The sequence below is a fragment of the Uloborus diversus genome, chromosome 3 (assembly GCF_026930045.1).
Source record: "Uloborus diversus isolate 005 chromosome 3, Udiv.v.3.1, whole genome shotgun sequence".
Taxonomy (NCBI): Eukaryota; Metazoa; Arthropoda; class Arachnida; order Araneae; family Uloboridae; genus Uloborus; species Uloborus diversus.
Genome location: NC_072733.1, coordinates 125,451,334 through 125,523,422, shown reverse-complemented (window position 1 = coordinate 125,523,422; position 72,089 = coordinate 125,451,334). Strand labels below are relative to the sequence as shown.

Below are 72,089 nucleotides of genomic sequence, written 5' to 3'. Positions count from 1 at the left end.
TTTTTGATATTTAAGGGGGTCCGGGAAACAAAGTGTGTCAAATTTTGCATTTTTTTTCTTGTCATTTAAAAAACTCTTTTTAAGATATAATTTTTGTTGCATTCTTTTAACTAATATTATATTTAACTTTAAAACTTCAAACTCGTTTCTCTCCATGATGCAATTTTTCCCAATTTTTCACATTTAAACTCTTATAAATCAAGAATTGATAAAGATAAAGTAACGAAATTTGGAGCATATCTTTTTTAAACAGTTTACTTTGATTTTTATACCGTGAATTTAAAAAAACGAATTACTTCAAAAAATATGATTTTTTTAAAAAAAGTATCTTTGAATTTTTCGAAATTTTTCTTCAAATATTTTCTATTTTTATACATATTTATATTTTTTAAATCGTCGAATAAAAATTTAAACTTAGATATTTGTGCATAGTTTTTTGAAAAAAAAAATTGAAAATTGACCAAGAATATTTTGAGTTTTAGCAATTTAAAGCAACCCCATTTTTTTAGAAAACAATAACTAAATTTAAATAATTTTTTTAATCTTTATGTTACGATTTGGCGAATCAAACTGATAGTGAATCAGTGCAAAAAATTTCAAAACTCTAAATTGTTTAATACCATTTTTTTTCAAAATGTGTCCCGGACCACCTTAAATCTGTAATACACAACTTTCTTCTTGGGACTAGATGCAAAAACCAAGAACCAGGTAAGTTCAGACTCACTCATTTTTGGTAAGACCAATAAATAACATTAGTGTCCGATCGAAAGGCTAATATCTTTCCCACATTATTTGCTACAAAGCAGAGGTCTAATCTTACATTTGTGACCCGTTGTTTCACCAATCGGAACAACCAATTCTCCACACGCAAAAATTAATTTTTAAAAAAGGAAAAGTTTGGACTTAACTCGTTCCCGCATCTAAGTCCTCAATTGTAGACTTAATACTATCGTGACTTTAGGACTACAAAGGGACCTCATACCTGAAATACCATAGGGACCCAGGGTTGCCAACTGCTCCGCATTTTGCGGAGTTACTGCGCAAAAATGGTGAAAATCCGCGGCTCCGTAAACAAGTTCTTTTGCTCCGCCTTTCCCTGCCGAAGTTTTCCAGCTTAAATTTTGCTATTTCATCATAACAAACATGTAAATATGGGAAATTTTAAAGATGCTTATACTCAAAGATTGAAATTATGTATAAAACTTTTATTAATTTAAAAATAATTATTTTCATACTACACTTAAAACTACAGGGTGGTCATTCCAAACTACTTACGTTTCGACTTCGAGATTTCCCGTCACGTGATCGATGTTGTCGAAAAAATCTCGCAACGTTGAATTCTGAACAGCTCGCAGCTGTCTCTCGAAGAGGCGCCGATTTTTTCGATTAGTTTGGTCGGCCAGGAGGTACACGTGACTTCTTCCAACCAATGTCCTTTCAGTGCAGCTAGTTTTGTTTTGTTTAATCCTTGCACGGAAAAGCGCGAACTTTGACGACTGGCACGCTAATGGCTATTCTTCAAAGAATACGTTTTACGTTACAAAGAATCACACCGAAATAATTTTAGATTTTCTTGAAGCAAATCCAGATGTTCTTAAAAATTAATTCTCCGAGAATTTTAAAAAATAGTACACAAAGGAAAAATGGCAGAGGGCTCCGGTGCAAAAAGCTTAGTCGAATGGCAAAAAGTAAGTCGTATTTTTTGCATATTTCAATATTACAGTGTCTAAAACAAAAATCGAAGAGGTTAAAACAGCCAATACATAAATTTGATAAAAATTATCCGTAAATTTTGTTGATTTACTATATAACACCATCTATATTAGTAAGAATGTCTTATATGAAATATATTTTTCCCAAGAAACTATAATCGAAATAATAATAATAACTTAAAAAAAATAATGGTACTAAAAAAAAATCTTAACCGTCATAAATGCAGATGAAAAAATATAAATAGTTCGTAATCGTGGATTGAATATTATGTTGTTGCCGTGTCTAATGAAGTGCAGAGTGCGAAAGGTTTAGAGGCATCCAAAAGTCTTGATGAAAAAATCTGCTAATTCAAATTGAATAAAAAAAAACACTAAAATGTAGGGGGGGGGGGTTAGGGAATGGCGCTGACTGCGCCATTGAAATTTTTAAAGGGGCTTGAGGGGTATTTTTTTATTTGGGGGGCTCTTGCTTTTGGAGGGGGAGTCTTCCGGATATTCGGGGGGAGGGGCACCCCTACAAAATGTAAAAGGTTTGTTGTGCTAATTGAGCTTTTGGGGATGGGAGCAGACATAACAGAATATATAATCTTCCATATTAGGATTAGTAATGTGAAAACCAACTCTCCCCCCGCTCCAGTTGCAATTATAACAACAATCTCAGTTTCAAAGACATGTTCCAGATTTTTTTTTCTCTTCTCCTTTAAAATTATAATTAAATAAGCATATGCTAAATAAAAAGTATTACTTCTTCAATATTCCGGTTTTCAAATTCCATTTTTTCTAGGTATTGTTTTCCAAGACCCAATCTTAAGATATCCTCAAAACAGTACTTTTCTAGATTTTTTTTTTTTCAAAACAAGCAACTTGTACCTATGATTACACAATTCCATCTTTATTTTTAAGATTAAAAAGTCAAAACAGCAATCTTGGTTACAAGAGCAGTTTAAAATAAATAAATACCCTGCTTCTGTAAATGTATATTGAAAAATATGCGTAAAAGGAATAAATTTTTCAATCATTATTTCTCTTCAGCTGATAAAGAACTTTAAAGTTCAACCCAAAGGAAAGATCCTAAATTGAAGAAGAAAAGAAAAAAGGAGCATTTTGAAGCATTCTCTTTTCCTTGAAATGCATCATATTATATAGCAGCCAATTTACAAATGCTTACAGTATAATCGAATACAGTATTTATATAATATTGCTAATTTTGATGTTGGCGAAATGGAAAATCAAATTTTAGAAACAACTCCCCAGAAATTACCAGCCTTTCTACTGTTTTGTAATTAGTTAATCAATATCAAATTTCAATAAAGGAAAATAAATTTTCTTACAAATTGAATTCAATTGAAACTGAATATTGACAGTAGGTAATAAATAAAGAATTTAGGAAAAAAGGGGGGAGGAGGATTTTATAGCAAAAGAAGACAAAAAGAAAAAAAAAAGGAAAAAAAAATTACCTACGTCAGTGCCGTACCTAGCATGGGTGACACCCGGGGCGGTAATTTGTAATGTCACCCCCCCCCCGCTAAAACGCAAAAAAAAGGGATTGTATATTCTGTGTAAATTTGAAATTCATACAATTTTCAGAAACAACTAGTACTTTTGTGAAAAAACTAAATTTTAAGTGGGATAATGTACAAAAGAAAAATAAAATTTATAAACGCTTTTTACATAAAATTTGCCCTAGACGCATTTGTGCAGGCCGTCGAACGGTCCCAAAAATAAGAGGGAGTAGGAAATTTCTAGCCCCTTAATTATTTCAAATGTATTATATCTTGAAAATTTGGAGTGCCCCCGATTCCCCCCCCCCCACCCTTACCTTAATTCCTAAATGATGGGTTTGGTTACAAGAAAGTGGAATCAATGGAAGTTATCAACCGTAGCCGAATGCATTTTCATTCACAAACTAACATTTTACATTGAAAAAGAAGCTCTTAACACGTGTCTGCAATTTAATTCGGATGTTTGTGCATTATAATGTTGTTATTAGTTAAATTAAGCATTTTTAGCTTTGAAAACTTATTGTAAAGCGAAAAATGTTGCATATATACCTATTTTATGTTTTCAGTTATAAACCCCCCCCCCGCCCCCTGCACCATTTTTGGGGTTGGCCACATCCTAATTCGTTTTCTTCGTGCCAATACCTATCAGAAAAACCAACTACTGCCGTAATTTTATCACAAAAATTCCACGGACAACCACTTTTCCCCTCCCCCCCCCCTTTCACTATGTTCAAGGTTCCTAACATTCTAATTTGTTTTCTGCTTGCCAATACTTTTCAGAAAAACTAACTCCCGTTTTTGTGTCACAAAATTTAACGGAAAACCACTTCCCCCAGAGCAGTTTTAACCCTCCTCCCTCCCCTTCACAATGTTCAAGGTTTGTAACATTCTAATTTGTTTTCTGCTTGCCAATACCTTTCTGAAAAACTAACTCCCGTTTTTGTGTCACAAAAATTTAACGGAAAACCACTTGCCCCCCAGCGCAGTTTTAACCCTCCTCCCTCCTCTTCACTATGTTCAAGGTTCGTAACATCCTAATTTGTTTTCTGCTTGCCAATACCTTTCAAAAAAACTAACTCCCATTTTTGTGTCACAAAAATTTAACGGAAAACCACTTGCCCCCCCCTCCCCCAGCGCAGTTTTAACCCCCCTCCCTCTCCTTCACTATGTTCAAGGTTCGTAACATTGTAATTTGTTTTCTGCTTGCCAATACCTTTCAGAAAAACTAACTCCCATTTTTGTATCACAAAAATTTAACGGAAAACCACTTGCCCCCCCCCCCCCCAGTGCAGTTTTAATCCCCCCCTTGCCCCCTGCACCATCTCCAAGTTTGGCAACATCCAAATTCGTTTTCCTCGAGCCAATACCTTTCAGAAAGACAAACTCCCAAATTGTATCACAAAAATCGCACAATCTCACCTACTTTAGGGCAGTTGAGATTTCGCTCCGCAAATAAGCGCCCGAAAAGGCACTTTTCCCCTTCTTTTGGCGATTAGAATCGCTACTTGCGAGAATTTCCTTTGGAGACCGCTTTTTTCCCTATAGCGCCATCTAGTGAGGCGATCAGAACTAATCTCGCAAGGTGAATTTCGAGCTTGGAATAAGCACCCAGGTTGCGTTTGGCACCTGCCAGGGGTGAAACGCTTGTTCACCAGCGACACCCGATAGAGAGCCGAAATTGCACCCTTAGCAAGGATGAAAAACTGGCTCCCTTCACCCAACGTGCACCGTAGGTAAAAGATGGTACCCTAGGTGAGAAAAATGGCACCTTTATTGCTTCCTATAGGGATCCCCCCCCCGTGTTGTGTGCGTTTTTGAATACAATTGTGTTTTATTTATTTTGATTTATATATACGAAGACATTTGATCACATTTCAACTTTCGAACGTAGTTTAGAAGTGTTCATGACTTTAATTTGTCTGTTCGTGCACTAACTTTCTTATATTCACACTTGAATTGCTCAGTAATTAATATGTTGTTGACAATTTTTACTATAATCCGTACCGAAAATGAACAGGGAAGGTATTTATCAATCATTTGCCGAAACAACCAGAAATATTAGGTAACATTAGATTAGAATCATAGGAAAATAAAAGCGTTTCATAAACGCTTAAAATTTTAATCGAGCGTAACTTATCAATACTTATTATAAGATTCGATATTTGAGTATCCTAATGCGTACAAGATAAATAATAATTTAAAAGCACTTCTTTCCAATGCCAAGTTTTCCGTCAGATTAAAAATAAAAACGAGTAGATAACTACATTCGCTTCATGCAATAACGCCTAAGAAAGATACGTTAAACAAAACACGGTGTGAAACTCATGAGTCAAACGTTGAAGTGAGAGAGATTTCTTTTCACGCAGTTTTTTTTTTCTCTGCCTTTGCGGCTCTTTTCGTTTCCACTACGTAGTTATTTCATTAAGAAGAAATAGACATTGGTATATAGGCTGCTTACGTCGATGCATTTTTATTCCGGAATTAGCAATTCAATTATCAACTGATTTAAACGTTTTTATTTTTAATGTTGTTGTTGTTCAAGATAGTACTGATAGATAGTTTTAGGTAACAGTTTTGCAGGATATAAATAGCAAGATATTAATTACTTACTAAGGTAAACGGAACAATAAGCAGTTGTCAACATACTTTAATCACTTTAAATATGTTTGAAAGCTCTAAGAGTTACAATATGATCAAATGCCTTTACTTACGCTAGATTTCGAAGATTAATCCACGAAATTTTCAGTTTTGTTCTTCATTCAATGTGAAAATAAATTTCGTTGCAACTTCCTTCGTTCGCCATTCAAACTGAAGTTGTCGTTGGACAATAAGTCAGAGCGCATGCGCAAGGAGTCGCTCTCCTATTGAATGGTCTTTTAACACTTTTGTTGACGTCGTTCACCCACTGAGGAACCAAAAGCACCTTAACGACACTTCCTAGCCTCTGTTTCACCCTGAGGCACCGTTTTTTCACCCTTGGGTGAAATTCTTTACCCCTGTGGCACTCCTGGTTTTAACAGTGTAGTGCTTAAAATAATTATTAAAGCTCTAAAAAAAAATCAGATGAGTGGTTTTAGTTAATTTTATTTATTTTTTTACAAAATTCCGACCTGCTCCGCAAAAATTTAAATTGCTCCTCAAAATCTGCACAGATGCTCCTCAAATTGTTTCTCCAAGGTTGGCAACCCTGGGACCCCGTAAAGTCTAAGTCTGTCCCTGATTACAACTAATGTTGCTCAAAAAAAAAAAAAAAAGGAAAAAAAACGCCTTGCCAACCCCCCTGCTTCCCCTGGAACTCAGGCCTAAATCCGCCTATTTTCAGGAACTCACCCTTCTAAGTTGAAATTTTGTCCTGTTTCAGATTCAGTTTATCGTAGTCCAGACTTGCTTTCCCGATGTGATTCTGAGACGAAAATTCTCTTATAGCGATAAATTACCTTAGACTAATGAAATCGATTGCCAACTGACAGCATTTAGTGGAATCTGCCGCAACCAGTGAATACCAGGCCAGGGGCATGTACAGACATTTTTGAGACCCGTCACAAATGACTTTTACGGGCCCCCCTCCACTTAGTTTACCACTACGTCCCTACTGCATGTTTCACCCCCCATTAAAAAAATCTCGTGCCCCCTTCAGGCTCGGAACCGGGCCAACAAATGCTCCTCCCCCCCCAACCTTGTGCATGCCGCTGCTCATGTATCAAAACCCCAAAGCATGACCCACACATTTATAGCAGGGCCGGGGCCACTTTGTCTAGTTGTGCAGGCCAATTGTTGTTAATAGACCCTAATTTCTCTGGCCCCCTCCCGTTTCCTCAATGTGGGAGCCATGGACCCCAGAGCTCTAAAAACTAGAGAGAAAGTTGACAAAGAGAGGAAAGCATTCGCACCTGTGGACTTCGGTTATTTACTTTGGCCCCTGGCTAAGAATGGGAGAAAAATAAACCTGATTCCAAACACTTTTTTCCATAGAGTAAACAAATTTCATTTTTCTTCTATTATTACGCTTTGAAAAATGCTAGATGTGAATTAAATGTATTAAGTTCAATAAAAAATTGCTTAAAGTGGCCCACTCGGCGGTTGGCCCAGTCGGGGTTCCCCGACTAGCCGACCTGGCCAGTCCGCCCCTGTATATATATATATATATATATATATATATATATATATATATATATATATATATATATATTTACATATAAATTTTTTGTGTCGTTACATTTGAAATCCCATAGACATATAAAATTAATTCCTCAATGAAAGGTAAAATTAATAATTAATTTGTATTGTAAAAATATTTAATATATATATATATATATATATATATATATATATATATATATATATATATATATATATATATATATATATATATATATATATATATATATATATATATTATATATATATATATATATATACTAGTTGACCCAGCCACGCGTTGCTGCGGCGAAGTAGTTGGATTAAATATTCTTTTACTCAATATTTTGATAGAATCTAATTAATATTTTCAGTGAAGCTTAAAATAGTCCAGCCAATTTTAAAACATATCATATGAGATTGATAATGTACCTGTTAGGCTGAATTAAGTAATTATTGAATTTAGAAAGTACTAACTAAATTTTCAATGGTTAAAGCACTATACTTACGCTCAGTAAATTTTGCAAGTATGACTTCGGCCATAAATCAAAGCAAAATAACTTGAAAGTGATAGTAAATATCGAAACTAATTGTAAAATATCGGAACGTGGAAATTAAGCATAAACCAACATACACTTTTAGAATGAACGCTACATTTTATTTATCTCAGATTTCTCTATAGTTTGTAATCAATAACTTCTTTACAAAATACATTAACTAAATTAAAAACATATAAAAATTAAATTTATAAATGAAGCAGATAACATTGACTTCGATCTATTGTTTCTATTATTTGAAAACTGAAAATTATCTAAGCACTAAGTTGTGCACAATATTCTTGTTTAACCTCTGTTATGCTAACACGAATAGGTATGATAGTTTCCCATGAGAGAAACATGTATGTTTCAAGTCCAAACCGAAAGTAGACATTGTTTGGTCTTGAGATCTATTTATGGTCTTTTCAAAAGCTAAACAAATCGGAAATTGAAGCCTTCCAAATGTGTTTGAAAATTATGACGCTGTAAATGTTTTACGTGGCAACACAAAAATTTCTCCTTTAAACTTTTCCGTCAAAATTGTTGAAATTTTGATGAAGAAACGTGTACCGTTGCATAATCTAGGTGGGTTTAAACTGTGAAAAAGAATAATTGGTGAACCAATTTTCAACCGGAAACCGTCTAGTGGCATTCCTGGTATATCCAGAGAATTTAAAAATTCAGTTGGAATGTTTACGGCTTTGTTTTTATCGACAACTGTATAGCCTTGTTCAGCATCAACGGTCAGCATATTCTGATTTTGATGTTTTTTCCAGCTGTCAGTAATGGCTCATTATTTACAATAATTGTAGCTAAGACAGCGTCATTGCACTCTTTTTTCTCGTTGTAAATTAGTGTTAACTAAGTCAGTGACCAATCGATCAGGTAATATCACACCATAATGACTAAACAACAGATTTGAAATTGAAATTCATAAATCTTCGATCAACACTAAAGCTTCATTATACATATTTGGTGTAAAATCTTGATTTGAACATCGGTGTGTTTGTTTAACTCTATGGAGTACATCTTCAAGCATAAAATTTATATAGTTTCCCCGCAGAAATGATGATTGTGTTGGATATTATATCGTCAAAATGATCTTAAACAGTTGACGAATACTGTTTCTCGTTATGCAAAACCTGCATTAGAAAATGCAACTCCCAATGATTGTGTGCTACCAATAATTACAATTCGCGAAGTGCATCGTGATATGTATTAAACACTCGACAAATAACGGTCTGCAAATATTCCCGTCTGTTCGGGAATGTTTAACGAAAACAAATGCAAAAACAACATTCACTTTGTTTTGGATGCACAGTTTTGTTTTGGATAAAGTTTTGGTCCCAATGTCTTATCTTTAATTTTTAATTATGCCCGAGATTGATGAATGTTGTGTTCCTTGTTTGCGTGGCTTCTATGATTTTTTTGATTTTATTCAACACTGTAAAAACAATTAAGAAATGTCCTGGAAGAAAAAGGGCAGCGAATACGGCGAATTTCTTCCAGTAACGTATCTTGCAAAAAAAAAAAAAAAAAAAGAAAGTATTCCACTTGCTTGTTACTCTTGGAAAGTTACGGAATCCAGAGACTCACTTCCTCCCATTGGGAGTTACGTACATCTGGACGGACCACGACAACGGTAGTGAAGTCAGTTCTTCACTAAAATTCATTAACCTTCCTGAAATTATCCTGGAATCTTTTTCAAAAATTCAGTACTATCCTAGGCTAAAAGCCAGTCGTGTCGCTAGACATTCAGAAAAAACTTAGGTAAGTTGAATACAAAGCTTGACACCTCTCTACTTTTCTAAGAAAGCGCCAACAATAATGCTAAAAGCATAGCGAAATGTAAGACAGACTTGCAAGCAAGTACCATAAGTCTAACTCGCCTACGAATCCAGAGGGTCATTTACTCTCTCTGGGAGCTTTCAGGCATTGCAGACGGAACATAGTTGAGCTGAGATCGATACACTTAATAAATGCGCTCAGTTAATCTTTAAACTGGGAGCTAAAATGTGTTTCGCAACAGTGAGAAGTCTGCATTCATGACGTTGTAGCAATTCAGGAAATTTTTTGACGCAGATACTTGATTTCCAAAAAAAATTGTTGAGGACCCGTGAAATCCCAAGATGTTCCACGGAAATAATCAGGGACATTTCGGGTTTTTTTTTACAGTGCATGTAAAATAGCGTGGAACATTGGTAAATAATTTCATTTCTGAGAATCGGACTAAACACATTAGGTTTTTGACGATGTAAAAAAAAAAAAAAAAATCAGGGTCGTTTTTGGTGTTCAAGTGCTTTTCGTAGAAAATATCTTCGGCAATATATACTCCTTGACCGTTTCCAAGGTGTACTGCAAGATGCTGTACAGAAGGGTGTCTTTTGTACATTGGGGAAACTAAATTATGTCAGATAGCTTCGTTGCTGCTTAGATATCCACTCATCGCCAGTCGTGTTATTTCGTCAGTTTTGTCCATATCTCGTACCGCAAATGCGACCTAATAAGGATCTTAAATAACGTATTTGTTGTGACAAAGTATTTAGTGGAATTCACGGAGCTGCAAAACTCGACATTTATATGAGCCTGATACGTTTTTAAAAGCAGTGGTGAGTATGGATCTACCCGCTGCTTATCAATTTTAACTTGATTTGTAGAATTTGACACTTACATTGAAAAGTGTGGCCTCAATACTCCTCCTTTCTACGGCGATATTGTTGATAACCATCAATATCCGTAACATAGTATCATTTGTAAATTTTATCTAACTTAAGAAGAAAACTTTTGAATATGAATTAATTTACAGCGCCATCTATTAAGAATTTACAGAAGCAAACAATCAATACACACTATTAATGTATAATAAACATTTTGTTTGCAATTAAAAATTTTAAAAACCATCCTATCTTTTAAGTTGGACCAAATTACAGATACGTATGAAATTTGATATAAATCGGTTGAGTAGTTTCGGAGTTTACCCCGAACAAACATCGTGACACGAGATTTATATATATATATATATATATATATATATATATATATATATATATATATATATATATAAAAGATTAATATTTATGAAAAGACAGTTATATTATACAGAAAATGTTTCTGAAAAACAAGAAAGTTATTTAAATATTTTTACAATACAAATTAATTTTACCTTTCTTTGAGGAATTAATTTTATAGGTCTACAGGATTTCAAATGTAACGACACAAAAATTTATTAATTTTATTTCTTTGGAGCATTTGAAATTTGTTTTTATTACTGTTTGCACCGTTGGTTGAGAACATTAACAATTTCCGCATGCGCGATGACTTTAAAAACTCGTACCACCAAGGACGTATCCAGCTGAACCATGAAAGGAGAGTGGGGGGCAGCCGTAGGGAAACCCTGATGAGAGGGCACTGTGACCTCCCAAAATTTTTCTTATTCGGCAAATTTTGTTTGACGATATGGCAAAAATATCATCATTCGGAAAGTTTTGTTTGATGATATGATAAAGATATCATTCGGCAAAATTTGAAGTTCCATTAGACGAATTATCATCATTCGGGGAAATTTGAAGTTCCATTCGGCCCATTGAGAGTTTCCACCCTGATAAAATTTGAAGTTCGAGGCACATATGAAAAGGCCCATCATTTGGGCAGTTAGGAGACTGGGTTTTAGCACCCCAGCCTCCCTTTTTATTCCAATTTTGGAAGCAATGAAATTCTAAAATGAGTACGGTATTCTCCCAAATAAACACCAATCACTTTCCCTTTTCAATGAGCTCCCAAAGAGGATGTATAACACTTTCAAACTCAGAAACAAGTTACTACAAATGAACTTTTTGATGAATTTAGAAATTGAAACAACCGTCAATTTAATTCTTTGTTTTTAATTCTAAATATTTTTTTATTTTTGAAGTAAGGGGGGGGGGAGCTGCCCAACCTTGTCCCCCTCTGGATACGCCCATGCGTAGAGCTGGCTATCACCATCCATGTCGAACGAATTTTGTAAAGCGCTAACTCTTTCATTCTAAGCAATCTTTAACAGCTGGCAGCCCCCACTTGCGGCCATTTTTGCATAGGCAACCTTAGTTTATCACATTCAGAAAAAAAAATAGCTTTAATTTGATATATAAATGATGACTATACTTTATGAGTACATCAATGTGCACCAATAGTATAGTGCCTAGAAAGAGTAGTGTGCCGATCGACGGGGAAAAAGTGAGGTCAGATCTGAAGAAAATCCAGATGGCACTGCGCTCGAGGAGTACGTTATGCTCCTCAATCAGACTCGTTTTACCGATTCCGAGTCACAACTGACTACAACTGTATTTATGTCGAGGGCTGCATACTAAGTGCCTTGCCTCCATTATTTTTTCATACCGATAGATGGCAGCACCATCACCGGCTCGAACAGTTAATGAGAATTTAGAACTAGTCCAGGAGCTAATAGCTACCTGGTACTAGCACCCCCAGAGGGGTATCGTTTCACTTGAAAGGACATTGAGACCACGAGCATATTTAACGTCGCCCAGTCTTCTTTAATGACGACGGTGGGTCTTCGACCATCGAGGTTCGAACTCGAGACCGTGCGGTCCCGAGTCCGACACTCTACCGATCGGGCTACCACGGCCAGACGCGTTTTAAATCAGCGATTGCATGCTGATTTCGCAGTTTAAAAGCCCCGTTTTTCGAATTGAACTTATTTCTGCGCAAAAGACAAATTCTGTAATAAGTGCTAATTGTTACATGTGTGTTCATTTATTTTTTGAAGCATATAAAAATACCTTATGCTAATTTATCTTCAATGAAAATAGTAGACTATAAGGGGCCATTTATTAAATACGTAAGGGTCTCGAGGAGGAGGGGGCTTGGAAAAGCCTCTACGTACCCTTACTTGGGGGGGGGGGGTCAAACTCATTCTTACGTAATATTTTCCAAGTCGGTATTTCACATTAGAAATTGCGCGGTCAAGTGATGTGGCAGAGATTATGTTCCAATTGCGTCTGGAAGGTAAGAAACGTGTTAGGATGAGATGTTTTTTTATTTGTTTCAGAAAGAATTTACAGTGTAAAATATAATAAAAGAGCCGCATTGTGTATGTTTTATTTGTAATTAATATTACATCAAAAATAAAAAAAAAATGTCGAAAAAACATTCAGTTTAGATTCTAACTTTTGAGTAACTATTTCCTTACGCAAAAGGTTTAATTTAATAATGTGAATTTAATAACGATTCCAGTGATGTAACGATTTCAAGATTTGTTATTTTATCATTTTGAAAAACGAAATGGAATCTTACGTAAGAATAGGGGGGGGGGGGGAAATCTTACGTACCCTTACATGGGGGAGGGGGGTCGGAAATTGCCAAAATCATCCTTACGTAATTAATGAATGGCCCCTAAGTATTCAATAATTGCACGTCTCTTATTTCTCTACTAATAATAAAGCTGAAAGTCTCTCTGTCTGGATTTCTGTCCGGATTTCTGTCTGGAACTCTGTGACGCGCACAGCGCCTAGACCGTTCGGCCGATTTTCATGAAATTTGGTACAAAGGCTTGGAGTCAATTACAAGGGAATGTAATCGATTACGATTATGATTACGGGCACAAAAAAAGGGGGATTACAATTACGATTACGATTATAATCCTCTGGCAAAACGTAATTACGATTACAGCGACTATCTGATTATCTGGAAAATGTAATCGATTACGATTATAATATGACGATTATGATTTTGATTACGATTACAGACTTATAATATATATATATATCACTCATTTGCATCAACAACGTGATTGTTTAAAATTATGATTTTTGATTTACTATTAAAGAGATAATTGCAACTACAGTGTACTATTTAACTTAAAGACTATTTTGTATTATTGCGCTGTTGCAGGAAAAGAGCAATATATGAAAGATTAAAAAAAACATCTAGAAAATTCAAACTTCGTACATTACACAATGCTACAATGATTGTACAGGTATAGGCACACTCTTATTCAAATGGATATACACAGTGCATATTGTTTTTGGCTCAGCTCAGCTGTTCATTATTATTTTGCCGTTGCAGTAGTTCTGCCTTAGCCCTGGCTTAAAGGCGATAACTTTCTGCTAAACTGCAAGTTTTTCTCACTTTAAAAATGTGGCATGAAAACATAATTAAATTTCAAAATTTGTGTTAATTCCTTGATACAATAAAACGCAAGCAAATTTTATAAAATCTATCCATGCAAGCTTTTTAATTTCATACATACTCAATAAATATGAATAATATCAGTTACATACATTTACGATGAAACTATGCGAGAAATTATTTTGAAATCATACAAAAAAAAAAAAAAAATCTTACTCACCAGGGTTTAGATTAGATGTCATGTAGCAAAAAATAAATGCAATACGTGTAAAGACAAGAGTTTTTAAAGAATCACTGAAACGCAAATGCGAATTCGGTTTTCTTTTGACAAAATCTTTTTCAGTCATTCACTATTTTCTCATGAAAGTATAAAAAACCCAAAAGCTTTCTGTTGCGCGAAGCTAAGTTGTATTTTTGATATCATTGTACTTTTTCTGCAAAAATACGTTTTGAGACGGCAATGTGCTTTGCTTGATTGGGAGTTTCAAATGTATGTTAAAAATAGTATTTAGTAAATTTGAGGATATACTGGCAATTTATAATTTTGGTAGAATGCCTAAGATGGATGTATTTCTCCTCCGTCATTTATTTTCACCTCAGAAATAATGACATTGATAAGGTCTGTCACGGAGGTGAGGGATATTCCATTAATATAGGCCTAATAGATATTTTTTAGGGAAAAAGTTTTTTCTTCGTTGCTACAATCTGCACATGTTAAGCATAGGAAAACGTGTTCATTTTTTTTTACATTAATTTGCATCCCTGAAATTCAAGTTCACGGTGGTGAGAAGTCAAAATAACCGTACTAAGTTTTTGAAGCAAAATCTATCTTTTTGTTTTTCGACAAAAATCTCACAACTTCTACTATGGCTGAAAATAAACAATGGGGCTCCCTTGTATCATGGAAAATAAAATTTGATGTCATTACTGCCACGTGTTAACGAGGAATGGCATTTTGTGTTCAGGTAACGGAGGTGAGAATTTATTGTGTGACATGACTTCTTGTCCTGCTAAAACAAACTAAAACACAATATTAAAAAATTAAACATACTTAAACAATTTGTATTTGAGACACTTGTGAAAAGAATAATCAATAAATAAGTATATACTTTTAATTAAACAAGTTATTAAGCAACATAAATAGCCACACAAGATGGGTGACATGCCACGGAGGTGAGAATTCACATGTTGTGAACCAAAAATATACTAAAATAAAAATTATTACTAAAAAAATTGTTGGCAGGTTTAAATAGATATATATTTTTGATGAAATTAAAAATCATTGTTAAATGAATTGTTCCTTAAAGTTTTTACTGTAAAAGGCGTGTGACAGAAAAGTTACACTTTTTGAAGAATGACCTATATCTACTTTTTTCACTGTGAAAAAGGATTTACACCACACACAGAGACAAATAGAAGCAAATTAAATGTGTAGAACCTAATGTAAGACTGAAACTGTCAGATATTTGAGTAAAACATTGAGCTTCTTTATTCCACATATATCCCATTTAGAGTTTTTTTTTTTTGGCTTAAGACGTCACCGGAAAGCTGCTGTCCGGAGAGGGCTCATCATTTCTTCAAAAAAAAAAAAAAAAAAATGAGTGATAATTTCACTGAATATTCTTCAAATATTACTTTTATTATGCAGTAGTTAAACAGATAAATGTATAGTACTTACTAAGTAGTCAAAACAAATTGTCCAAAATGTGCTTCTTTCTTGTGAGAAAAAAAAACCTCTCTCTCCTCCCTCTTCAAAAAAAAAAAAAAACCGTGAGAGGAACTTTCTGGCCTCGAATTCAATTTCAGCATTTCGATGCTGCTTCATCATGTGGGGCAAATGACTGCTGTGAAGTCTTTTCAGTTTGATAAGTTTGTGACTGTGAGTTTTGGGTCTTTGTTTGCATCGACAGATCACGGATCCAGCTCATAGGGTTCGGAGCAGGCCCGGAGTGGCCTGCCGGGCAACCGGCCACATGGCCGATGCGCCCCTACGCCAGAAAAGAAATTTTTTTTAAATAAATCCCTTGCAAAAAAAAAAAAAAATCCTTTTTTTTCTTTAACTGACGATTTCTTTACCCTCTAACCTTCTATTCCAAATTCCTTTGTGCAACAGTTTTGCGATAAGACTTTTAGCTATTTACTGAGTCTTACCGCACTCTTACCTGTTGGAATTATTTTGTCTTTTCAAAAGGATCAAAATCCCTGGTATTTACAATTTTAATAGTAATAAAATTTGCCTCCACTTTTTTCCTAAATGAAAATTGTATACCTTGTTTTGTTTCTGTAACAGTGTATTAGGACTGCACTTTTTCCATCGCAATTTTAAGTATCAATTTTCTTGCTATCGTACACCTCCGATTTCATGCACACAGTTTAGGAGCATCTAGAGAGATGGCTTATCTTTATTTGGCAGAAAGCAACATCCTGTTGCGCCCTTTTGCTTTCTAAAAGGCCCTGCGGATTTTTTTTTCCTAATACAAACACCCCGTACCTGTAATAGCTAATTTTTAAACGCCAGTTGTGCCCTTTTGTCATTTTAAAGCGTTCTGCTGCTATGCTGTACCCCCCTCCTTTTTTTCAGGTCTTTAAAAGAAGTTTTTGAAGGGCCACTTTTTGTAATCGTGAATTTTAAAATTACTTAAAAAGACATTTTAAGACTTAAAAAAAACAAAAACATTTTTTGAGAAGAGAGCCCTTTAAACCGGGCTGTAGTCGGAGTCGAACTGATTTTGGGGTAAAGGAGTCGGAGTCGTTAGAAAACATGCCGACTCCGGGCTTCTTATTTTCTCTAATTTTCACTGAATTTCCTTGTATTTTTTTAAAAAACTAACTATTTAATTGGTTCCATTCAATGTATAAAGGCCGATTAATAGGAAAATAACTACCATTAGCAACCAGCTGACTACCGAACTTTCTGTAATCGCTACCTACGCGGTCCTCTAGTTTGCTTGTTTTATAACCTTCTTTAACTAAAAGCAACTGTCAGCAAATCAATGTTGTTGCCTAACTTTTCTAAGTAATAACTTTCAAATAAAAGTAATAATATATTTTTTACTTCAATCCTTATATATTATTTCTGTAGCCTGTTTTTGGTTTCTACGCCAAATTTCCCTCAATTCTTGATCGATTTCTTTGATTTACGGCTAATTTTATAGCTTATGGTGCTGGCTACTGACGAAAAATAGACCCAAGGTCTAAAAATTGTTTCTTTTAGCCAAAAAACCTGTTTTAAAGAATCAGAATAAGGTTTTCGGTCAAACTTATAACTTTAATTTGCGCTAAGACCGACAGAGCTGAGTAGTTTGGTCGGCAGAGCGTTCTCTTCGTAAGCAGGAGATTACGTGTTCGGGCCCACGTCCGGACAATCTGCAACAAAAAAATTAGAGAAATATCGCGCATTACATGAACACTGAATTAAGTGAATAAGAACTATGAGGGAATAGAATAAATGAGAAGGAAATGCTCCTTGCTGATATAAAAACTTTCAGTGATTTTGTGCTAAATTACTTCGAAATTGCACTTGTTTTTTTTTTTTTTTTGAAGCTTTGGCTCTGGAAAGAAAATTAAAGCATAATGTAAGCGAAAATATAAGTAACAGGTTTAAGATTTCAGACTACAATAGAATTGTTTTTTGTTCAGAAAAAAAATAATAAATCGTATATTGAAATATATATTCTTCTAATGAGTTTTTGACTCTTTGTACAAATAAATAAAATACTACCTCAATTTGAAGGGTAAAATATATATTTTTTCTTCTTTTTGCTAAAAAACAAATAGCTTATCATTTTTACTACATTCGAAAGCATAGTTCAATTTATTTTGTATTTTAACCGTGCTGTTAAATGATGAACACGTGCTGCCATCTAAGTTATAACGGTTTAAGCAGCCTGCGATAACAAATTGTTAAAATTTTCAAAAATAAAAACATTTTTCTTCAATATCTTATCTTATATATTAATCCCCTCTCATTTTAAAACTTATCAGGCTGGCCAATGACGAAAAAAAGACTTACGGTCGAAAATTCAAGTTTTCGAAATCGCCTCTTGCTGTTTCAAAACCTTGATGCTGCCTGTAGTTCTTATGCATTTTTTAAAGCAAAGTTCTAATGCAGTTTTCCATTTTTTATGTCGCTTTCGGCAAAAAAAAAAAAAAAAAAAAAGCCTTTGTGTGTGTTCATATTTTAATAAAGCTTAACAGCACTGAACTTAGTTGTTCGGTTTCATTGATAAGTTTTTTTCGGTAGAGCGTTCGGCTATAAACTATCTGAACTTCGGGCAAGCTTGGGCTGTCCGACATAATATCAAATTTATATTAGTATTACGCATTACATGTGCTCATAACGTACACACGTAATACAATAAATGCAGTGGGAATGCTACTTGGTGTTTCGACTCCTTCATGCAGGCTACAGTTATCATTCGGATAAGTTAATTGTTAATCGAACTGTGTTCTTTGACTACATCCAGACCACTCAACATAATGTAAGCATAAAAAAGTATTAGGTTTACCTAAAGAAATCCTTTTCGTGCAGAAAAACATTTTTATTGTATGCTAAAATGTAGATGTTTCTAATAGCAGTGTTCGACCTTTTGTACAAATGAAAAAATACTACGCCCGATTAAAACTACGAGTTTCACTCAGTAAACCTTTAATTTTTTATTCGCGCGAATACGATATAAAGCATTAAAAGTATTATCAACTTCATTAGCAAGAAATTATTTTCTACTCATCTGCTTTCTGCTGAAAAAAAAAAAAACATTTTGTCTACGTTCGAAAAATTACACTTAAGAACGGACTCAGTTCAACTGGTTTTGGTTTTGAATTTTAAGTGTTCGATTAAAAGAGAAACATCTGAGGGCATTTAAGCCGTAACGGTTAAAGCAACCTTCTATGTGAAATAGTTCAATATTCAAAGATAAAAACACTTATTTTCAATCAAATTTATTACTTGTCTAGAATGTTTGTTTCAATCGCTACGTGAGATCTTCGTCATTCTTTAATCAAATTCCATGCTTTGCGAATAATTTTAAATCGTATCATGCTGGTTAATGACAAAACACAGATGCATGATCTTATTATTATTATTATTATTTTTTTTTTTTTGGCAAAAAGCTTTTTTGCTGTTTTTTACTACGCATTCCTTCAATGAATAGCTTTCGAAAAGGAAGGCGCAATTGCTAGGTTTGTTGGGGTGTCGGGCTGTTAGTCAGAATGGCGCCAATTCGAATACGTGCCAATAAATATCTCTTTAATGTTTCTTTTTTTCCCGTCAGATGCTGACATGTGCAGGACTGTATTTGCCACAACCTGTTTTTTTCACATGCACAATTATTGCTTTTTCACGAGTCACCACTCAGCCACACTTTTAATGACATTTATGTTTGCATAGAAAATATGTACGATTAAAAGGGGAGCTATGATCAAATTATCACAACGTTGTATTTAACGAGGTTTTGTTACTGATGTCTTTAAATTACATGCCTTCTCTTCTGCGCTTACTTTTTTTTTCGGTTCTTCTTCATAATGTTCTTCCTTCGAAATTCTTAAAGAGCGAAATGCCTTATGAAACGATTTGAAGCACAGTGCGGAGTTCCGCACGGGTCGACTAGTCTCAGTTATAAAATAGTAAAAGGAATTGAGCAAGTAGACTCGGGTGGAAACCAGGCTTACATGTACCCGGCCTCTCCCCGCAATGTAGTGCCCTATTTTTGTTGAAATTTCATAATTCAAATATCATTTAAAATTTATTCGCTAAAATTTTCAGAATTGAAGCATTTATATACTTTAAAAACTCTGGCAGTAACTTGTGGTGTCACCCGTAGCGGGCCGTCTTCACTCAAGAATGTTTTTTTTTGACTTAGCAAGAAAGCTTTTTTTTTTTTTTTTTCTCAAGTTACAGCTTTCAAAAATTTAAAGCACACTATTGGATCAATATCTATTTGTTAAACATTAAAAGGAGAGCAAATTAATCCTCTTCAGTGTTTAAAAAAAAAAAGGAACTCACTTTTAAAGTCGCAACTATTGGGAAATTTGATTTTGAAATTGAATTTCTAACATTGTAAGCAACCTAGGTTTACAATAAAATACAACGCGAAAACTTCATAAAAAGACATTAATATTTTAATCTTTGTTTAGGAGTATTTTCCCCTTTCCATGAGGGGAAAAATAAAAATAAATGAATAAATAAAGACATTTAAAAGTCGGAGGTGGAGTCGGACGTTTCAAAATCCAGGTGTCGGAGTCGGAGTTGGCTCCGCAGCCCTGCTTTAAACCCATAAAGACAACAACAAACATCCCGTATAGTTTCTAAGCGCCCCGTTGCGTTTTCAGATGCTCCCTTGAGTCTTTTCAATTTACATTATCGTGACACCACAAAAGATTCTTTTTTCCAGGACTGCGGAGTCGGAGTTGGATTGATTTTGGAGTAAAGGAGTCGGAATCGGGAGTCAAAGGTTTCAAGTTTCAAGAGTTGGAGTCGGAGTAGAAGTCGCTCATTTTCCAAGTAGTCATTTTCCAAATGATTTTCAAAGTAGGAGTCGGACTCCTTTTGGGGTAAAGGAGTCGGAGTCAAAGGCTGTAAAATTTCCGGAGTCGGAATCGGAGCCGGTTATTTTTTTTTTTTCTGACTCAGCAACCCTGCTTTTTTCCTTGAAAAACTCTCCCCCAACTCCCCCTGCCCCTCCGTTTTTAGGTCTTCAATGACATTTTTTTAAACACTGTTGTATGCTACAAGTTTGTTGAAGGGTCCGTTTTTGCGATTTTGAATTTGGAAAAGAATTAAATTGACGTTTTGAGACAATAAAAAAAAATATTTTCAGAGAAGAGAGGGTTTTTTACCTACACTTAACGACAAGCATCCGGTATCTCCATACCTGTAATCGCTAATTTTTAAGCACCCTCTTGCGTTTTTAGTTGCGCCTTTAAGTCTATTTAACCCTTATTTAATTCACGTTATCGCGACAAAAATGTCCTTCAACTTTAGAATCCGCCCCCTTACCCCCAAGATCGGAATCAATAAATTGTGGGTCCCCCTGTAAAAAATCTTCAGGACCCATAGCCGGCCACTAGATTGCACCCCCCCCCCCAAAAAAAAACAATATTTTTTAAACGAGTGATTGTTATCACTTTTTAACTGCTTCAATATTTCTACCTTTTTATGAGTTCATTTCTTTAAATGTTTTTATTTAATTGTTATTATTATTAATATTTTAAGGTTTTGGTCTCTCGGGCAGCGGGCCCCGCCCCCCGTACTGCGGGGTCTGCGGGTACGTATATCCGGACCTGCTCCCCCTTTTTACTTCCAATTACGAAGTAAAGGAAGTATTATATTCGCGAAAAAATTTTCACTCAAAAACCGGCCTTAATTTCCATAAAGGGAAAGCCTGCCTCACTTTCCCGATACATTCCTTCTCAGGTCGATCCCCTCAATTCCCTCATAGGTCAATAATAAAAAAAAAAAGAATATCAAGCAAAACATTATTTTAAATAAAAGGTAAAGGATGGCATTTTGCATTTTGTACCACAGGAAAAGAACAACACACAGCAAAGTAAAATGAAATTAAAAAAAAAAAAAAAAAGATAGCAAGCAAAACATTTTTTTAAAGGTAAAGTATATGGCACTTTGTACCACAGACAAAGAAAACAACACACAGTAAAATGAAATGAAATTTAAAAAAAAGAAAAGAAAAGAAAAAAAAAGGCCTTTTTTTTCGCTATCGACAGAAAAATCATGGGTCGAAGTGGTGATTTCAAAAATTTTAGGACACAATTTTGGTAGAATTTCAGGAAATTTTTAGGAAAACAAATATCAATTTTTTTAAAAACTTAAATGCAATTTGTAAGCTTGATTTTTGTAGCGAATGATAAAACGTTTCAAATTCAATCTTGGAAACTATAATAGAATGTGTTCAATTTTTTATTTTATAACACAGTGACCAGTATTAAGTAAAAATATATACTACATACCAGTAAGATACATGTATGTCCTATTGCTTATTTACTTGCCTTTTTGTTGTTGAAAAGATATCCTTAATAAAACGGGATTAAAAATTGGGTGCAAGTCCAAAATTTATGACGACTAAACTTTTATCAGATAATTTGATACTTTTTGATACCTCAGAAACATCAAAATATCCTTGTAAATTACAGATAAATCATTTAATGATGCAAATAAATAATTGTTTTTTACAGTAACTAAAACTAAGAAAATATTTTTATCTTAGAATGAATTTGGAACAGAGGCTTTGGATGTTTTATCATAACCAATTTGTTTTCAGTAGAAGACAAAGAACACGGAATTTAAAATACCGAAATAGGAAGATTGGGTGCCGTCAATTGGGCGCCGGGCACTTTGGGACGCCGGGAACATTGGGCGCCGGGTATATTGGGTGCCGGGAACATTGGGCGCTGAGCATTTTGGGCACCGGGAACATTGTGCGCATGTTTATATTAAGGCTCTCATTTTGTTTTATATATTTTTTGCAGAAGAGGAATGACTGCAAGAGTTACTAATTATAGACAAAACAAACAGCTTGATATTGAGCATATGTTTTGGCTAATTGCACATCCCTCCCTTCCAGGAAAAAAGCAGCAGCAGCATAGGTTTTTCTCCTTCTTTTTTAGAAAAAAAAGGTCTTAGGGTGAACAAAGGCATATATATATATCATCCTGATAAGTTTCAATTTTAAGTTGAATTTCATTTTTCTGCGCAAGTAGGGAATAAAATATGAAAATTTTAGGAATTTTAAGACATCTCAAAATTCTAGGAATTTTAGGGCAAAACTTGAAATTTTATGATTTTTAGGACTATTCCTAGCCCTGAAAAATTGTTAGGACTACAAAACCGAACCCAGACCTGAAATAGCTTAGAGATTCGTCAAGTCTGCTCTGCACTCGGTCCTGCATCTCCCTAATACATACTACTTAGCACTATTCCCAAGAACGTGGCACTCCCACTCCCCCTCCCCACCCGAAAATACGTGATAAAAATTTTAATGCCCCTCTCGTAGGAACACCTATGCAAAAAGCTTTATAATTAGTTATCAGCAATGACACGAAAATATTTTATCCCTCGCACCCCCTTACCCCCTCCTCGTTTTATGAATCTACTCTACAATGGGTTAATGATTCCAGATATATCGTGCGCCCCTCTGAAGTTCCAAGGTCTGCGCCCCTTTGAGGGATCCAGTCCGGCCCTGAACATAGCCATTTGGCGAGCAATTCATCATCCATTATTCGTAAATATACAAGTTAATCAAATGACCTTTTAATTTTCTCCGGGCAAAGTCGTGCGGATACCGCTAGTTTCAAAATAAAACTGCTTCTAAATTCTTGAAGCTAATTAAAATTATCAGGGCTTCTCAGTCTGAGTCGAAGAGTCGGAGTCGCTTGAAAACCTACCGACTCCGACCTGTTTTTTTTTAAATAATTTTCAAGGACTTTCCTTACATTAAAAAAAAAATAATAGGGCCACTTGCTCCGATCTCATACATAACTACATAGGGTAGACCGACCAGTGAATGAACAGCTAAGCACAATTTCATTTTTAAAAAATCCTAGTAATTTTAAATTCTATACTATACAGATCGTGATAGTTAAAACATTTTAATTGATCTATGTGAATATCTCAAAAAACTCCCGGGAACCTAAATGGTACCGCTTCCAACTTTTTTAGGTGTTTAAAGAAAAAATACCACAATGACCCAGTGAATGAACACCTCCAACCAGTAAATGAACACAAATTGGTCCAGTGAATGAACATGATAAATATTGATTCAAAAAGTAACTAAGTTTCTTTGAGATCTATCTATCTATATAACTATCTATATCTATTTATTTATCTATCTATTTATGTAACTATTTATATCTTTATCTATTTATTTATCTATCTATGTCTCCATCTGTCTATACACATATCTGTCGGTTAATCTAAGAACATATTTTTCTATCTACACATCTATCCGTCTATCTCTTTGTCTATTTACCTATTTATCTATGCACTTATCTATTTTTCTATCTATCTATCTATCTACTTATCTATATCTAGCTACTATATATTTATCTATCTATCTATCTATTTATCTATCCACCTATCCATCTACTTATCTATCTATATATCTACTTATCTCTATCTACTTATCTGTATACTTATCTACTTATCTATCTATCTACTTATCTGTATACTTTTCTGCATATCTATTTATTTTTCTAGCTATCTAACTGCTTATCTACCTGTCAATCTATCTCTATATCAGACTTTCTATCTACCTATCTATCTATTAATCACTACCTATCTATTTATCTATCAATAAATCTATCGATCTAGCTATCTACCTACCTATTCTCTCTCTATATTTATCTACATATTTATCTATTTACCTCTTACTTTTCATATATCTATCTCTATATCTTCCTCTATCTATTTATCTATCTATATACAAGCATACATACATATCTACCTATCTATTCTCTCTCTTTGTGTGTGTGTATATATATATTTCTATTTCTCTAACTCTCTATCTACCTGCCTATCTATCAAGGGAGATAAAGATATAGATTGATAGATAAGTAGAGAGGTACATGCAGATAGGTAGAAATCTAGACAGACAGACAGACAGGCAGATAGATAGATAGATATTTAGGCATATAGATAGTGAGAGCGGTAAAATAGATAAGTAGATACATAGATATGTAGGTAGGTAGGGTAATATACAGATTGAGATATAGATAGATAAAAGATAAAACTCAGTAAAAAGTGCATTGTTTGCGAAAACAAAAATAAAGAAATTGTCTTTACTAATAATAAAGCTGAAAGTCTCTCTGTGTATCAGGATCTCTGTGAAGCGCATAGCGCCTAGACCGTTCGGCTGATTTTTGGCACAAAGTTATTTGTAGCATGGGGGTGTGCACCTTGAAGAGATTTTTCGAAAATTCGATGTGGTTCTTTTTCTATTCCAATTTTAAGAACGAAATTATCATAAGATGGACGAGTAAATTACGAAATTATCATAACGTGGAACCGTAACATGGGCACAAGCCAATTGGCAAGATACGAAATTATCATAACGTGGAACCGTAACATGGGTACAAGCCAATTGGCGAGAAAATTCACCATACATTATTTGTAAATATACAGGCGAACCAAAAGACCTTTTAATTTTTCTATTACGGGCAAAGCCGTGCGTGTACCACTAGTAAAATATATGAAGAGTCAGGGGGGAAAAACGCTTTCAGTCCATTTTCCTAAATTTTTCAGGAGAGCAAAAAAAAGTTTTTCTCTCTATATATTCTAACATTCATTCGGACAAAGAGTCGTTTGGCGCGACGGGATAGGGGCACAGCAACGTGACACATCGACCTCCCCACTCCACAAACTGGACCCTGAGGGGTTTTCCCACTGCACGCTGTGACTGAAAGCGTTTTCCCCTCTCAGTGCCATTAGTTTTTATTAAATTACTGTGGACTGGTAGCGTTTTTCTCCCTTTTACTTTGCGGGGTCAATAGAGACGGAATTGAACTACAATATTCCGTAAAACCCGAATTTCCGAATTTTTGGACTGAAAGCGTTTTTCCCCCTGACTCTTCATATAATGAAATACGTACGTAAATAAATAAGCACATAAAACTATCTGCATTACAAAAAAGTACGAAAATAAAAACATCTCAAAGAAACTTCAAATTTATTTTTAAATCAAAAGAAATTTTGCCAGTGTTCATTTACTGGGCTTCCGCAATTTTTCGTACCCAGTGACTGAACACCCCTCCACGTGAAAATCTACGCATTCTGCATTGACTGAAACAATTTAAATCCATTAAATATGTATACTTAATTTTTCTTCCGTAGAGTTGAAAAATAAAATTTATTAATAAAATATATGAATAATGATTTATATAATTTATGAAAATAATTGATAGCACGAAACCAGCCTTATTATTTTGAAAGATAAAAAGAACGATTCACGGCAGTAAAATTTTCAAATTTTTTTTCAGGAAAAAAATGCATATCCAAATTAACCGATCAGGCGTCAGATAGCTTAGAATATCAATAAAGAACGCTTTTGTAGTGAATTTATTTAGAAAAAAAAAATTGGCAGCTTTTTTTTTTTTTTTTTTTTTTTTTTTTTTTTTAAGGGCGCGCTGTTCATTCACTGGGTGGTGTTCGCTCACTGGTCGGTCTACCCTACTAATTTGCAAATAACTGCAATTGGCAAACAGCTGGCTTGATTATTTATTGAATTTTCGGTAATACTTATCAACGTCAAACTGCTAGTTTGCTTATTTTTACAACGTTCTTTAGAACCTGTCAGCAAACTGTTTTGTTGTCGATCATTATCGAAATAGAAGTAGTTTTTGAATCTGACGTTATCACTGTCAAAAAAAAGTATTTATGTATTTTTATCTTTTATCTCATATGTAAAATAGAGAAAGAAATGTATCCTTAAAAACTAAAAACAAATGGGGAACCTCCTCGTCCCTCTCCTTTGTCTAACATTGCTTATGATAGCTTTAAAATGTTCTTTTAAAAGGAAGCGCAGCTTCTGAATCTCCCTAACCTTAATCAGGAAACAACATGACAGTGATACAATTAAAAAATCTAAATAGGTAGCGATCAAAAGAACATTGTGATACATGTTTTTGGACGCAAAAAATATTGTCCCGTTGTCGATATATGAGATTTTTAAGCCTATGGGAATTTTAAGAAAAGCGAGTCTCGTTCCAAATTTAGCGAGTTTCGATGGGGACAGACATCTTTCTCACGCTCTGTAGATATGGATGTCCTGCCACATGCAGACGAGGAAATCGTCTGTGAGAAATTGGTACCTTCAATCCCTCGCCAAGTGTTTAAATTTGCCACTTTTCTTAAAACTTCGGGAGACTTAAATACCTTTTATCTCGATAACGAGGGACGATAACAATAATAATTATCAATTTTGTACAGGATTTTAAAAGGCTGAAATTCAAGAAAAAAAAACTTTTTTTTTTAAAATATAACTTACGTGCTCGTTGATTCCGTTTGACCGAAAGTCTTATGGTCGGTCGCTAACAGTTACCAGGTAGCGTTGCTGGAGATTTCCAACCTATTCTCCTGACCTATAAACTGTAGAGGTGGTGCTACCATATACCGTGCCCAAGTCGGAATCTTTCTCATTTAAGGGCCTCATTGACTCAGGATTCGCTCCTTTCTGCTTTAAACTCATGCTGGCTACACGAATGGTGCTTGAGTCTCCCCAGTGGCATTAAAAACAACAACAAACTGCGCCCTAAGCCATCTTGATTGATAATACGTTTGCCTTAAAATGTAAGTATCAAATTTTCAGAGTCAATTGTGTAAAATTTTGTTTTGAAAACATCCTTGTCTTTGTGCCTACTTCAATAATGATCTTTTTATCGTCAATATTATTTTCCACATAATTTTCATTATATACAAAAACTACAATATTTGGAGATTTTTTAAATTTCATACAAACCCAATATTCGTTACGCAGATTAATATGAACAATTTCATTTATAGTAATAGATTTATGCGTGGTTATTTCAGTTTCATCTGCGGAAAGATCAAGTTTTATTTTTTTCAAACTGGGAACATTTTTTTTTAACCGCATAATTCCTGATGAACCTTTTTTTTTGTAATTTTTTAGTAAAGTATGTTGGTAGATTTGGGAAAATTGTCAGAATTGCCTTATCTTTCAAAAAAGGTTTTCCCCGAGGAATCAAAACTTCCTAACCATTTACAATATGCTTAAAATGCATTTCAATAAAATGTTTTTCGAAATGCAGAGCACAAATTGAGCAATATTTATCAAAAACTTTAACTAACCTGGGAATTAACGAATTCCACTTTAGTTTTTCTTCATCTGCTGGAGCTTTAAAAAGCGTAACTTTTTCCTTGAATGTTTTGTATCCACTTTTGCACCCTGGTACGAAACAAGATAAAGCTTTATTTCTTCTAATGTTCAACTTTGATGCCTCTATTAAAAGCCTTAAACGCTGTTTCATGAAATATTCACGAAATAAAGGTAAAAAAGAGAAACGCGGAACTAAATTGTAACAAAATCCCGCGTCTACTAATGTAAACACCGCGAAATTGAACGTGCACCTCGACCGCACTGCCCTCTAGCGGTTTTCATACACTTTGTCTTCAAGAATCGCAGGGAAAAAAACACCGGTCGGCACACTTCTCTTTCTAGGCACTATAACAGAACGAATTGCTGGTGTCATATATGAGGTAGTGAGAAGCAAAGGGATGTAAGTGGACATTTTCAAGTTTTGAGTAAAACGCGTTTAAAGATAACATCCTAGGTAGGCTTTCATTGATTTTGTATTAATAATGCTGTATAGTAGCAATTACTAGGTCTACTAGTACCCATCTCTTGCCCCAAGACAGAGGAGAGGTTCACCTACCATTTGTACTGGTTATTTCCAAATTTTTAATTTTGCCACATGCATCCCTTTGCTTCTCACTGCCTCATATGTGTATGGAAGATACCTGCTCGATCATATTTTTTGGCAATGATCTGCAAGCTTCAAGGAAATATGCCAGCAATGCAGTGTATAGGTCACTTGTAAGTATGGGAAAACTAGTGTCATTTTTGATGGGTACATAGAAAGCACCACAGAAATATAATCTGCGTCCTATTACAACAGCCAAGCCTTCTGCTCCAGAAGACTTTCTGCGCCTCAAATCTTATGCTTCCGCTGAGGGGTTCATTGGATACAGTGAATGTTTGAAAAGTCTGAAAGTGGACTGAAGTGCTCAATTATGTGCACAAACTGTGTTAGACATAGGTGCAACAATAACGATTTTGCTGAGGATCTAGATTCCAAAAATGATCTTGATAACGAAGATTTTTTGTTACAAGCTTAGGAGAAATCATTTAAAAGCAAAAAACAGTTCAGTGTAATTTTTTTTGACCATTTAATGAAATGTGCGCCATCAGAGGGGGGGGGGGAGAATCTTTTAGTATATAATTTCGTTTTGGGAGGTGAGCTACTGTTCTTATGGGGTGACAGTCCTGATTTAATGCATTTCAGATTTGCATGAAATAATACTTCTACTTGAAATGGAAGGGGGGGGGGGGGGGAGATTGAGGTATTATTTTATTTGGCGGAGGGGAGTGCTGTAGCTTTGGGAAGAAGTGCACCATCGCACTTGGAAGATGCACACACTTGATTTCTATAACTTTGCGTAGAATAATATTTCCATATGAAATGTATGGAGGGGGGTTCGGGGGTACTGCTTCGTTTTACGGGGATAGGGGGCTCTGTAGCATTGGTGGGTTATGTCATCCCTCTTGGGGGGCAAACACCTTTAATTTTATGCTTTTAAATTTAGTATGACATAATATTCTCACTTTAAATTTACTCTAAAAATTCTGGAAAAATACCCAAAACAGCAAATTTTAGATGCCCCCCATTCCGAAACCCGACGCACAATGGGGTGGGACTTTTTACCTGTTCTTATTGGGAGGGTAATAAACAATTAGCACCAGGTTTAGCTTTTTTTTTTCTTGGATATTTGGGTCCGACCGCTATTTTTACTGTACTATATACGTTACATGATAAATCGGGGCCGAGTTCCGTAAGCATTACGTTTTCGTAGTATGGCAAAAACATGCGCCATATCATTTTACACCGATTCAATATATATATTTTATTATTTATTTCTTTTGGTAGCAGCATTTCTTAGTAGAGGAAGCCGGGTCTAGTTTGATCCAGGATTAAGTTGATACAATGGCTTTGCTTTTTGAGTGCATAAATGTCAAGAAATTTTCTGCTTTAGAAACGAAATGAAAAGGATGTTTTTGATACTGTCAATTACAAAATAAAGTAGAACCTCTGAATAAGGGACACTAAAGGGGACCAAAAATTTTGTCCCTTAAATAGAGGTGTCCCTTCTTCGGAGGTATATGAAATGATGCATGCAGTAGATATTAATTCAGAATAATTTCGTAATAAACATGAACTATTAACATTTAAGATAAAATGCTAAAATGATTTATGTATACTGAATAAATTCAAAATTATTCAAATTTCAAAATTTATTCTTTAAATAATTAAAATTTAATAAAAAATTTGATTATCCTAAAGTTTAGCAAGATACATGAATTAGTTCGTAGTAATTTCTTACATGGATTTATTTGATTTCATGCAATTTAAAATTCAATACAGTATAAATTTCAATCAGTGTTCACATTTCAAGTTTTTTACACAAAGCTATTCATGGACCGTTGACTATCCATCGGCTGTTAGCCTACTTGAATGAAGTGCTGAGAGGGAAAAGGAACAGGCATGTAAATTTTTTTAGCAGGACTTTTAGAATACGTTCGTATACGTTCATGTCAACCTTTCTCCATTTGAGTTATAAACTCTCAAATTCCAGTAAATTCAAAACTTTGTATGCATTTATGCATTAAATTTTTTAAGTTTTCTCTGTAACTGTCCCTTAAATAGAGTGTCCCTTATTCAGAGGCAAATACATGGAGCTCCCAATTCAAAGGGACTGGGACCAGAAAAAATGTCCCTTAAATAGAGGTGTCCCTTATTTGGCGGTGTCCCTTAGAGGAGGTACTACTGTATTTCCCATGTAATGCTGTAGATTGAAGAGAACAAAATGGGTCTCGGTAGCGCAATTTGTGCGCGCGTCCTTGTAATATCCCGAGGTAGTGGGTTCGATTCCCGTTCGTTGCCTTGGTTGTAACTCCTCTTTTTGTGCTGTTAATTCTGTCCTACACTATGTGTCCGTAATGTGCTATCTCTCATATTGGACGTGAGTTCATAAACGAGTCCTGTGTGACCATGAACACAAACTCGAAATGTATGTTACCAATAAACCTAAACTAAATAAGCACAAAAAGTACATGATTTAACAAAAGAACTTTATTGGGGTAACAAATTATTGTCTAGGCATCGGCTTGTTAGCAATAGCTCTGCCTAAAGCATATACAAACCGCTGTTGAACAATATTGTATAGTTGTGATGTAACTTGAGACTGATAAACATCTTTAAGAACTTTTAAATATTTGTTGAGGGGTGCTGGGAAATTTACGAAAGATGGTCTGACTTGCCCAAGACGAGTAATCGTAAATGATTTTACAGAACCAACGTAGTTCTGAGGATATCCAGCAATTACCACATGCACTAAAGTCTTGTCTACGTTGCCGACGCTTCTAGAAACAAATGTGTTGGTGCCGTTACGGATCCACACTTTGTGGCCAGTGGTAACTGGAAATAAGCTAAGAGTACAGTTGATAGTGATTTCTCCCCGGAAGTTGGTGGGTCCACTACATTCAGAAGCTCGTTGAACTCTTGTTAAGCCAGTAACATTTCCTTGGGTGAAATTCGCCTGACCTTGAGATCCATATACAGTTTGTGGTCCGAACTGCACATTGAAGTTTACCAAAGGAGCCGGATCTAAGCCAAGAGCTCGAACTTCATTTGGGAGGGAAGTTTGTATCACATTTTCGATGTACTGGTTTGCAGAGCGGGAGGCTAGAGCAGAAACTGTAAAAGAAACTGATTTGTACTCATTTGTTTATTATTACGTAACGAAACGGATTTTGTGACAGAAAACAGTTATGTGTCGAGCTCAGCTGGAGCATTTCAATTTTAGAATACAGCTAATCAAAGCCTTTGAAAGTTTAACTGTAGTTCCTTATTTAATGGCGTAAAATTTACTGCTTTTTGAGAGTAAGTAAACTAAAAGATCATCTACTATAAAAGAAATAATTTTGCAGTTTCAAATTTTTTTTCTTGCATTTTTATAATGAAAGAAGGAACTTAATTCTGAACAGAATTCTGTGTCTGATCCAGGGTAAACTAATTAATATAAGTATCTGGAGAAAAAAGATTTGGAACCCTAGTGTATTTCGTTAATGTTGCTAAAAATTCATTAGTTTATGATAACATGTCGCACCCAGGCAAGGAAAGCGAGAGGGAAAAAAAACTGCAATGGAAAAAAATAATCAAGTTTTTTTTACGCAATAGTAGTTTTAAGCGATTTGGTCTCAACTATTACAATGCGCGCTAACAATCTATAATGTAACATGTTTACCGGGTAATTTTTGGAGTCTAGATTAATAATACATGCATAAAGCTTGAAAACTTTACATATAAGTTATGAAATTTTAAGGACGTGTCACTATTGATGATATCGCTTTTACTCCACCTTGCACCAGTTATGTAAGCTAACTTTGTTCAATTTTTTGTGGCAAGAAAGAGCATTAAATTAAGATTTTAAATCAACAGTTAGTACGTTTTTTCCAAATTTTGAACTGGGCCACTTCTTTGCCATGGTGCGATGTGTACTTTATTGTACTATTGTTTCGTATTTCATTTAGTAGGTAAACTTTTTTTCTATTCTGCTTTACAATGTGTTTAATAAAAAATATCAACGTTAAAGCTCAAATTTGTAATTAAGAATATAGCTTAAATATTTTTAATTTTTTCCATTTAATATTTGCTAATTTCATTGCCATTGGGAGAGTTTTGTAAATTACTGAGCTATGAAGAAATTCAACTGAAATATGCAATCACACCTGCGTGATCGTGCTATGAGGGAAATAGCACTGGGCAGCTTTTTACCTTGAAACAGAAACAGTGGTGTATCACTGGAAAAAAAGAGAAAGGACGCTAAAAGATGCGAATTTAAGAGTTATTGATATTGTAAAAGATATTGAAATAAATGGGGGGGGGGGGGGGGAAGGCTTGAGTTATAAAAACTAAGGGGACGCCTAACCTGGCGTTCTTTCAGAATGCAGTATTAGGCTCAGTATTATTATAGCTTACTATTAGTGTTATAGCGTTGTTGACATGAAGAGTAGGATCTACTATGAGAATGAAGGCTTTCACGGCCTGTGTCGATGATGTTGTGAGATTTCGGGCTGTTGTACCGTGGTCTGAGTGTTGATACCCCAAACGTTTCGACCGCATCTGTGGCAGTCATCTTCCGTGTTCGTGGTCGAAGCTTCCAGGAAGCAACTCCCTGGCAACTGATGCAGATTTCGAAGTGTTGTCAATATTTCTGTGGGAAAAGCTAGCTCTCCCTTCGTTTTGGGCGAGGATTGGCTGGTGAACGTTTGGCCTTGTTTCTGGCTGGCTAAAACTTGAGCTTTCTTCATTCTGGTTGGAGATAGGCTGCTGGACGTCCGTCACTGTTTCTGGTTGGCTAAAAGTATCTCACGGGATAATCCGTCTAAAAGTGTAGCATGCCACAGAGTTTGTTGACCTTAATTCCTTCTTAATTTTTGTCGAAAGTGTTGGAATGTTTGAAAATTTCGATCGCTTCTCTGTTTAATCTGGCGTAATAGTGGGAAGTCCTTGAAAGTATTTTGGTTTCTTTGAATTTACTCTCATGAATCCCATCACTAAACGTGTGTTCAGCGACTGCTGATTTCTCACTGTGGCCCAGACGACAATTTCTTTGGTGTTCTTTTATTCTTGTATTAACGCTTCTATTTTTATTGTTCCAATGTAGACCGATCCGCAGGAACAGGGGATCTTGTAAACTCCTGCAGCGGACAAAGGGTCTCTGGCATCTTTCACTGATCGTAGTACACTATATGACCAAAAGTATTGGGACACTTTCAAAAATTCACATTTTTACGGATTTCTCGAGAAATAAAAAATCAATTGCTCTGCAATTTTTTTTTCACATACAAAGTTTACTCCAGCTGTCATTGTCCAATAAAAATTAAATCTACTATACATTTAGGGGACCAGCAACAAGTTGAGGAACCAAAAACCAGTTTTTGATCATTTTTCATTGTAAATAGCTGGGAATAAGCTATAAATTTCAGAAATAAGTTAAGAAACTATCAAGAATTTATTTTTATATTTTCGTAAAAGTATCTTTTATACCCACGGAGATATAAGCATGTTTTTCGAAAATGCTTATTTTTTTAAAGGTTTTCGGCCCATATCACACAGTTTTCCGTCAAACGTTACGAAACTTTCAGAATATTTGACAGCATATTGGAGAAACCAAATAATAAAATTTGAAGTTAAAATATTGAAAATTTAATGAAATATGAACGTTTGAAGCAATTAATTTTTCACTGCGCATGCTCGAAATACGGCAATATATAACTTTCGTAATCCAAAGCTCAGATATATCCTATAAAGTGGAATTTGTTTATGAGTAGTAGGAAATATCTCGGCTTCCAAACATGAAAGTTAAAAATTGCTATCTTTCGCACATGCGCAGTGAAAAATTAACTGCTTTAAACGCTCATATTTCATTAAAAATTTTCTATATTTTAGCTTCAAATTTTATTATTATGTTCCTAATATACTGTCAAATGTTCTGAAAGTTTAGTAACGTTTGAGGGAAAACTCTGCGTGATAGCAGCTGAAAACTTAAAAAAAAAAAAAAAATGCAACTTAATTTTTGTTGGAAAACGGTAGCGGGAGTATACGTTTTATGTGAAAAAAATACAGAGCAATTGGTCTTTTATTTTTTGAGAAATCCGTAAAAATGTGAGTTTTTGAAAGTGTCCCAATACTTTTGGACATATGGTGTAAGTCGCTGACTCAATGGGCAGGCTTGAAAACTGTCTTGATGTTGTGTTCGCGCATAAGTCTTTCGATTCTGTCGGTGACGTCCTCAACGTAATAGGGCGAGATCCTGCTAGGCTTGACCTACCCTCATCAAGTTTCCTAAAATTGTTACCATAGATGAAGAGTAAAAGTTGTAAATAAAACGTGAAAGCAAGAATTTCTACTTCTTTCACGTGACCTAATCAGGGTTGCCAGGGGCTAAAAGATGCCCAAAAATGAGTAATTTACTCTCATCGAGTTTCCACATAAGTTATATAATAAAATGTAGGTAAAAATATATCAAAACCGATGATGTAGGGTCGCCTAAGCAAAACTGGTCCAATCATAGGGTTGCTGTTGTTCGAAGTTTCAATATTGAAACTTCGAAAAACGTAGAGAACCTTACTTTAGCGTTTTATTTACAGCTTTTACTCTTCATTTATGACAACGATTTCCAGAAACTCGATGAGGGGTAAATTATCTCCCTCATTGAAAACCTTTTATCCTCTGACAACCTTGATTAGGGACCTGAAAAGGTAGGAAACCTTAGTTTATCGTTTCATTTCCATCTTTAACTCTTCATTTATGATAACGATTTTTGGAAACTCGATGAGGGTAAATTACTCATTTTTAGGCACCTTTCAATCCCTGGCAACCCTAGTTAGGCCACGTGAAAGAGGTACAAATTCTATCTTTCACGTTTTATTTACAACTTGTACTCTTCATCTATGGTAATAATTTTAGGAAACTCGATGAGGGTAGGTCAAGCCTAGTGGGTTTCTTAGACCATAAGGGAGGTAGCTGTAGATTTGACCGGTACTTCTTCAGGGGTCAGGCAACCATCTGAAGACATAGGAAGCGAAGCTTCTACAACAGTGCAATGGAGGCCTCTTCTAGCATAGTTCATGAGAAGTAACATGTTTCAGGCAGATGGCCAAAGAAACCAGTGAAGCTTTTGAGCTTTTTTTATATTTTTAGCTGAGTCGGAGGCGAGTTTAGAGATTTTTAACATTGTTTTCAGCTGAGCAATGATGTTAATTCAAACACTTAAGTTTAATTTATTGATTTTCTATTGACTTATGCAAATTATATTATTAATTTTAAATTTTATGCAACTAAATGTTGTATTTGCGTTTTTCTGGCAGTAACCGAGTTTCACATTTTATATATGCTAAGTGAAAGCTGTATTGCCACTCTTAGTATAATAGTTTACATACGTGTAAAAGCTGTTATGACCAAATTCCGTTCTCAAGAGGTAAATTCCGGCTAAGCAAGCGACACTATAAGTAAAAATTTTCCTTACTTGGTACTTGCCCCTTGAATGTTCAGGTTCTGTCGGGAATCAGTTTGTAAAAAAAGTCTAGTTTCGTCATAATAGAAGATGTTTCTGGCTTTGCGACTGTCTATGAATGATGTCACACTTTGAGAGAGGAGGGGTCTCATTATATTGTGACAAGAGGGGATGGAGGGGGGTAACAGGAACTGTGACTTCCCGCATTGTTTTATAACAATATGCTTATGAGAAACAGCGTGACACGTGAGAAAGAGTGACACTTTGTGACACCTGGATGAAATTTGTAGAAAAAAAGTGGAACATCATTTATGGACAGCCCTTTTGTATCTTTTAATTCAAAGTAGCCAAATATTCTTTTCATTGTTCAGCCAGTCCCTTCGTCGCCACTTCGTAGTCACAAGAAAATATCTCTGTTGCTAAGTCATGCCCTTTTTGTTTTTTTCAATGTATTTCGATGAAACAGAAAAGTTTCTCATTTCAAAACAATTTTAGAAGTTTACGCATCGTTACCAGGAATGTCTGAGTCACGACCGTTTTTAAACTATAACAACAAAGTTTGTCGAGCTTTTGTGTTAGACTGAATACCAGATTCTCGAACAGAGCTAGACTTATCGTCTCCATTTTTTCAAATGGGCGATTCTCTGTAAACTCGTAAACGGCTGACCGAACCGAGTTTTAAAAAAATAATAAAATTCAATAAAACAACTATCACTCTTAATTCAACTAAAGCACTAAAACTTTTTAGCGCAGTTATATTCAGAATGATAATATTTTTTTTTCTAGAAATTTTTGAAGCCCTAAAAATACAGTCCCCTGGCTGCCCCATTCCCAAAATTCCGATTTAAAGGTAATATTAAAAAAAACCTATTAAGTATACATACATTTGGCAATTGATATCTAAAAATAAAATAATGCAATTATAATTTTTTCATAGAACTAGGTCAGCATTTTTCAAACTTATTATATGTCATGTAAATGTTGTCCGTAGTTTTTTCAAACAGTTCTCTGCCTAAAATTAAATTCTACAACAGAAAAAAAGCTGTTATGTTTACAAACGTTGTTTACCGTGAAATGAAACATAATCAGTGTGAAGTTGGCAAAATTGTCGAGAACTGCGTCGGAACTACATTTTGTTTAGTGACTGAGCGACATTTGTGATGGGAGTATGTGTCGTAGTCGTTGTGAAATACAGTCCCCTGGTAAGTGACTTCATTAATATTAATTAGTTTAAATATTCCACATATTACTTATCATTTCTGTGAAGTGTGCCCAAATTTACTGGTACCTTCATAACGAATTATATTCCAATTGTTTTGGAAATATTTTACAATTAAGTGAAAATGCAGTCCCCTGCTTACAGTTCCCTGCTTGGCGATACGGCAGGGGACTGTTCTACATGCCTGGGGACTGTAGATTTTATATATTGATCATTATTTAATGGTTTTATTTGCGTAAATTTCTTTACTCGTCGAAGTTTTTGTAATTTAGGAATCATGAGAGCTTAAAAATAATGTTTCGCGTTATTTATTTCACTTGACATAAATTGTGTTACAGGTTGATTGCATACACTTGAGATGCCTCCTTAAAAAAAGTGTTCACGAGAGGAATTATTGGGAAAAAAGAGAAAGGCTGAGCGACTAAGGTATCATCGTAGAAAAAATGATCATTAAAGGAAAGAAGAGATGAAAGAAAAGGAGATGTTAAAATACCCCATAAAGAGAAATAACAGGGTTTGAGGAAATTAGTCAACGATATGTCACCACGGAAACACTGGGGCTGCCTTAAAGAAATAGAAAGAGCATTGTTATGTGTACCCAGCTAAACGAAAGAGATTGAACAGCGGTACTAATATGTTTATGCATGAAAATGCGCCATTATCAGATCGTCAAGTATAAGACTCCTCCTTTTCAAGACACCTTACTCCAGTATCAATTCAGCTTCCTACAGCTCCAAGTCCAAGAATATCAAGCTGTACCAACTATATCCAACAACAATATTAGTTCACAGCAAAGAAAATACAATCCAAAAGGTGAAGACAAATATAACTAAGAAAGAAATGAAATAGCCTCAGGCTTTCAGAGAAAACTTGCGAAATTCTGGAAAGATTGGCAAGACTTGAAGCTAAAAACAAAAAGACTGTTGAGGACACACCTAAAACAAAAATGTAAGGTGAGCCAGATAAGAGAAAAGAAGTAGTTCAAAATGCACTATTCGGTGACGACCTTAGTAATTAGCTGAAAGAAAATTATTCAACTTTAAAACGTTCTAAGGATAAAAAAATGTTTAAAAGAGTAGTATATGGTAATCTTGTTCAAAAGTATTGGCACTGGATACCTAAAGAAAATCCGACATACCGCAGAAGTGGCAAAAAATCTAATCTCAATGGGACTCGAAGGATTAAAACACCTTAATGTTATAAACAAGCTATTCAGAATTTTTTTTTAATACGATAACAATAGCTGCATGGCAGTCGGTAAAAAGGAATTTGTTACTAGGAAAACTGAGGAAAATTAAAAAAAAAAAAGAAAGAAGAAGATGAACATACCTATTACATACAGTTAATTTGTACAAAAAACTGGTGACCCTCTGACGACTGCGTCCATTCTGGATAGTCAAAGCAAAGGCTAAAAACCGTGATGCATGCTTATTTCGAAAACACTTTTTCTTTCTAATCAATTTCTAATAGTGCGGAGAACTTGCGCATTGGCATCCTAATAACGGAAAAAATAACTAAAAATGAATAAACAATTTTTGAAATCGCGCAAAAGCCCTCAATTTGAGAAAAAATAGAAAAAATCGGCAATTTTTAAAGACGTATATTTTTTTCAAAAAATAATTTACTTCATTTCTAATAGTATAAAAAATACACTTTGTAGTTACCTAAATGTACATAAAAAACTTGGGGGAACATTGTAGATGATTTGAATTCGCGCAGAAAGTCTTAAAATATCATTTTTTTAAAGTAAAAGTCACATTATCTCAAAAATTCTTAAGCTGACATAAAACTCTAAAATATACTATTAAACATCCGTTTTAATGTTTTACATACATTTCTCTTATGCTGAAATCACTCAGGACTCAACTGAGCGGGCCACGGTGCACGGCCGCCATTTCAAATTTTTCCAGAGGGGGAGGGGGGGTCATTGGGTGCAAATTCAATGGAAGTTTAACGAAAAACAGCAAAACTCACGCCCACCCAAATGCAAATTTATTTATTTCTCAAAGCCGTGGTTGGGGACGGAGGGAGGGACAACAAACCACCCTCTGAACCCCTAAATGACTGGCCTAATCAGGTAGCCGTGGCAGCAAGTCCCGAGTCCAGCTCACCACCCTACCCAATCAACCAACCAATTTGGATGTGATTCATTATGCTGAAGTTCTTTAAATTCTGACTTCGTATCAAATGTTCTTGATCTGATTGCTATTTACTATGAAAACCTTCTGGGTTTTCATTCTTGCAATAGTTTCTTGCAGCCTCTGTCACAAGTTTTGTACATCTATACCGTTTGAGTGGTATAAAATATTCAAGCTATGGCAAGGCTTTGACTTTCAATGTAGTTCAAAGTCTTCTGTTGCCATATTTGACAACAATGGAAGTGGCATCAGCTTACACTTGAGCCGATCAATAAGTTCAGGATAATCTGTGGCTTGAAAATTAACTAATGAAAGCTTGAAGAATCCTGGCCGCTCATTTCAGGCTCTCAGTATTCTCCTGTAGCCTAATTGTCAAATGTGCTGTGTGTAGTCCAATATCATTGCTGTTCTCTGAATAACAAAAGAACGAGTTTCTATGAATGACGGGATCAAGGATTTCTTTTAATGTTATTCGGTAAATATTTTGTTGTTTGAATGACCTTTAGTATATGCTTCGGACTGTCTTTCACGGTGTAATGCATCTTAATATCAAACCAAACAGGAGCGTAGGTCTTGCCTATAATTTTTGCAGTATCTGCATTACCGCTTGTTGGACTAATTTAGGAAACATTAAAGTCGTAACATCGAGCTAGCACAGTTAACCGTTGGCACTAACTGAGGAGTGTAGGATTTTTAACAGCTAATTCTGCATCATTTGTTGAAATTTCTGTGCTCGGAGTATGGAAGTTTGAACGACAATGTGAAATTTCCGTTTCATACTCAGTTTGTAGAGAGATGTATAAAACTTGTGATAGAGACTGGTTGAAAAGTTTGCGGGCATTAAAATCCAGATGGTTTTGTAGACAACATTCAGATGAGATCTTTCATGAAAACTTGATACTAAGTCAAATTTTTCTTAACTTAAACAGAAAAATCACACACAAATTGGTTGGTTCGTTGGTTGGTTGGTTGGGTAGGGTGTTTGTGTGTGTGAGGGAAGGGGGAGGGAGAACTAATCCACGTGGTCAGTTCTGAATCATTTTAACATAAAGGAGAAACAAATAAAGCATTAAAACGCTGGATTAATATTTATTGAAAGCCAAAGCCCTGCCATAACTTAAATATTTTGATACCACACTCCATCTGTAGAGAGGTGAGCAAAACTTGTGACAGAGGCCGAAAAAAATTGTCGCAAGCGTGAAAATCGAGAAGGTTTTCATAGTAAGTAACAGTAAGAAATAAAAACATTTGATACGAATTCAGAATTCCAAATCGGTTTATTTGGTAGGGTGGTGAGTGGCACTCGACTTGCTGCCACCGCCACGTGATTAGGTCCGTCATTTAGGGGGTTAGGGGGTGGTTCATTGCCCCCACCATCACGGCTCTGTGAAATAAATGTATTTATTGACATTTGGGTGCGCGTGATTTTTGCTGTTTTCCGTTGAAACGTCCATTGAATTTGCACCCTTTGACCCCCCACTCCCCTGAAAAAATTTGAAATGACGGGCCTGCATTGCACGTGGTGAGTCCTCAGTCATTTTATCGCAAGAGAAATGTATTTAAAACATTAAAACGGATGCTTAATAGTATATTTTTATAGCTTTATGTCAGCTTAAGAATTTTCGAAATAATATGACTTTTACTTCAAAAATGGTATTTTAAGGCTGTCTGCACGAATTCAAATGATCGACACCGTGCCCCCAAATGTTTTCTATACAAATGTTTTCTAACTACAAAATGTATTTTTTATACTATTTGAAATGAAGTAAATTATTTTTTGAAAAAAAAAAAAAAAATACGTCTCTAAAAATTGCCGATTTTTTCTATTTTTTCTCAACTTGATGACTCTTGCGCGATTGCAATTTTTTAAAATATTTTTTTAAATTATTTTACTCGTTATTAGGATGCCAATGCACAAGTTTTCCACGCTATTAGAAATTGATTAGGAAAAAAAAAGTTTTTCGACACACCCTAATGCTTATGTTTAATCCACAGACACTTAGACCCGAAGCTATGCCCTCTGTATGAAGCCAAAATAATACCGACTACAATTACCAGAAGTTGCTTGAAGACTTGTGTTGCAATCGGTGCAACGAAGACTGTATATCAAGAGAATTTTCAAATTGCATTGATAAAAATCCCGGATATACAACAGTATAGTGATAAAATACATAAATCTGAATTTCTGAAAGGCAGGAAATCCAAAATTTCAAGACTGAAAAACGTCGAATAGATACAAAATATCTTTAAAAATCTTTTTAAATGAATTCGAAACAACTCATAACACATTATTTGCAGGAAGATCTGATAAAGTTTTTTCAAATTAAATGTATGAGTGTTGAGAGGAACGATTATTTTGTAATTACTTTATTAAATTGTATTGTATTTCAGAAAAGAATGAATACAGTTTTTAATAATTTATATTCCTAACATTAAAATAATTATCCTCTAAGTTGATCTTAGGTTAAGTAAAAAATGTTTGTAGTTCTATGTTTTTGATATGAAAGTTTTTTTTTTTGCAAGAGAAGTTATGTTTTTTTTCCCTAAAGAAACTTTAGAAATATAAATGTTGGATGTTGATGCTTAAATATGCCATAAAAAGTATATAACTGATACTAATAATATGATCTACTTCTATTTTGAACTGCTCTCTGCCTCATGTAACAGTCCCTTGTCGCATCTAACATCCATGGCATGATGTGTCTCAGAAAACCACTAATATCTTTAAAAATCCATAGAAATTGAATTGGCCCTCTTTTGAACCAAATGTAGCGTTTTTTTTCCAAGCAATAGCATTATAATTTTACGAAAATGCTAAAAAAATTTGCCCGAACAGCTTCTGTATATGCCATTGCGAGTTTACAGAGAATCGGCCAAATGCCTTTCAATGTTGATACTGCGATATTTAAATGTTTCTCTAAAACTAATTTCGCGGTACAGTGATTTTTTCGAATTCTTGGATATTGTTTGTTGAAACAAAAGGAACAATTTTGCTTAATTTGTTATTTCAAACCTCAACCAGGCAATCAAACCTGAAACCCTAAGCCTAAACCTGTTTTTTTTCGTTAACAATCAACGTGGCATGGTATGTAATGACGTGGGTTGATCAGTGTCAGTACCAACTAGAAACAAGATTCAGAGGTATGAGAAGAAGAGAAGAAACGCACTTTTGATTTCCCAACAAACATCATTAAAATTTGTTGTTGGAAGTTAGGCTCCTGGTAAAAAAAAAAAGCTTTGGTTTTCAGGCATGGTTTTAGTTACTAGGCCTACTCACGGTATAGTGTTCATTGTGATGAGTCCTCTATTTCTCCCCAATCTCCGAGCAATTTACGATCCCCTTGGGTGGGTGTAAGTCAGACATAAAAATACATACAAATTTGGAATATCACGTGAAAATTATATCAGCGTCATTCGACTAGAAATACATACCAGCTAAACAGGCAATGAGGAAGATGTGTTGAAACATTTTTCAACTTGGATTGGATACTCTGTAATAAGAGAAATAAATTTATAACTGAAGTTAAATTGTAGAAATTTACATGATACATTACATAAAGTGGAGGCCAACGAACTTGCCAAATCACTTGCCAATAATTACATCTCGAGAAATAAGAGATCGATTGTTCTGTATTTTTTGTTACATAAAAGCTATGCTTCAACCTGACATTTCTAAATAAATATTAAATTCACATCCAATTAGGAGACCATCAACAAATTGAAGAAACCAAAAAAGTTTTTTGATATTCCTTTATCATAAATATCTAATAATAATTTGTAAGTTCACTAATTAGTTTACTCTAACTGTGTTCAATAATTTTATACATGTTCGTAAAGTATCCGTTTTATTCACGAAGACATAAGTATTTCTTTCAAAATAGCATTTTTGTTCACATGTTTTTAACCTTATAACACATTGAGTTTTCCGTCAAACCTCAACAAAGTTTCAAAAAACTTCACAGCATACCAAGATAATTATTATACTAATATTTAAAATAAAAATAATAAAAATTTGCTGAAATGATGTTTGCTAAAATGATGCATGAAAATAAACATTTGAAGCAATTAATTTCTCACAGTCCACTTGCGAAATATAGCAATTTATAGCTCATAAATAAATCTCGAAACTAAAAAAAAAATCCAGTTTGAATATCATGAAAACTTAACAGGATTTCGACGACCGAATGAGTCGCATCTCAATTAATCTCTGGTTGGCAACGAATCGTAAGGAATCGTTCGCAAATTTGCAACATTGGTCTTCAACTGTTCAGTGTAATTTGGGTAAATTATTTGTAACGTTGTATGAAATAAAAGAAAATCGCTGGAAGTATTTTAAGAACTCACTGAGGGGACTGAAGTTATGACCTAGCGGGATTCAAATGCACAGTACAAATGGTAATGGTGTCATGTACAACACATGGGTTGGTAGGACTTTTATTTCTGTTGCAGTGACTAGTTTTAAAGAAGGTTTTTGGCATGATTATAGATGCAAGACGAGAACAGATCTTGAACGTGGTAGTACGAGCTAGTTGCGTTCGTCAATTTCGGAAATCGTTAGAGAGTACAACCTTCTGAGATTCTTAGTGTCGAAAGAAATGAAAAAAACTTAGTGTTCAGGAATAACGTAGTGGCGCCCCCCACCACATTAATTTAATTACTGAAATCAGTGTTAATGGGTCACTGATGCGTTAACAGACAAACAACACAAAGTGAAATAACCTAACCATAGAAATCAATGAAGGATGTAGAACAAATGGAGTCCATTAGAACAGTACGGTAAAATTTGGCTTTTACGGACTCTGACGATAGAGGAACGATTCGAGTGCCTTCACTAAAAGCGTGACATCGTCTGTTGCACCTCTCTTGGGCTCGTGATCATATCAGTTGGATCCCAGACGACTAGTTGGTCAGTTGAGTCATGATTTTAGTTGATAAGAGTTGAATGAATCGTTCGAGTGTGGTACAGAGCACACGAAGCTATTAACTCATGTTGTTAATACAGAACTGTGAAAGCTGGTGTTGGATCTATAAAGGTGCAGGCTGTTTTTACGCGTATATGTACTGTCACACTTCACAAAAGTTTACATATCAACGAAGAAAAATTTCATTGATTTTTGTATTTATTTACATAAGTACCAGTGAAACAGTAGCGTAAGTGTAATGCAAATAATGTAGTATAATATAAACAAGATAATACAAATAAATATATGAAGACATTACAATACTTTTAAATGCAAAAGTCAACTCCTTCTGGGATGTAAGATATCTAATCTCAACGGTTAAGGGCTAAGGTTTAATTAAAAACTAAAAGAACGAAATAAAAATATGCGTAAATAGTTTGCCATTCTGCACATTATTATGACTAAAAATAATAGCATAATTCCAAGTAGAAATGGTACCAAAAAATATATTCATCAAGTCTGCAAATGAATCAAGTGCCCGTAGGGAGACTTGACCCAACACTTAGGGAGACATAACCCCCCTCATGAATGTAAGAAGAATCATCGATATTGAAATCAAAAACGCAGGTTTGATGGTGTTTTTAACCGACTTCAAAAAACTAGGTTATGATTTCGTCATGCGGCTTTTTGTGTATATTTTCGGATTATTCCAAAACTGCTGGACCAATTTGAAAAATTCTTTTTTTGTTTGGAAGGGTATACTTCCCAGATGGTCCCATGGTAATTTGGTCTGGATCTGATAAGGGGTCCCGGAGAAATCCAAGAAACTTTGAATTTCACACGTTGTGGATACGTAATCCAGCATGTGTTAGCGGGCCGAATACGACTGGTGTATTTCCGTGACCCGTATATTTTCACAGCAAAGGTTTGGCCTTCGTCTTGAACGAGAATTCTCGCGGCATATGGATGATTAATTTTCGCCGCCTGTTAATTTTTACTTATAGGTGTTTTCAATGTTTTACTACGTAGCAAAGCAGTAAATTAAATATAATTTGCTACTTTAATAGCTGAATCAATCACCTTAACACATTATTTTTAACTAAAATAATTTATTCACTAAAACTTTTTTTTTTTTTTTTTTTCATAATTCAGTTTTTAAACATATTATTTCAATCTAAGGGGAATTGAATACAGCTTCCCCCGATGATTTAACTTATATTCTTCAGTAATATGTTGTAACTGGTGTCTGATTTCTCAAGTTTGAGCAGTATTCTAGATTTACTATTTCACAATGGCGCCAGTTTAATTTGAAATTTAGGTTATACTAATTAGCAGGCTTCAAAAAATGGAGGAGGTTCTGAACTCGTCGGATTAGTTTTTTCTTTGTACAATTTTCTATAAATACTCGAAGACGCCTTACTTAGGGGCGTGCACGGGGGGGAGGCAGAGAAAGAACACCTGCTGGCCTGGGCCTGAGAATGAAGGTGGCCAAATATTTTTGAAACTAGGGGTGAACTATAGGAATAAACAATATGGAGGGGGGCTCGGAAATGTCATTTGTTGACGGGCTCAAAAACTTTTGAACATGCCCCTTTCTGTACCGATTAGGAAAATACTTTTTTTTTATTTGAAACAGTATACTTCCCCGGTGGTCTAATGGTAATCAAGTTCGGGTTTGATGAAATTGAGGGAACTCTTCAAATATCATAGGGTCGTTCCATGTCAAATCAACGAAAAAAATGGCATTTTTAACCTGACCTTCTCAATTTTTTTTGATATTTGGCTCAATTGTTAGGTTTACATAAAAAGGAATAAATACACAATAATAAGTCTCTATCTATTTTAGTTTCTGAGATAATTCGATCCAAAGATAAGCAAAAAATGTAAAATTTTGCATTTTGCTAATCATATAATGAGTCATTATTTGTTCCCGTATTGTCGCAGAACATTGCTTTTGGTGTTTTTAGAAAGTGCTTGAATGGACCTTTTATTTGATATGTGACATGCTTATATTTCTTGATTTTTTAATTTCAAGGTCAAACACTTTGACCTTTGACCTTCTATATTTCAAAAAGTGTATTTTAATTTTTCTTTAAAAAAAAAATGTTATTCCTACATCTATTTTTTACAATATACGAGCATATAAACATGGGATTGCCATGGGATGCTAAGTTATAAAATAAAATGTAACTTACCATTTCAGTACAAAATCGGCATTTAAGTTTTATTTTATATACATATTTTTTTAAAAATCAACCATACTGCAGCAAATATTTATTTAATGATATATTAAAATTAACACATTATTAAGGGTTATTATATACTATCGATATGTACTGAACATAAATTAAAATTAATATCAATATTAAAAAAAATAGTTTTATTATATGAATTTTAAAGAAAAAAAAATTTTTGCTGGCATATTTATTTTTGAAATGGCATAACATTTTTTTTTTGAATGAAAAATATTTTTTAGTATCATATGTATATCTACTAAAAATAAATTACATGGCTTTTTCATTCTAAATTTTTCACCTCCAGTTCCTTTTCATTTTAAATATTCCTTTGCTCTTTCTAAAATCATGCACTAAACAAGAACAACACTGTGATCAAATAAATATGTTGTTGGTTTTTGAAGTATACTAGAGTTTCCCAGTCAACCACATGGCCCTATAGGGCCATGTGGTTCACTCAGCCATGTGGTAGGTTTATTCTAAGAAGTCAATAAATCTGACAGGAGTCCCTCCCCTTAAGGAATGGACTTGTAAACAGAGAGAAGAGAATTCAGTCTATGGTCAGCTCTTGAAGCAGAAGTTTCAGTGATCCACTGCTCAACAGGATTTAATTTTCTTTACTTTTTTCTACTTAAAAATTTTAAACTTTTGCAATCTATCACAGCTTTCAGTCAATTTAGAGATGGAACCCTCAACTTCTACAGCTTCAAGTAAAACATATTGTTGCAACCCATTTGAAAAATTAGGCCATAACTGTTACAAGAAAAGCTTGAGAACTATAAGCAAAAATTGGCGCAAACATTTACTTTTCTCAAAGAAGGCTACAATATTTGTGATTCTTGCCGCAAGGAAATTCAACTATCTTCGAAAGAGCAGTTGCCTAAAAAGAGGGAGTTGGAATCTAGTTCTGATGATCAATCTGAACAAATAGATCCTTTATGTACCCCAGAAAAAGATGAAGCTTTTAATGCTTTGAACAAAAGTTTGATAGCTTTAAATGAATCACCTCTTCAGAAAAAACTGTTAGGTGAGAAGAAATATCCCCAAGAAAAGTTTAAAAAAAAAAGCAACAGCATTCAAAAGCAAAGTATTAAATATACACCCAAAGATCCTGAACAAGATGATATTCCTATGTCCCCCTCAAGCTACAATTCACCCCTTCACCATTTATTTTCAGGACCCTTCCACAAAAGCAGTAATGAATACATCTCTAGTAATAATTTCTGATTGCCTTGTACATGACACAACAGCAATCCATCTTTTTCAAAAACATCTAATTTCTTTCATGCAATCTCATTATAATACAAAACCAAACTTAATTTATTACTATAGTGATGGTGCTGCTTCTCAGTATAAAAATCAATTTAATTTTCTGAATCTCTGCTACCATGAGTCAGACTTTGGTATCAAAGCACAATGGCACTTTTTTGCAACATTACACGGCAAAAGTGCATGCGATGGTGTAGGAGGCACTGTGAAAAGACTAGCAGCGAGAGCTAGTCTTCAAATGATACATAATGACCAAATTATGACTCCTCGACAGCTGTATGAATGGGCAAAAGATCACATTGAGACAATACATTTTCAATATTGTACAACTGAAGAACATAAACAAGAAGAGGAGACTTTGAAAAACAGGTTAATGACCGCAAGAAGAATACCAGGTACTCAGATACTCCATTCTTTTATTCCACTGAACATGAATCACATGGAAGTCAAAATATTTTCATTTTCAAAAAATTTAAGAATAGAATATGTAAGAGCTGCTCGGGATTATATTCAATTCGCAGAAATGGTCGGGTTTTTAATCTGCAGGTATGATGGACATTGGTGGTTAGGTTGCGTTTTAGACTCTGATGAAGAAAATCAAACACTTAAGATAAAATTCTTGCATCCACATGGACCTTCATATTCTTTTTACTATCCAGACGTAGAGGATATTCTGAATGTACCTGTAGATGATGTAATATCAAAAGTGGATCCCAGGATAAATCCCACAGGAAGAGTTTATAACTTGTCGAAGGAAGAAATGGACAATGCTAATTAAAAGTTGTAAAAATAACTTGTGCCCTTCTGTAAATATTTTCGGAAACGCTACAAATTGCATTTAATTAGTAAGTAGATATATGTTCACTATTTTATTTTACCATGATCCCATTGCAATCCCATCATGAAATTTTTTCCATATATACAGGGCATTAGTAGGTAAAAAATAATTTTTTTTCAGATTTTTCAGAGATACACTTTTTGAAATATTCAAGGTCAAATTATACTTTTTGTGACCTTGAAATATTAATGACCCCAAACCTTATAATGTGACATATCCTATAAAAGCCCATTTCAAAAGCTTTAAAATAAAACCAAAATGAACTCTTTAGCTCCAATAGAAGCCGAGAAAATTAACTTTTTGTAATAACCAAAACCTCGTTTTTTGTATTTTTCCCCCTTTTTTACATAGCCCTACACAAAAAACCGAGCAACTTAAAAATCTGAAAAAAATATTTTTCTGTATCATTTTATATATATAATCAATCCCCTGAAATTTGTTGGAATTCGTGATGGTCAAGTTGTGAGGCTCGTTGATTTGACATGGAATGACCCCATACTCAGATTTAAAACGATTTGTACTTAATTAACTTGGTATATCGTCTCACTTAGTGAACCGGGTTTTATGATTTTCTTTGTTTACTGGATAGGGGATGGTTTACTCTAAGGTTCCAAATCCTTGATTTACATTATTCTTTCTTAAGAGAAAAGTTATGGGTAAAAAAACAATAAAATTCATGTAATTTCTCATTCCCTCACGAACGATTAAAAAACCCATTTTTAAAATATAAACCCATTATAAAATATAAAACCCATTGTTAAAAAAAAAGTCATAAAACAAAGGTATGTGTTTTCTTTACCCATAGTTAAAGAAATTACGAAAAAACATTATTATTAAGAGAAATCAAAATGAAAATTTTCAATCGAGTATTCTCTGAAACAAACATAAAATTCATTCTGGTGGAATTTTTTATCTTCATCTATAATGGGGGCATTTTTAAAGAACCATGCGACTTTTATCACCAGTTACATGATACGTATTCTTATGAAACAGAAATTACAATTTACAACATTACAGTTTATAATTTACAATTTTACTCTCTTAAAAAATTCCAGCGATTTTAACTCAGACTGAGTAAATTTTCACTCCTTTCCAGTGTCGAAAACGCACTTTCCTTATAGGAGTGAATTTCATTCCTTTTGCGGAGCGGTTATTTTCACTCCTTTTGGATAAGCTAATTTCACTCCCTTTTGATAAGTGTTTTTCACTCTTTTTAAGACTAAATTAATATCCTAAATGAGTGGTTGCTTTCCGTTTTGGAAAGCCGCTATTTCTCTCTTTTTTTAGAATAAAATAGGTAAAATCATTTCACTCTCCTTTGGTGAAATTGTTTTTTAAACATGTTTTCATGTGCTTATGCTGTGTATTTGAATTTAAAACTGCTTTTAAAACTTATTTCATTTGAAAAAAAAATTAGTTTTTCAATTTAAAAAATGAAAAAAAAAAATGTTTTTAGTGTTTCCGAAGAGGATGCACAAGAACTGTATGGTAAGTACGAAGAATTTTCTTTTTTATTAAAACTTTAACTGGTAATATTTCTTGAACTACTCGTATATCGTTACAAATCACCCACGTGCAATATTACGTACATTTCCGGATTTAAAGATTGAAATAAAACTAAAAAACCCACACAGTTCCAAATAAAAAGATTAAAATTTTGAAACTCTATATTGATATTCTCGGTGTGCCTTTTAACATTAATAATGTTTTAAAAGTTACATCAGTTCAAATTAATTTAAAAAGTCACTCATAAATTGTGACAAGATACGTTTGAATTCAATTTTGTTTCTTCGAGGCCATTCATTAATTACGTAAGGACAATTTTGGCAATTTTTGACCTTCCCTTCCCCCTATGTAAGGATATGTAAGACTCCCCCCCCCCCCTTTTTCGTAAGATTCTTTTTTTTCTTCACAATAATAACAAATATTACATCACTGGGATTGATCTTAAATTAACTATCATTTTTTTTTTAATTTTTTCAAAAACATTTTTGAGTAAAGAAATGTTTACTGTAAGGAATCTAGACCGAATGTTTTTCGACAAATAATTTTTGTATATGATGCGATAATAATTAAAAATAACACATGCAAAACACAGTGCGATTCTTTTATTATATTTTACACGTTTCATTCTTTGAAACACAAGTAAAAAACAGCTCATCCTATAATACATACTTTTACCTTCCTGAAGCAAATGAAATATAATATTTGCCAAACCACCTACCGCGGATTTCTAATATAAAATATCGGCTTGGAAAATATCACGTAAGAATGGATCCACCAACCCCCCTCTCCAAGCAAGGGTATGTAGAGAATTCCCCCCCTCCCCCTCAGGCCCCTGAATTAATGAATGGCCCGTTACACATATGAATGAGTGTATTATACAAAGTTTATGATACTCTTTAAAGTTTATTGTACACAAAAACAATGTTTGATTAATTTAAAATGTACGCAGTGGTTGGAGCTCCGACCATCGGGAGCGGATTCGGTATCCGACCTATAGATTTGCGCATGGTCGGGTCTGTAACACCTACCTAAAATATATATACAGTACAAACACACCAAAGATGGTAACGACTGTTTCAAATGTCATATTTTTTTTTCGATGACCGAAATAAAATTGTTGATAACAGTTTCATTAATTTGGAAGAAAAAGTTACAAAAAGTTCGCCGTAACATTGCACGTGGGTGATTTGTAACGATATAGCAGTTCAAGAAATATTAACAGTTACAAGTTTTAATAAAAAAGAAAATTCTTCGCACTTACCATTCAGTTTTTGTGCATTTCCTTCAGAATCCTCATTCGGCAACAAATAGTGTTTTAATTCATTAAATGAAGACATTCAGATAGCGACATCCACTTCGTATTCGCGACCAACGTTAGTTAAGCCTAACGTGGAGGTATAAAAGATTCTCTCTAAACAAAATCCCGTGACAGAATCGAACCAATGAAAATGCTTTTGAGTCCTTCTTTTAAAGAATGTTTTTACTTTTCGCTCTTCAAAAGAGTGTTTCCGAATTTCACGCCAATAAGGAAAAGTTTTAGTCTTGGTTTTTTTCGTAAAGCGTCTTTTTTCGATAAAGCTAGCACTCAGAAAGAATGAATGCACCCGCAATAGATTTCACTCTTTTTAAGAGTTATTTTTTCGTTCTTTTGAATTAAGAGTGTACGACTTGCAATTTACAGTTTATTTGTAGTTTGGGAAACCGTAAACATTTAAATGGTTCTAACTAAATACTGTGAACCCAGTCTATACTTTTTCATCAGAAATGAGATGTATCAATTGTTGCATATCTACTAATGCTCGTTCATCGTAAGGTTTAGTTAAAAGTTCAAAGGGTTCTAAATCAGATCGAGCTATCACTTCAAGTCTTGACCATGCTGAGAGCTACTTATATTCGTCTATTCGCAAAGTTCTATTTTCCTAAATCTATGACAGCTTTATCGAAGGTTGTGTGATACGTATTGTTGTGAAATATAATTTACAATGTTACAATTATAAAATTTACAATTTTACAGTTTTAATCTTAAAGAGATTTCTGTTGTCTTTTTAGTGATTCGTGCATTTGCGTTCATAAAGCAAACTACGATAAAGTCGAACTAATAATGAAGACAAAATTTTTTTATACATAGTTGCGCATTTGAAAAGGTCTTTCTTCACAGTCGTCGGAAGTCTCCGAGACGCTGTGGTCTATTTATTTTTCTATCGTGCTCATCTTAGTTGTTTTCAGACTCATGTGCTCGACGTTTTCTTACTCGACATGCGCGAAAGAAAGGCCTCAACGTCATGTACCCTATTTCCTACCCAAAACTAGAAATGAAATTTATTTTACAATTCCAGTACAAAAATCAACTAAACTAAACACCCAATTATAAAATAAACACTGATTTTAATTACTATACGATGAATTATTTTAAATACCTAACTAATTATATACGATCTCTTAATTTTTAATAACCTTTTGAAGTCGGGCCCTCCTATAAACTACTACCTAACGTAACTGAGTAGATTCAGTTTTAAAGACTAATTTCGTGTTTATTTAAATAAGTGTTTGATTCAGGATTCGGTGGGTTGTCAGTTACTTTAGGTAGTCGTTTATAGGAGGCCCCGACTTCAATAGGTTATTAAAAATTAAGAGATCGTATATAATTAGTTAGGTATTTAAAATAATTCATCGTATAGCAATTAAAACCAGTGTTTATTTTATAATTGGGTGTTGGGGTAATTCAGTTGATTTTACTGGAATTTTAAAATAAATTTCATTTCTAGTTTTGGGTAGGAAATAGTATGTAAGTGTAATTGGTTATTTTTTGCTTTTTAGTTCCTTGGTGTTTTCTGAAGGCGGTTTTTTTTAATTTAAAATAATTTATTTGTTTTAATAAGTGGTACTTGAAGCGAATATACAAAATGTTCACTCTTTAGGTAAAGTTTTACACATATTTTATAATTATTATTAATAATCTTACTCCATATCAGCAGGAGAGCAAAAGTCGAATTCAAAACTTTATCAGATCAGGCCTAAGCAATATTCCAGTTATATTACTAAGTAACAACTCATTGGGCTCAAAGATTATTAGTATTTTCGTTATTCGTAAAATAAAAACAATTTTTTAGACCAAAAATTATATATTATAGGTTATTCATTAAAAAAAAAATCACAATAGAATCATTTCATGAATGAAATCAAGACATTATGCCTAAATGACAATATTTTTCTATTCAAAAGTAAAAATTCATTGAAAAAACATAAAGTTAAACGAAAATATCAAATTAGTCAAGGTTAAGTCTCCCTACTTAGCTTGGGTGAAAACTCCTCCTTTCTTTCGTTTACTTTAAATTTTTAGCAACTTAGATTTAAGTTATATAAAACTACTGTATATCAATAGATAGCTAGAAAAATGACTAAAGCATGCATACTTTTAATATTAATTTCCTTCAAAACTAGAGGCTGAAACCTAAAAATTTCTAAAATATTCAAACTTTACTTTTAAGGTGCAGTATTATTTAGCACTGAATTTCTTGAAAACCACTGACAGTTCTGAAATGGCTTCTCCCTGCAAAATACTGTTGTGTGACTGGTCAACTAATAACATAACTAAAATTTTCAAGTATCCTTTTCATGAAAAAACTCATCATGGGTCAAGTCTCCCTGTGGGTCAAACCTCCCTAGTTTCCCCAACAGTTGAGAGTAAATTTTCAGCTTATGTGGTTGACTATAAAGATAGGGAATGGGAAAAGTAGCAAGTTTACAGGAAATGTATGCATAAATACAAATATTGGTCTGATAAAATCTGAACAAATCGAAACCTATTCGATATCGCCTCGCGAAGAGGATATGCAAAAGATTCTATTTTTATCTTTCGTAGTGTGATAATCATATTCAACATTAATTTACTTTTCGCACCAAGTAGCATTCCGTAAACCATGAAGTACCTTCTTGCTTTATTGAGTGTACATAATAGCTACTTGTATTTAAGGCCTTTTCGAGCTGAACAAATGGTTTTCTTATGACTTTAAATGCAAAGTATTTCACGTAATGCATGATGATGACCATAAAAAAATGCTATTTCATTTTTTGCACCTCGTTTGTTTTGTTTTATGGGAAAACATAAGACATAATTCTCACTGATTATTTGTATGGTAATTTGTGAGAGAGTATGTTGGGCATACGTAAATAACAAATAAAGTTGAAAAGATTGAAATATTTATAACATACTTGAATATCAAAAACAATTTATTTAAAGAAGAATGTTATGTCTTATCCATATGTGTAATCCAACTGCTCTTATTTAAAAACACAAAATATTCTTAATGAAGCATTCCTCTTCCCTAAATTAGTTTTTATTTATTTATTGATTTATTTCAAACATGAACTAAAATAGTTGTCAAATCCCAGTTTCAAGAATTTTAAAAATTGTTCAAAACCACATATTATTGGATAAGTGAGACATTTAAAAAGCAAGTTTATCTAATGACATGTAATTATCTGCAATCGCCAAATTTCACATCATTTTTTTTTCTTTTGCGGGAAGTCGACTTGGAACAAGAGAGAATACATAAATAAAAAGCTTTTATGTAACCCCTACATGCTCTGAGCAAATTTTATGTTATATTTTATGTAAATCGGTCGAATGGCTTTGGACCTATACGAAATACAAGTTTGATTTCTAACATGCATCTATACATGTACCATCTGACATACATTCACTGTTATAAGAAAGGTACACTAGAGAATGCAGAGAATGGAGCAAAATCCGAGATTTCCCATGCAACACCCGGAATGTCAGCTATATAGTTTGTATATATATATGTTTCATAATTATGTTTTTCAACTTTAATTAGCGAAAAACTGGAAAAGAGAAGCGAAGACTACAGTTTGTTTCTCTTAATAATACCCATACAATTCACAAGGAAAAGAAAATTGCCTAAGCAAATGCTGCCGTGTGCAGGTAAACGGCAGTATCAGCAGAAATGAGTTTTCAAGACATTTGAATAAACGCGTTTTGGATTCAATACTAACAATAGGCAAATATTGGAATTACATTTTGCTTACTTTTTGGAAATTTAAAAAGAAAAGTTTTTCAGTTTTGCCTGGGCAGCCCTTTACCTGCCAACGGAAGAATGGCGATATTACCAAATTACCAATAAATAGTAATAAAATAAAGTATTAATAAAGTATATAATAAAGTATTTGTCACAGTTATAATAACAATAGTAATAGTGCATTTTCTCAGTGGAGAAGAAAACATTAACTTAAGAATGCTTACCGTCAAGGAGTTGAAATTATTTCAAGTAAGATTTGCAACCGAATTGCAACTTATATATGTTTCTTACTGATAACAATTCTTAGAAAGATTGAGTCTTAATGTTGTAAAATGCCGACACCTGCTTTTATCACAAATAGATAAAAGTTATCACGTTTTTGGAAAAACTGCGGAAAAAAAGACGTTTTTATCATATCGAATTTCTAATTCCAATATTAGCCTTATGGATTTAAAAATAAAGTGACGGGGGAGAAAAAACCGAATGTGGTAACAATTTTTTTTAAATATCTTTTCCGCTAACTGAGGCTGTTATTTCTAATACGTATGTATGCTTGCAAATAAACTACGAAAGGGCTACTTTTAACAACCTAATATGAGTTAAAACGTGCTAGTAATATTTTTCACTGTACGACTCAAAACAGGTCACATAAAAAGTGGCGAATTCGCAAACACAAAGCACTCGGGATTAGTCTTTGAATGTATTTATACCGTTGTTGACCAGTTTTACGGAATGTGAGAGGAAGAAACATGTTCGTTGACGATGAAGCTCTAGACTAAGAATTTTGAATCATACACACTGTCTACCAATGTCATAAAAAATGGCAGCCATTTTTGCTGTTTTGGAAGCCATTTTTAAAACTGTATGTACCCAGCTTAAAAAGAAAATCACCTATTCGCTATTAGTAATACTAGTCGACCCGTGCGCACTGTGCTTCGAATCGTTTCATGTGGCATTACGCTCTTTAAAAATTACAAAGAAAGAACATTATGAAGAAGAGAATCGAAAAAAGTTAACGAATTAAAGTAAACGCAAAAAAGAAGGCATGTAATTTGAAGACATCAGCAACAAAGCCTCGTTAAATACAATGTTGTGAGAGTGTAATCATCGCTCATCTTTTGGTTGTACGTATTTTCTATACAAAGATAAATATCATTAAAAAAGTGACTGAGTGACTCATGAAAAAAGCAGTAATTGTGCATGTGAAAAAACGAATTGTGGAAAATACAGTCCTGCCTACGTGAGCATCTGACGGAAAAAAAAAAGAAACATTAAAGATATATTCATTGGCACGGATTTGAACTGGCACCATTCTGATTAACAGCACGATGCGACAACCAACCGACCAGTTGTGCCTTCGTTTTCAAATGCTATTCATTGAAGCAATGCGTAATAAAAAACAGCAAAAAAAAAAAAAAAAAAAAAACACGACCATGCGTCTATGTTTGTCATTAACCAGGATGATACGCTTTGAAATTATTCGTAAAACATGGAATTTTATTAAGGAACTAGCTGTACCCGACGCGCGTTGCTACGCCAACAAAAAAATGCATCATTATACTGATTTTCATGACAATCGGTTGAACGGGGCAGAAGTTGCTACTCTGCAGTGCCACCTGGTGGCGAGTGGCTTCAATGAGCATATTATGCACCTTCTCCGTAGAAAAATACATATATATAGCAATTTTCATAATAATCGGTCCAGGTATCAAGTGAAGCCGTGACTATACTCAAATTTTGTACTCACGCAGTTTGCAAGATCAATCAATCGCTAAAAATATCAAATAGAAAAAGTTTTAAATCCCCCCGTTGCATGAAAAGCCATAAAACAATAAAGAATTTATTTGTTCAAACTCAAGAAAAATGGCAACAGCTAACTTCTTATCAATGAGATCTTTTACGCGAATTAATTTCTGCAGCCGATAGTTTTATTCGTATTTATCCAATGGGATTGTGACTTAAATTGGAATAAAAAAGAAACTATCGATCGGATTTTTTTTCGAACTGGTCTATAAACATTCCCAGTACCAAAAATAACAAACGGTGAAAGTTTCAGCCAAATCTGCCGGGTAGTTTTTGAATTCACGGATGACATACAGACAAACATTCATTTATATATATATAGATGAGGACGATCTCGTGTAGCAATTGAAACAAACATTCTAGAGAAATAATAAATTAGATTGAAAATAAGTGTTTTTATTTTTTAAATTGATACAATTGCCATAGCAGGCAGCTTTAACCGTTACTGCTTGAATGCCAGCACATGTCTTTCTTTTAATCGAACATTTAAAATTCAAAACTAAAACCAGTTGAACCGAGTCCATTTTTTAAGTGTAATTTTTCGAACTTAGACAAAATGCATCCCCCACCCCTGAAAGCAGAGGAGTAGAAAATGATTTCTTACAAATGAAGTTGATAATAATTTTAATGTTTTACATCGTATTCGCGCGAATAAATAGTTAAAGGTTTACTGGGTGAAACTCGTAATTTCAATTTGGCGTAGTATTTTTTTCATTTATATAAAAGGCCGGATACTGCTATAAGAAAAATATACATTTCAGCATACAATGAGAAAGTTTTTCTGCAAAAAAAAAAAAAAAAAAAGATTCCCTTAAGAACTGAATTTTTAAATCTAATACTTTTTTGTGTTTACATTATGCTTAGTGGTCTGAACGGAGTCAAAGCTTTAAAAAAAAAAAAAAAAAAAAAAAAAAAAAAAAAGAAAGAACACCCTTCGATTAATAGTCAACTTATCTGAATAATAATTGTATCCTGCATAAAGGAGTCGAAACGCCAAGTAGCATTCCTGTCGTATTTATATTATTTCCTTACGTGCGTTATCTGTTGTATGTTATGAGTACATGTAATGCGTACTATTAATGTAAATTAGCTATGTATGTCGGACAGCCCGGGCGGACCCGAAGTTCAGCTAGTTTACAGCCGAACGCTCTACCGAAAAAAACTTATCAATTGAATCGAACAACTATGTCCAGTGCTTTTAAGCTTTATTTAAAAAAAAAGGTTCATCGTATTTTTTTTTTTTTTTCGCTAAAAGCGATGCAAAAAATTGGAAAATTGTATTAAAGTTTTGCTTAAAAAAATCTGCTTAAGAACTACAGGCTGCATCAAGGTTTTGCAACAGCAAGGGGCGTTTCCGAAAAATTGATTTTTAAACCGTAAGTCTATTTTTCATCATTAGCCGGCCCGATAAGCTTTAAAATGAGAGGGGGGGATTTCTTCAAGAAATAAGAAAGATCTCGCATACAGACACAAAAATAATCCACAGGAATAATATATAAGACATTAAAGAGAAGTGTTTTTATTTTTGAAAATTTATGCATTTTTTTATAGCAGGTCACTTGAACCGTTATAACGTAGATGGCAGCATGTGTTCACCATTTAACCGACCGGTTAAAACACAAAATCAGTTGAACTAAGTTCGTTTTTTAAGCGTAGCTTTTCGAATGTAGTAAAAATGTGAATATCTATTTGTTTTTTTTGCCGAAAGAGGAAAAAAAAAAATGATATTTTACCCATCAAGTTGTTTGTAATTTTAATGTTTTACTTCGTATTTTAATAAATATTCATAGTTAAACTAAATGAAAAGTGTAATTTATATTTGTGGTAGAATTTTTTTTTATTTGTACAAAGGGTCAAAAACTGTCATCAGAAGAATCTACATTTCAGTATACGATTTTTTTTCTTAACAAAAAATCATTACATTGTAATCTGAAATCTTAAACTTGATACTTATATTTTCGCTAACATTATGCTTTAGCTTTCTGCCGGAGCCAAAGCTTAAAAAAAAAATCTACAATTAAGAATCGATAAAGCTACATGTTGCATCAAGTTTTCGTAACAGCAAGGAGCGTATCAATCCCATTTATATTATCACCTCACTTGTATTATTTATTGTTTTTACGTAATGCGTGATATTTGTCTAATTTTTCGATGCAGATCGTCTGAGCCGGGCCCGAACACTCGTTCTTTTGGTTACCATTCGAACGCTCTACCAATCGAGCTATTCAGCTCTGTCGGACACAGCGCAAGTTAAACTTATAAATTTAACCGAAAACCTCAGTCCGGTGCTTTAAAACAGGTTTTTTTGACAGAAAAAATAATTTTTAGACCGTGGGTCTATTATTCGTCATTATCCTGCACGGTAAGCTTTAAAATGAGATGTAAATCGAAGAAATCGATCAAGAATTGAGGAAAATCTCGCGTAGGAACAAAAAACAGGCTACAGAAATAATATATAAGGATCAGCAACTACTTAAGGGGTTAAGATACTCAAAATAAAATAAAATAAAAAAAAATCAATGCATATATTTTTTAATATAAAGAATTAAGTATAGATAAAAGACATTTTACATTTTTTAAAAATGTGATATAAATGTCTTTGGTTCATTAACTGAATGAAAGTAACTGTGAGAACTCATGCAAGACCTGGTTTATTTATTAGTCAGAAATTTCTGTTACCTGACACTTTTATTTTTCAGCAATTAAGAACCGTAAAAGGTTCCCAAGTGAAAAAAAAAAAAACTATTTACCAAAAAAAAAAAATCGCGATCGCAAAAGCGAACCAATTTTTAAATCCGAAAGAACGGAAAAAAAAAGTTAACCGTCGCTGATTTTTAACTGACTTCAAAAAAAGGAGGTTATTATTTCGTCATGCGGCTTTTTATGTATGTTTTCGAATTAGTTCAAGACTACCGGAACGATTTGAAAAATTCTTTTTTTGTTTGGAAAGGTATACTTCCCAGATGGTCCCATGGTAATTTGGTCTGGATCTGATAAGGGGTCCCGGAGAAATCCAAGAAACTATGAATTTCACACGCTGTGGACACGTATCCAGCTTACGTCAGCGGGCGGGCTACGTCACAGGTCACGTGACCGGCGTATTTTCATAGCAAAGGTTTTGCCTTCGTCTTGAACGAGAATTCTCGCGGCACATGGATGATTAATTTTCGCCGCCTGTTAATTTTTACTTTTTGGTGTTACCAAAGCAGTACATTAAATATATTTTGCTACTTTAATAGCTGAATCAATTACCTTAATATTATTTTAAACTAAAATAGCTTAATTTATTCACTAAAATGCTTTTTTTATCTATATATAATTCAGTTTTTAAACATGTTTAGTGTTCAATGCAACGGGAATTCAATTCAGAACACCCATCTCCCGATAATTTAACCTATATTCTTTAATAATCTGTTGTAACTGGTGTCTGATTTCTAAAGTTTGACCAGTATTCTAGATTTACTATTTCACAATGCCGCCGGTTTAATTTGAAATTAGGGTTATACTAATTAGCAGGCTTCAAAAAAGGAGGAGATTCTGAACTCGTCGGATTAGTTTTTTTCTTTGTACAATGTTCTATAATTACTCGAAGACACCTGTACTCAGGGGCGTGCACGGGGGGGGGGGGGTGAGAAAGAACACATGTTTTTTTTTTTTGGCCTGAGCCTGAGAATGAAGGAGACCCAATATTTTTAAAACTAGGGGTGAACTGAACAATGTAGAGAGGGGCCCGTAAAAGTCATTTGTGACGGGCCCCAAAATTTCTGTGCACGCCTGCCTGTACCGATTAGGAAAATTCTCTTTTTCTTTTTGTTTGAAACGGTATACTTCTCCGGCGCAGGGGCGGATGGGGCCGGCGGGCAGCCGGGCATTTGCCCGGTGGGCCGCCTCTGTTTGGGCCGCATAGAATTTTACAATTGAATAGTACCAAAAAAAAAAAAAAAATCAAGCCACGATTTTTCTTTTCTTTTCCTTCTTTCTTCGATTTTGTAAAGAAAATATTTAAATATCTATGGTAATATCATAATAATCCGGAATATTTCTCAAGAAATGTTCCGGTTCTGCAAAAAAAGTAATGATTACAAAAATTGAAAAAAAAAAAAAAAAACTACAAACTCATGCTGTGAGTAATAAGATGTTTTTCTGTGTGTCGTTAAATTCATCGGTTTATAAGATAATTTAGTTTCATGACTGCCCAGTACCTTAAAGCTGCCTGTAGTTCGTAAGGGACAAAATGAAGACGTCATGTCTGGGATGGGCCGTCGCCAGGGGAGACTACCGAACCGAGGCAGCCAATTTTAATTTAGTGATGACCAGAAAAAAGGGGGGGGGGACGTTCTCAGTATTAAAAAATTGAAATAATAATAATAATAAAATAACAACTGAAATTCCAGTGACAAAAATATTTTTTCAGCGAAATTTTAAAAGAAAATGCAATTTTTGGATATTATTTAGGAACATTCACGGTTCTTTATTGGAGGCCGCTGAAATGTATGTTTCGAAGTTCTATTAAAAAAAAAAAAAACGTGTTCAGTACATAGTACAAACCCATGAGAAGTTTCAGCTTATTACAAAAAATGAATAGATAAATAATCATGACAGTTTCATAGGGACCGCCAAAGCATGTTTTAAATAGAAAAAAAGCTGAAATGAAGTAAGAGAGATTTAAAATATTGTAATGAATGTTCACACCAGTAGTTCTAAATGTACAAAACGAAAGTAAACCAAAACTTTAGTAAGAGATTCTGGAAGCATTATTTTAATGTATCCCAAACGCTTTAATTTTAAAAAAGTACAAACATCAGGCTGGAAAGTGAAAATTTCACTATCGAAAAATCAAAGAACTGAAATGGTCAATGGTCTTGGAATAGAAATACTGGGGAAGGTTTCTCCACAACATTTCTATCAATAATTTAACAAAAGAGTGGGACTTTGCCAAGAATGGGGAAGAGAGGGATGTCCTCGAACTTGATCCTTTCATTTTACACCACAAAGGTAGCCTAAAAACGGGTTTTAAACCTTTTATTTTGAAAGAGTGCCGGGAAAGAGTTTTAAAATAGGAACCCCGTCCCTTCTCCTGTCGCCTACCGTCATCAAAGATGGCCTACAATTCGTATTTAGGACTTAAATTTGAATAGCTTCCAGGAGAGTAACCAGCCAAAGCTTGCAGACACTTCTTAACACCATCCTTAAAGCTAATCTAAAATTTCGTTTTTAGGACTTTTACTAACAAGACAAATTTCAGAGGTCACTGAACCTCTCCTCCCCCTGATATCAACAAACATGAAACACGTTTTTAGGGCTTCAATTCCGAAAAGGTTTCTGGGAAGAGCCCTCGAACCCTTGATAACATCAGCGAAGATCATCTACAACTGCGTTTTAGAATTTAAGCTTCGAAAAATTACCGAAGGAGGGCCCCGAATAGCTTCACCCACAAACATTACCAAAGATCGCAAAACTGCGTTTTAAAAGATAACTTCGAGCTTTTTCGTTGGAGCGTCGTCAACACTCTTCGTCAGCATCAATAAAGGTCGTCTTAAATTTTGTTTTATGGACTTCAATTTCGAAAAATTTGCGGGGGAAATCTTCCGAAAACTCCTCCGGTTCACGTCATTGAAGGCGACTAAAATAACGATTTTTAAGCTTAAATTTCAAAAAATTGACGGTTCCCTTTACGCTATCAAAGAAGACCTATACAATCGTATTTTGTAGGTTTCAATTTTCGAAAAATTTCCCGGGGAGCACCGCCGAACCTCTTTACTCCCTAACATTACCTACTATCATCTAGAATGAATCAGCAAATGAAAAGAAAAATTCCGGGGGAGGGAGGGCATCGGATCTGTGTCTTCATTGCCATTGTCAAAGATAGTCTGAACCAGCCTTTTTAGATTTAATATTTTCAAGAATTTCCAGAGACAGCCTTCCTATCCTTGACAAAATTAGTGAAAAAACATTAGCGTTTTTTAAGGTTACAATTCAAAAAATGGCTGGATAAGTCCTCCCCTCCCCCGCACTAACCTATGTAAAGACCGTCTAAAAGTAATTAAGTCTATACAAATCAGAAAAAATTCCGGACGTTGCGTCGGCCCCTGAATTTCTCCTTTCCTTAACATCACGAAATATCATTTAAAAATGCGTTTTTAGAGCTACAATTCCACAAAAATTCTCCGAGAGAGCCCCCGAACCTCTTCTTCCCTTAACATTACCAAAGATCGCCTCAAGTGCATTTTCAACATTACAAACTCGTAACCATTTCCGAGGAGAATATTGTACTTACGATTATAGGTTCAACTTGTCAATAGTTAAATCTGCTAATTACTTGCTCTTAAATCAAATGCTGAACCCATTCTCTACCTCTGTCTACGGCCCATTTCATACACGGAAAGTGTAAGAAACGTAGAAGGTACTTTTTTGGCCTCGCAAAGCGCCTAATTCCAGGAGACATCGCCTGATGTTAACACTGGACTCTGCACTAATGTTTTCATGATGTCTTGATACATGTCGTCCATCTGAAGTCCTTTGAGATTGTATATGTACTTTCTTTTCTGGCTAATGCCCCATCTGCTCCGCGGAAAATTGCTTACCTTATCCGTTTCCCCCCGCCATCAAAGATAGCCCATGCATGTGTGTTCTTAGAACTTAAATTTCAACAATTTTCTGGGGGATCGCTTCCTAATCCTCCTTTCCTTAACATCATAAAGGATCGTCTGAATTTTCGCTTTATACTTTCATTACAATTATACAGTCTGTTTTTGCGCGATGTTGCGCGAAAAGTTCCCCTCTTCATTCGTTATTGCATGTAAGGTGTGCCTACAGAGACTACTTTGGGGGGAGGGAGGTCAATTTACTGGTAATAATCTTGTCAAAGAACTTCAATTTAAAAAAAAACATCTCCCTTTGCCAAAGAGCGTCAATTCTCGTCTAAATTTGCGCTTTGGGAACTTCAATTGAGAAATTTTGCCTAATTCCTGAAACCCACCCCTTCTCCTACAGTATCCAAAGATAGCTTACACATGCGTTTTTATGACTCTTAATTTTAAAAAATTTCTTGGGGAATTCTCTCCAAAGCCCCCCCCCCAGAAACATTGTCCAAGATTATCTAAAAATTGTCTAACAATACGTTTTTGGAGCAAAAATTTCGAAAATTTTCCGGGGGAGTGCCCCCGAACCCCCTATCATCTGCACGAATGTTAAGCTTTTTACTATGTAGGTGTTCGTATTACTAATTCCTTTTTTCCACATTCGTTAAAACGCAAAACCTCTTAATTTGAGTCCTCAAATTCTAGGGATGACTGGTAAAAGAGAGAGCTTTCTATTTTTGAGAGGGAGTCATGATGCCTCTCTCCCAAACCTAGAAAGCTCTCTGTTTTACATTTAAAAAAAAAAAAAAAGGAGGGAGGGGGTCTTCTTCAAGGAGCAACTCTTAAGGGGCCGGCTAGCCTTTAAATGCCAGGGCGGGTTCATGCTGTCCCATCCGCCACTGCTCCGGCGGTCTAATGGTAATCAAGTTCGTGTTTAATGAAATTGAGGGAACTCTTCAAATATCATACTCAGATTCAAAGCGATTTGTACGTTATTAACTTTATATATCGTCTCACTTAGTGAACCGGTTTCTATGATTTTTTTTCCTTTTTTTTGTTTAGTGGATAGGGGTGGTCTAAATTTACTCTAAGGTTCCAAATTTTTGCTTTAACTTATTTGTTCTTAAGAGAAAAGTTATGGGTAAAAACAATAAATTTCATTTAATTTCCCTCACAAACGATTAAGTATAAACCAATTGTTTGAAAACAATGCCATAAAACTAATGTATGTGTTATCTTTATCCATTGTTAAGGAAAGTACTAAAACACATTATTATTAAGAGTAATCATAATAAAAATTTTGAATCAAGGATTCTCTGAAGCAAATATAAAATTCATTCTAGTAGAATTTTTTATCTTCATCTATAATGGGGGTATTTTTGAAGAACCATGCGACTTTTATCGCGAGTTACATGACACGTATTCTTGTGAAACATAAATTACAATTTACAGAATTATTTGCAGTTTGGGAAACCGTAAACAATTAAATGGTTCCAATAACTAAATACTGAATCCAGTCTATACTTTTCATTAGAAATGAGATGCATCAATTGTTGCATTTCTGCTAATGCTCGTTCATCGTGAGGTTTAGTTAAAAGTTTAAAGTCTAAATCAGATCAAGCTATTACTTCAATTCTTGACTATGCTGAGAGCTACTTATACTCGTCTATTCGCAAAGCTCTATTTTTCTAAATTTATGACAGCTTTATCAAGGGTTGTGTGATATGTATTGTTGTGAAATATAATTTACAATTTACAATGTTAAAATTTTGAAATTTTATTTTAAATATAAAGCGATTTCTGTTGCTTTTTTTAGTGACTCGTGCATTTGCTTTCGGAAAGCAAACTTTGATAAAATAGCGCATTTGAAAATACCTTTCTTCACAATCGTCGGAAGTCTCCGAGACGCTGTGGTCTATTTCATTTTCTATCGTGCTCATCTTGGTCGTTTTCAGACTCATGCGCTCGACGTTTTCTTACTCGACATGCGCGTAAGAATGGCCTCAACGTCATGTACCACATACTCTATCCCACGAACCTATTTTTTATTTACATCACTAAAAAGCAAAAAATAAATTACTTTTAAATAAAAAAACCGCTTTCAAAAAACACCAAGGAACTAAAAAGCAAAAAATAACCGATTACACTTATGTACTATTTCCTACCCAAAACTAGAAATGAAATTTATTTCTCAATTCCAGTACAAAAATCAACTAAAATGAATACCCAATTATAAAATAAACACTGATTTGAATTACTATACGATGAATTATTTTAAATACCTAACTAATTATATACGATCTCTTAATTTTTAATAACCTTTGAAGTCGGGGCTTCCTATAAACTACTAACAAACGTAACTGAGTAGGTTTAGTTTTAAAGACTAATTTCGTGTAAAGTTAAATTCGTGTTTAATTTAGGATTCTGTGGGTTCTCAGTTACGTTAGGTAGTAGTTTATAGGAGGGCCCGACTTCAAAAGGTTATTAAAAATTAAGAGATCGTATATAATTAGTTAGGTATTTAAAATTGTTCATCGTATAGTAAATCAAATCAGTGTTTATTTTATAATTGGGTATTTATTTTAGTTGATTTTTGTACTGGAATTGAAAAACAAATTTCATTTCTAGTTTTGGGTAGGATGAAATAGTATGTAAGTGTAATCGGTTATTTTTTTGCTTTTTAGTTCCTTGGTTTTTTTTTTTTTTTTTTGAAGGTGTTTTTTTTTTAAATTTAAAAGTAATTTATGTTGCTTCAAATGAAAATATTCAATCTAAAATGAACGACGAAAAAAAAAATAATAAAAAAGTTTTGTTTATCGCAAGGTCACTTTTGGCAGCTGTGACTTGATTTTTTGATAGCCATTGCCAATGAAATAGTCACCTATTAGCGACAGGCGATCACTAGTCCAGAGCTTTAGTTTACTATTTAGTTGCTTTATGGTTTTTTATTTTTATAACGAATTGAAGTACGAAAGACTCATGACCGTCTAAATATCTTCTTTGCTTCTCCAATACCCAATATGTGTAGCATAGTGTGGCTTTGATGAGCTATGGCTTTGGCAATGTTTTTACGCTTTTACGGGTAATGGGAAAAGGTGATTGGCACTGAGTTAAGTTGAGTCACTTTCATAATAATTTTTCAAAAGCATTTCAACTCAAACCCGTGCATTAACACGTTCTTTTTCGTTGAAAGTCCCAAAATGAGATAAACCTTGTCAAGGTCATAGCTCAAATTACCAGAGCCTCACTATAAATCACAAATTTCACTTTTCATTGATTCATGGGCAATCCCGAAAACCAGCTATTGATTCTGTGGCGAAAAACTCCAAATTTGCTTTGTGTTTGAAAATTGCGCCTTTAAACAGGCTATGAGAAGAAAAATAAATGTGTGGTATATTGATCGAAAATATTCCGAAAACAAATTTCAAAGCTAACTCAGTACATTAAACATTTTGAAATATAAGTTGGAATCAAGGTTTCAAACTAAGAAACTACAAAGGGATAATGCACACACCAGATTGTGGAAGAGTGAGAAGTTTGAATCCCTCCTATAATTTCCGATTTCACTTAAATATTTCCCTTAAATATCTAACATTTAAAAAAATAATCTCTTAAAAAGAACAGCTCTGATAGGGCATATATTGACGTTTTTCAGGAATACATTTTTGCTACAGGAAAAAATAAATGCAATTATAATAAAGATAAATAGATAAATCATCAGTGAAAATAAGAATATCTAGCCACCAAAAATTAATAAAATATTAAACAATTTGTCTAACGAAAAAATAACGATGTTCCGATACATTTCACTAGGATCAATTATTTCCCTTAAAACATTTACCATATTGATTTACTTATTTAACTATATTAGCATTTAAAGAGAAACCATTGTCTTGTGATGATTGGAATGTTTTGTTTCAACCAAAGCGAGCTAAAAAAAATAATGCTGAAAGGTGTTTTTGTGGAACACCGAAACGCACCAAAAGAGTTCTCACATTTGGGAAAAAATGTTTTATGTATTTTCTTAAACAATAAGCGTGTGAATTTTGTCAGTCGGAACAGAACGTTCCGCAATCATCGAAAACGTTCCAGTTAACAACTGTCAAACAGCAAGGTCATGAGAGTATATAGTTGAAATGTTAAGTAGGAGTATACGATTATTGAACATTACTTGAAGAATACTGGTAGGAACATTCAAATTAGAAGAAAAGCGTCTACAGTGGAACACTGATTTTACGTTATCTTTTTCGTACGCCATTTTCTGCTGGTCCGTAAAAATTGTTATATTGTTAATGGTATAATATTCCGAATTTTATGTTACGCCTTTTCAGAATACCCGTTTAATACGCTTGTAAACAGATCAAAATAATTTTTCATCTACAAGACCAACACAAACTTTTTTTTTTATTTTAGATTTGTATTTTTTCAAGATAAATTTATTTTATAGCTGTTTGAAACCAACCTGTCATTTGTTTTTCTCTGTCTAACTGTCTTTGTTCGCGAGAGGGATTTACTTTAATAGTCCAATCTTCCTTCATGACAATTAAGGACTAGAGCTGCTGACACTATTTTTAGAATTTGGTGACGCATGTATCATTTCATTACATTACGAACTATTTCAATGTCAGATGATAGTAATAAAGGCGAAGAAGAAAAAATCGAGGGTATCCGTACAGCTGATCAAGTAATAAGCAAAAAATTGTTAGCAAAGATCAAGCTATAAATGAAATTGTGTAAATAAAAAAAAGTAAAGAGAATACACATTTCTTCCACTACTTCATGCGATAAAGAGTCAATTTTTAAGCAACATACTTAGATTTTAAAAACTACCCCGATTTTACCCCCTTGGGTCGTTTTTTATCTCTGGTCCGATGGAAAACGTAAAATCGGTGTTCCACTATCACTAAAAAATCAAGAAGGAAAGTGAACTTTTTCCTCTCATTTTCAGGATATACTTTTGATAATCATTAGTTAAAATATTTGTTATTTTGCATGACAATGCAAAACAGGATGTATTTTGATTTCTCGGGAATCTGGTAGTCTCCTTAAAAACAAGTTAATCGCATGAGTGAATCCTGATGATTAAACTATTGAAGGCAACAGAAGCACATCGAATTATTCTGGCTAGGGAAGAAATTTTTGATGTCAGCACTATACCCCATCTGCTCCAAGATAGTATCTTTTCCTTCCTTTATCTCATTAGACAAACTATTTTAAAAAAATAAAATTTAATCCCAGTGAAGTTTTTTTTATTTTATTTTTTTTTATTTTTTTTTTTTTTTATTTATTTTTTTTTTAACGTGAGCAATACGGTAGTTTGCCACACTGAAAATTTCGCCAATCCATAATTCCTTCAATTCTCGAAGTGGATTCACCGATATCGACTGAATTAACTACAAAAACTACGATAGTTTAGAATTAGATAAACTACTGTACTATTTCCAAATTTCAGTGGATACGTACTTAATAACATTTGAGACAGTCATTTACCAACTGAAGATAGTTACCTATAAAAATTTATTTTTTAATACATTAATGCAAAAGGGCTTCTGGTTTTATGATGAAGAAAAAATTCAAGTTTTATCAATGTGATGCAGTTTATTCAAATAGTTCTTTCTCCCTTTTTTTTTTTTTTTTTGTAATTTTCATCTGTTGTATGAGTATACATCGTTAGCGATAACGGGGTAATAAGAAAACATAAGACGCAATAAAAGGAAAAATATGAATCTTTTTTGTTTTTTCTTACAATGTTTAAACCAGTTAAATCTTCTTCATAAAACAAAAATAATAAGATGAAACTTAAAGATATTCCACTCATTAAAATTGTATCAGAAACATTTTTATTTTCTATGTATTTATATCCTACAATGACTTGATAAGAGACAGTATTAAGACATATCTGTATTAAACTCTTTCACATTAGAGTTTTGACTGATTATCTGATTATTCAAAAGAACTTCAGCTACTTACTATATATCCACTTGATATATATATATATATATACTGGGTCCATCAAAATCTTCCTGAGCGACTAGAAATAAACCTTGGTGACCATTTCTTTTAGAATGAGAAGTAAAATCCTTCTTTCACTCAACTTCGAAAGATGAAATAAAAGGATATTTTACAAGCAAAGTAATACAGTGAACTCTCTCTATCTGAACACTGCCTAATTTGAACACCCCGATATTCTGAACACATTTCGATGGTCCCGGCGAGGCTCCATAGACTTTACCTAGGCTGACTTCTCTGTACTCTGAACACACTATAATATGAACATCCCAGTATTATAAACACTTTTTTTTAATCAGTTCAATTATTACCTTTCTATATACTGAACATGTTCACAATCGGCACTCAAAAATTCCTGTGAATCAAATTGGAAAGCCTGAAATACATTCACAATTTTATCATAATAATTGATGGATAATTAGGGGAAGGTGAAAAGAGGAAGAAGAACAATTTATATGTTCTGGATACTACTGTATCACATTTAATCATTCGGCTAAGCGATATGAATCTGAAGTTTCTGCCACCGAGTCGAACTGTTGTATCAGTTAATATTCAAGACCTTTAAAATATAATTACCTTCAAGCGTAATGCAGTGAAAATCATTCAGAAGCACTTTTCCCTTGGATGATAAATGAGAACACACACTGCAAAAACAGATAAATTACTCCCCCCCCCCCAAGTATTGTACCGATAGCTGCATTATAATATTTTATTCTTGAATGTCATGCAAAAGTTTTTTTTCAATTAAAAAAGAAATAAATAAATGCAAGAGCTTAGGTCCTACTGAGTTGAATTAGACATTGCACTATAAACGAACAATTCAAAATTAATTCATTAGCGCAATAGAATACATATGCATGCATTATCCAGTCTCCCTCTATAATGAACACCCCCATAGTCTGAACACTTTTATTCGGTCCCATGAGTGTTCAGAATAGAGAGATTCCACAATATTTACTCTAGTAAAAATGTAGATTTTTTTCAAACCATCAACATTTTCTGATTTTCTTCTGAGTCGGTATCATTAATGTCTGACGTATGTGTAAACTCAAGTAAAGAACGAAATAGGTTAGTATTTCGAAATTTGTTTAGAATAGAAGAATTTAGTCCCCTCTTAAGTTCAAAATGTTGTAGATTTTCAAGAAAATAGAATAGTGTACTGCAGTGAGTAGGTAAAAAGAGCAGTTTTTTTTTAATTTTTCTTTTTCTTTCTTTTTTTTGCATTTTTGTTATCAATTGTACGTTAGTTTTATTGTACAAGCTTGCTTGTTAAGTTAAAAAGGGCGAAAAAACGTTAAAAAACAACATTTCCCTGTTGTTAGTATGGAGTCCACCACACATTTGTTCAAATATCTTGAAAACTCATTTCTGCAGATACTGCCGTTTACCTGCCCAAGGCAGTGTAGTCTCTACTGTCTTTCATCTAAACTAAACATGAAATACTTGTTTTTAAATGAACGTTTTTTTATAACCTGAGATTTCAGAAGAAATGTATTGTTCAAATATGCCAAGCTTCTTTTACTTCTTTAGTTTTCAATTTGTTTTTTTTTTTTTTATCACTTTTTTTACTAAAATCTAGCTGCTAATAACTAAAGGATGCGTCGAGTAGCCATGCCCCACGTTTTTTATACATTTTTTAATGTAAGTATATGTGTGTGTGTGCGTACGTAGGTGAATCTTTGATAACTATAAAAAATAAATATCGACCAAAGTGATCAGAAATGTCGAAGTCGATAAAATAGTTAAATTAAGTACCTTTCAAAAATGTGGGTATTTGCATACTTTTTCGTCAGTATGGGTAACAAAACTGCAACTTTCTCTCAATTATCATTGTTTGTTTTTATCAGAATGAAGTCGAAAAGAAAAGACAAATTCACAAAACTGGAACTATTAGTGAAAGAACTAAAGGAAATTTTAATTCGTGCATTGCGTAAATTAAAAGGAACTTACCGGCATTGAAACAAATTTTCTTTAATCTCCTTACAAATGGAAAATATTTTGGATAACTTGAGTTTCATCAAAGTTATATAGGATTATGGCTATAGTATATAGGATTATAGCTATAGATCATAATTATTCTAAAGTATATTTTTGCGTACGACAATACAAACCAAAAATCAGCTGGGTTAATAAATTATTACTAGCAATTAATAGAACAAGAACGTATTTAGCTTGATGGTTTAAAGTAAGTGAATGTAGTTATTTCAACTTGACCTAGTGAGTCATTTATCAAAACATGTAGAACTATTAGGAGCCATTATTTTGAAATTCAGACAAAAAACGGAAATTTTGGCAGTGACCATTTTTGATTTTCCTAATTTTTTTTATATGTCAAAGTAGGCCATAAGAAGTAAACATTCTGAAATTTTTAGCTTTCCAAAAAATTTTTTTCGCTCGTTAAAAATTCCCAAAGTTTGACGTTTTGCAGCGCTTTTTTAGAAAAATTCTAAAAATCGCATTTCAGTGCGCTTTAACTCTTTACAGAAACACCACCTCACCGTTATGTTTATATTAATTGGTTGTACTGTATCTAGTGATGATGACTTCATAGTTATTTTGGTTGGGGGTTGTTGCTTTCTTCAGATAAGGGGGCGCAAAGTATGGATTTTAACAGTTTTCGCGCAAGTTGAACCTGCGTTATTTCCCCCAAAAAGCCACCCCCGAAAAAAAAATGTAACATATACTGAAAGTTTATACTATGAAGAGAGTAAATGGC

The 72,089-nt window shown here is 33.9% G+C and overlaps 1 protein-coding gene across 2 annotated transcripts; it reads right to left on the bottom strand.

Moving 5' to 3' along the window:
• Positions 1–30,870: 30,870 nt before the first annotated feature.
• LOC129218657 (uncharacterized) lies at positions 30,871–55,288 on the bottom strand. 2 transcript variants are annotated; one of them, XM_054852977.1, is made up of 3 exons: positions 55,205–55,288; positions 42,626–42,684; positions 30,871–31,512 (listed from the first exon to the last, which is right to left on the bottom strand). In XM_054852977.1, the coding sequence occupies exons 2-3, from the start codon at positions 42,660–42,662 to the stop codon at positions 30,905–30,907; spliced, it is 645 nt and encodes a 214-aa protein (XP_054708952.1). In that variant the 5' UTR covers positions 42,663–42,684; positions 55,205–55,288; the 3' UTR covers positions 30,871–30,904. The 2 variants fall into 2 exon arrangements, with proteins under 2 accessions (XP_054708952.1, XP_054708953.1); XM_054852978.1 differs by lacking the exon at positions 55,205–55,288 and adding an exon at positions 54,991–55,011.
• Between the last annotated feature and the right edge of the window lie 16,801 nt (positions 55,289–72,089).

Coding starts and splice junctions, on each gene's coding strand:
- LOC129218657 (XM_054852977.1), bottom strand. CDS start 42,662: ATGTTTCAACACATCTTCCTCATTGCCTGTTTAGCTG. Junction 31,513..42,625: donor CCTCATTGCCTGTTTAGCTG/GTATGTATTTCT, acceptor TTTCTTTTACAG/TTTCTGCTCTAGCCTCCCGC.